This window comes from Budorcas taxicolor, chromosome 5, assembly GCF_023091745.1.
Source record: "Budorcas taxicolor isolate Tak-1 chromosome 5, Takin1.1, whole genome shotgun sequence".
NCBI lineage: Eukaryota > Metazoa > Chordata > Mammalia > Artiodactyla > Bovidae > Budorcas > Budorcas taxicolor.
The window spans coordinates 137,049,023-137,121,111 of NC_068914.1; the positions used below are offsets into that span (position 1 = coordinate 137,049,023).

General features: G+C 39.9%; 1 protein-coding gene across 1 annotated transcript; it reads right to left on the minus strand.

Moving 5' to 3' along the window:
- Positions 1-17,457: 17,457 nt before the first annotated feature.
- On the minus strand, positions 17,458-39,117 carry MGST1 (microsomal glutathione S-transferase 1). The gene is made up of 4 exons (XM_052640453.1): positions 39,021-39,117; positions 31,315-31,455; positions 28,141-28,235; positions 17,458-18,029 (listed from the first exon to the last, which is right to left on the minus strand). Exons 2-4 carry the CDS (start codon positions 31,438-31,440, stop codon positions 17,783-17,785), a joined length of 468 nt encoding a protein of 155 aa, XP_052496413.1. The 5' UTR covers positions 31,441-31,455; positions 39,021-39,117; the 3' UTR covers positions 17,458-17,782.
- Between the last annotated feature and the right edge of the window lie 32,972 nt (positions 39,118-72,089).

Sequence of the window (72,089 nt, forward strand, 5' to 3'; positions counted from 1 at the left end):
AAACAAAGAAAGTTAAAAGAATTTAATTAAAAGAATAGTTTCTATCCCTCTCTCTTTCATCTATTCCCTCCTCTTCTATATTTAGCTATTAATATACTTTTTAAACTTTATGGTTTGTCTTTGTCTTTTCATTGGTTTATAATCACACACACTTTCTTATGTCCTGGAGATTATTCCATAGTAACACTGAATTTTTCTCATTCATTTTATGCCTGCATAATAATCCATTGTGTGTGTACATTATAGTTTATTCCACCATTCCTTATTGGTATTTGAATTATTTGCAGTACTTTGCCATTACAAATGGTGCTTCAGTGACTAGGCTTGTTCACAAGCATGCTTTTAAGTATTTTTTTTGTTGTTGAAAAAAATCTTTATTATGCTTTCGTTATTTTGTTTATCTTTAATGGGAATACTAGATCTCTTAAATATTTAAACCTTATATTTTATTTGCAGATGATATTTAATTGATAGTTTTAATATTAGTTACAGTGCTGTGATGTGGGTATATGAAATTAGTTAATACCTCACTTTTTTAGAAATGAAAATATTGATTCTAAACCCAGTCAATTTGAATTATTTGCAGTACTTGGCTATTACAAATGGTACTTCAATGAATAGGCTTGTTCACAAGTACTTTTTAAAATATTTATTTACTGATAGATGACTTTTGGCTGCACTGGGCCTTAGTTTCTGTGCATGGGCTTTCTGTAGTTGTGGGGCTTGGGGTCGACACTCTAGTTGTGGTGAGCGTGTTTCTCATTGTGGGGGCTTCTCTTGCTGCGGAGCACAGGCTCTGGAGCGTACAGGCTTCCACAGTTACGGCTCATGGGCTCAGTAGTTGCGGTGCACAGACTTATTTGTCCCTCGACATGTGGAATCTTCCCAGATCAGGGATTGAACCCATATGCCCTGCACTGACAGGCAGATTCTTAACCCCTGGACCACCAGAGAAGTCCCATAAGTACTTTTATATTTTTGATCCATGTATCTTTGGAATAGATTCCTAAAAATGGAAATCTGTGTAATTTTTCTCACTCATATTTTGAAACATACTCTAAAATGTTAACTCAGAATTTTAAACATAATGGTCATTGGTTTTGATAAAGAGTTTGGGGTAATTTTTTAATTAGAAAATTCCACATTTGTGTGGCAGAGCAGTCATGCTTTTCCTAGAGGAGCAGTATACTATTTCCCCATAAAATAGTGATAAATTTAAATCCATCAAAGAAACTAGGAGCAATTCTAAAAGCAATAACTGTGACTATGTTATATGTATGCAATATAAAATCACTACCATGAGCATAAATGTCCCAGGAAAAAACAAAGATGTTAAATTAGACCTCATCAACTGTTTCTGAGTTTTCCATTCAGCTTCATTTGGCCGTATCTTATTCTGCTCTCTGTTAGTGTAAATTCCTTGGCATTGGGTATGAAATGATGAAACATTAATGATTTTAGCTACCATTTTTGAGAAGTGAGTGATGTAATGGAGTTACATTGGAAGCGTCATAATTTCTATATATCTGTGTACGTTATGCTAAGTCACTTCAGTCGTGTCTGACTCTTCGCAATCCTATAGACTGTAGCCCACCAGGGATTCTCCTCTGTTCACAGGGATTCTCTAGGCGAGAATACTGGAATGGGTTGCCAGGCCCTCCTCTTTTACTTATCTATTCCAAGCAAAAGGAGACTCTTCCAGCCAAAGGGACTTTAAAACTTCAATATCCATCAGAGTAACATCAAGAACACTGATCTCAGAAGACAAATACCATATGATATCACTTACATGCTATCACCATTCCACTTATGTGACATCTAAATTACAACACAAAGGAACGTATCTACTAAACAAAAACAGACTTACACACATAGCAGACAAATTTGTGGTTGCCAAGGGAGGGGGGGAAGGGACGGAAGGACTGAGAGTTTGGGATTAACAGATACAAACAATTATGAATAGGATGGAGAAACAACAAGGTCCTACTGTATAACACAGGGAACTATATTCAATATCTTGTGATAAACCATAATGGAAAAGATTATGAAAAAGAATATATATATATATATATATATATATATATATATATATATAATTGAATGTCAACCCATTCCAGTATGCTTGTCTGGAAAATTCTGTGGACAGAGGATTCTGGCAGGCTATAGTCCATGAGGTTGCAAATATTTGGACAAGACTGAGAGACTGAGCAAGGCATAACTGAGTCACTTTGCTCTTCAGAAGAAATGAAGCACAACCTTGTAAATCAACTATACTTCAATAGAATTTTTAAAGAAGAGCTCTTATCTCAGAAAATTCCACTACCAAGGACAGCACATACAGACTCAAAATATGCTGGTAATAGCTGTTTATGGGTTGTTGTTTTGGTCTTTGTATTTAATTTTTATTTTATATTAGAGAAGTTTATTTACAATATTGTGTTGGTTTCAGGTGTACAGCAAAGTGATTCATTTCTACATATACATATATCCATTCTTTTTCAGATGGAAGAGAATTTATACTTGGACATCACCAGATGGTTGACAGCGAAATAAGACTGATTATATTCTTTGCAGCCAAAGATGGAGAAGATCTATACAGTCAGCAAAAACAAGATCGGGAGCTGATGTGGTTCAGATCATGAAATCCTTATTGCCAAATTCAGACTGAAATTGAAGAAAGTAGGGAAAAATACTAGACCATTCAGTTCAGTTCATTTCAGTTGCTCAGTCGTGTCCGACAGCTTGCAACCCCATGAGTCGCAGCACGCAAGGCCTCCTTGTCCATCACAAACTCCCGGAGTTCACTCAAATTCATGTCCATCGAGTCAGTGATGCCATCCAGCCATCTCATCCTCTGTCATCCCCTTCTTCTCCTGCCCCCAATTCCTCCCAGCATCAGAGTCTTTTCCAATGAGTCAACTCTTCGCATGAGGTGGCCAAAGTACTAGAGTTTCAACTTTAGCATCAGTGCTTCCAAAGAACACCCAGGGCTGATTTCCTTCAGTATGGACTGGTTGGATCTCCTTGCAGTCCAAGGGACTCTCAAGAGTCTTCTCCAACACCACAGTTCAAAAGCATCAATTCCTTGGTGCTCAGCTTTCTTCACAGTCCAACTCTCACATCCATACATGACCACTGGAAAAACCATAGCCTTGACTAACAGACCTTTGTTGTCAAAGTAATGTCTCTGCTTTTGAATATGCTATCTAGGTTGGTCATAACTTTTCTTCCAAGGAGTAAGCATCTTTAAATTTCATAGCTGCAGTCACCATCTACAGTGATTTTGGAGTCAAAAAAAATAAAGTCTGCCACTGTTTCCACTGCTTCCCCATCTATTTCCCATGAAGACATGGAACTGGATGCCATGGTCTTCATTTTCTGAATGTTGAGCTTTAAGCCAACTTTTTCACTCTCCTCTTTCACTTCCATCAAGAGGCTTTTTAGTTCTTCACTTTCTGCCGTAAGGGTGGTGTCATCTGCATATCTGAGGTTATTGATATTTCTCCCAGCAATCTTGATTCCAGCTTGTGCTTCTTCCAGCCCAGTGTTTCTCATGATGTACTCTGCATATAGGTTAAATAATCAGGGTGACAATATACAGCCTTGACGTACTACTTTTCCAATTTGGAACCAGTCTGTTGTTCCATGTCTGGCTCTAACTGTTGCTTCCTCACCTGCATACAGGTTTCCCAAGGGATAGGTCAGGTGGTCTGGTATTCCCATCTCTTTCAGAATTTTCCACAGTTTATTGTGATCCACATAGTCAAAGGCTTTGGCATAGTCAAGAAAGCACAAATAGATGTTTTTCTGGAACTCTCCTGCTTTTTCCATGATCCAGCAGATGTTGGCAATTTGATCTCTGGTTCCTCTGCCTTTTCTAAAACCAGCTTGAACATCTGGAAGTTCATGGTTCACGTATAGCTGAAGCCTGGCTTGGAGAATTTTGAGCATTACTTTACTAGCATATGAGATGAGTGCAATTGTGCAGTAGTTTGAGCATTCTTTGGCATTGCCTTTCTTTGGGATTGGAATGAAAACTGACCTTTTCCAGTCCTGTGGCCACTGCTGAGTTTTCCAAATTTGCTGGCATATTAAGTGCACTACTTACATGGCATCATCTTTCAGAATTTGAAATAGCTCAACTGGAATTCCATCACTTCCACTAGCTTTGTTCATAGTGATGCTTCCCAAGGCCCACTTGATTTCACATTCCAGGATGTCTGGCTCTAGGTGAGTGATCACACGATCATGATTATCTGGGTCATGAAGATCTTTTTTGTACAGTTCTTCTGTGTATTCTTGCCACCTCTTCTTAATATCTTCTGCTTTTGTTAGGTCCATACCATTTCTGCCCTTTATCAAGCCCTTCTTTGCATGACCATTCAGATATGATCTAAATCAAATCCCTTATGACGATACAGTGGAAGTGAGAAATAGATTTAAGGGATTAGATCTGATAGACAGAGTGCCTGATGTGCTATGGACGGAGGTTCATGACATTGTACTGGAGACAGGAATCAAGACCATCCCCAAGAAAAAGAAATGCAAAAAAGCAAAATGGCTGTCTGAGGTGGCCTTACAAATAGCTGTGAAAAGAAGGGAAGCTAAAAGCAAAGGAGAAAAGAAGATATTCCCATCTGAATGCAGAATTCTGAAGAATAGCAAAGAGAGATAAGAAAGCCTTTGTCAGTGATCAATGCAAAAAAAAAAAAAATAGAGGAAAGCAATAAAATGGGAAAGACTAGAGATCTCTTCAGGAAAATTAGAGATATCAAGGGAGAATTTCACAAAAAGATGGGCTCAGTAAAGGACAGAAATGGTAGGGACGTAACAGAAGCAGAAGATATTAAGAAGAGGTGGCAAGAATACACAGAAGAACTATGCAAAAAAGATCTTCACGACTCGGATAATCATGATGGTGTGATCACTCACCTAGAGTCAGACATCCTGGACTGTGAAGTCAAGAGGGCCTTGGGAAGCCTCATTATGAACAAAGCTAATGGAGGTGATGGAATTCCAGTTGAGCTATTTCAAATCCTGAAAGATGATGCTGTGAAAGTGCTGCATTCAATATGCCAGCAAATTTGGAAAACTCAGCAGTGGCCACAGGACTGGAAAAGGTCAGTTTTCATTCCAATCCCAAAGAAAGGCAATGCCAACGAATGCTCAAAGTATTGCACAATTGCACTCATCTCATATGCTAGAAAAGTAATGCTTAAAATTCTCCAAGCGAGACTTCAGTAATACGTGAACCATCAAATTCCAGATGTTCATGCTGGTTTTAGAAAAGGCAGAGGAACCAGAGATCAAATTGCCAACATCTGCTGGATCATGGAAAAAGGAAGAAAGTTCCAGAAAAACATCAATTTCTGCTTTCTTGACTATGCCAAAGCCTTTGACTATGTGGATCACAATAAACTGTGGAAAATTCTGAAAGAGATGGGAAAACCAGACCCCCTGACCTATCCCTTGAGAAACCTGTATGCAGGTGAGGAAGCAACAGTTAGAACTGAACATGGAACAGCAGATTGGTTTCAAATAGGAAAAGGAGTATATCAAGGCTGCATAATGTCACCCTTATTATTTAACTTATATGCAGAGTACATCATGAGAAACACTGGGCTGGAAGAAGCACAAGCTGGAATCAAGATTTCCGGGAGAAGTATCAATAACCTTAGATATGCAGATGACACCACCCTTACGGCAGAAAGTGAAGAACTGAAGAGCCTCTTGATGGAAGTGAAAGAGGAGAGTGAAAAAGTTGGCTTAAAGCTCAACATTCACAAAACTAAGATCATGGCATCTAGTCCCATCACTTCATTGGAAATAGATGGGGAAACAGTGGAAACAGTGTCAGACTTTATTTTTCTGAGCTCCAAAATCACTGCAGATGGTGACTGCAGCCATGAAACTAAAAGACGCTTACTCCTTGGAAGGAAAGTTATGACCCACCTAGATAGCATGTTAAAAAGGAGAAACATTACTTTGCCAACAAAGGTTCGTCTAGTCAAGGCTTTGGTTTTTCCAGTGGTCATGTATGGATGTGAGAGTTGGACTATAAAGAAAGCTGAGTGCCGAAGAATTGATGCTTTTGAACTGTGGTGTTGGAGAAGACTCTTGAGAGTCCCTTGGACTTCAAGGAGATCCAACCGTCCATCCTAAAGGAGATCAGTCCTGGTGTTCACTGGAAGGACTGATGTTGAAGCTGAAATGCGAATACTTTGGCCACCTGATGCGAAGAGCTGACTCATTGGAAAAGACCCTGATGATTGGAAAGATTGAGGGCAGGAGGAGAATGGGACAACAGAGGATGAGATAGTTGAATGGCATCACTGACTCAGTGGACATGGGTTTGGGTGGACTCCGGGAGTTGATGATGGACAGGGAGGCCTGGTGTGCTGCAGTTCATGTGGTCAAAAAGAATTGGACAAGACTAAGAGACTGAACTGAACTGAACTGAATTTATCCTTTCCCCTAACTTTCCCCTTTGGCAACCACAAGGTTGTTTTCAAAGTAGGTGAATCTGTTTCTCTTTTATAAATAAGTTCATTTGTATCATTTTTTTAGATACCACATGCAAGTGATATCATATGATATCTGTTTTTCCTCTGATTTACTTCACTTAGGATGATAATCCCTAGGTCCATCCTTGTTGCTACAAATGGCATTATTTCATTCTTTTTTGTTACTAATATTCCTTTATGTATATGTTTCACATCTTCCTTACTCATCTCTCTTTTGATGGACATTTAGGTTGCTTCTATATCTTGGTTATTGTAAATAGTGCTGCAACGAACACTGGAGTACATGTATCTTTTCAAATTGTGGTTTTCTTCAGATATATGCCCAGGAGTGAGATTGCTGGATCATATATTTTCAATTTTTTAAAGAACTGTTCTCCATAGTGACTGTACCACTTTTCATTTCCACCAATGATGTGGGAGGTTTCTGTTTCCCCATACCTTCTCCAGCATTTATCGTTTGTAGACTTTTTGGTGATGGCCATTCCAACTGGTGTGAAATGATACCTCATTGTAGAGATTTGCATGTCTCTAATAATTAGCAATGTTGTGCATCTTTTCATGTGCTTTTTGGTAATCTATATGTCTTCTTTTCGTACTGTTCATGGGGTTCTCAAGGCAAGAATACAGGAGTGGTTTGCCTTTCCCTATTCACTGGAAGGACTGATGCTGCAGCTGAAGCTCCAATACTTCGGTCACTTGATGCAAAGAGCTGACTCACTGGAAATGACCCTGATGCTGGAAAAGATCAAGGGCTGGAGGAGAAGGGAATGACAGAGGATGAGATGTGTGGATAGCATCACTGATTCAATGGAAATGAGTTTGAACAAACTCCAGGAGATACTGAAGGACAGGGAAGACTGGTGTGCTGTAGTCCATGGGGTTGCAGAGAGTTAGACACAACTTAGCGACTGAACAACAACCACAAATGTCTTCTTTGAAGAAATGTCTATTTAGATCTGCCCATCAGAGAAGGCAACGGCACCCCACTCCAGTACTCTTGCCTGGAGAATCCCAGGGATGGGGGAGCCTGGCTGGCTTCCATCTATGGGATCGCACAGAGTCGGACACAACTGAAGCAACTTAGCAGCAGCATTTTTTGATTGGTTTGATTTTAGTATTGAGCTGTACGAGATGTTTTTATATTTTGGAGATTAATCCCTTGTCAGTCACTTCATTTATACATATTTTCTGCTGTTCTGTGAGTTGTCTTTTTGTTTTTTTGAAAATAGATTAAAGATCTGAATGTAAGACCAGATACTATAAAACTCTTAGAAGGAAACATAGGCAGAACACTCTTTGACATAAATCACAGCAGTATCTTTTTGGATCCACCTCCTAGAGTAATGAAGATTAAAAGAAAAATAAACAAGTGAGACTGAAACTTAAAAGCTTTGGACAGCAAAGGAAACCATACACAAAATGAAAAGCTTTGTTTTCACAGAGGTCAGTTAACAATATCTCAATCCTTTAACAAACGAGAAAACAATTGCTTATAAGATTACCAAATATCCTAGATATACCATACCATATAGGACATAATAATTTAGAACAAAGATAGATAATAATCTAAATATAAAATGATGCTGAAATTAAGTTTTTTAAGTTGTTTTGATTAAATTCAGTTATTTAGTGAAAGAGAACTAGAAAAATTCCTGTATCCATTCATATTCTTTGTATTCAATTGTATAGATCAGACATTGAGAAACTTTTTCTGTAAAAGGCCAGATAGTAAATACTAGACTTTCTGAGCTAAAAGGCAAAATCAATTATGCTATGTAAGAACTTAGGAACTTATATAACAAATAAGAAAATAAATTTCCACCTTTTATTCAAAAAATAAAAATGAAATTAAAAAAATAATGGTAGAGAACAACTTCATTTTTGTAATTCAGATTTACTAGTGAGAAGGAAATTTTATTCAGAGGATAGCATTTTGCCAAAGTGGAATTAAAGGTTAATGTTCCCTATCATCAGATTTATTGCAAATGTTCATTAGAAAAAAAAAAAATTTAGCTTGTAAGCCAAAAAAACAAGTAGAAGACCAGATTGGGCCCACAGGCCCTAGTGGACTACCACTGGCATAGGAAATTCTTATACTAGTATGGGTTCAATCAGTTCAACAAATCCTTTCGCTTGCTTTACAATCCCTAAATTAAAGAATTCCCACTAGAAGGCAAACTGTGTGTCTATTCACTGATGTATAGCAAATGCTTAGAACAGAACCTGGCACATAGGAGGCCCTCAGTATATATTTCTTTCACAAAAAATTGAGTAATATATCTATTTTGCATATAAATATTTGGACTCAGTAGAAAATAACTCTTAGAGTCAAGATTCTGGGAGCCCAGGGTGAAAAAGACCAAGGAACTCTGCTTCACTTTCTTCTTGCATTCTATTTGTTTGTTCCACAGTCACTACCATCGGTGACTGATCTACGTGAGTGGTAGCACGTTCAATGTCTGAAGAAGGTTTAATGAAAGGAAGTCTTAAAGAAAGGATGTGTGTGTGCATTAGTCACTCAGCATGTCCAACTCTTTGCAAGCCCAAAGACTGTAGCACACCAGGCTCCTCTGTCCATGGGATTCTCCAGGCAAAAATACTGGAGTGGGTTGCCATTTCCTTCTCCAGGGGATCTTCCTGACCTAGAGATCAAACCCAGATCTCCCACATTGCAGTCAGATTCTTTACCATCTGAGCCAGCAGGGAAGCCCTGAAGTGGGGGTAACTCAGCGCATTTCTTTATTTCTGAAATTAACACACAACCCTTTGAATTTGGTAGCATCACAATCATGATTCAGAGAAAATTAATTTAAAGATTATTATCCTAAGACGCTAACCACAAAATGCTATTTAACACACAAATCTAGCTTTGACCCCATTAATAGAGGCTACAAACTTCCTACCATAATTATTCCCACAACTTTCTATTCATATTTTATCACTGGAAAAGGAGGAGACCAACACCTGCCTCGAGAACAAACAGAATTTCTAGACTCAGAGACTGTTCTAAATATTTTTTTAACTTAATCCCTTGATTTTAAATGTGATGACATGGAGAGGGAAAGAGTAGGTGATTTGTCCATGTCTTGTGCAAACCAATGGGAAGCTATGATTAGAACCAGTTCTTGGTTCTCAACACTGTATTGTCATGAAAGATGAGTTAGAAAGAAAAAGTAAATTACATTCCTTCAGCTATCAAGTTATAGACATAGTTCAGACAAGGATTTAGTACAGCCTTTATTTTCATGATTAATTCTATCCATAGAAAGATAAAATACAATGATTCCAGCAAATACCAACACAAAAATTCATGCCAGTAGTGTTGCCTGTGCTACACTCAATGCACCAATAATCAGAACTGGATTAATTTTGATGAAACACTTGGTTGGGAGCAGGGTGCAGATGATAATTTCAAGAGAACAGACTGGGCACCGTTTGGGAACCAACTTGATTATAGAGGCGATAAGGCTATCCAAATATTTGTTCCTTGTCCCATCTGTCCCCTCAAGGAGTACATTGCAAATGAGAGCAAGAAGGCCAAGTTCACATACCACATAGTTAGCTATAACTATTCCTATCACACCAAGTATATAATGGGTTATAACCACTAATATGATAAAATCAGGATGCATTAGAACGAATGCTGTTTAATCACATAGTTTTGTAGAGTTAATATGTTTTACATGTGTCTGACTTGAACCTCTCATAATAATATCCTAAAGTGGGCAGGTGTGGTAGATTGGTTGCATAAATAGACTAAATTTCTCATCTCTTCAGGCATCCAGGTCCTTGGGCCACATGATGTTGCTATTCTTCAGTCTGTGTCCTAGCGCTTTAATTTTGCAGTCACACATATGACTTTCTTTGCCGAACTGATATTTGCAGAATCTTGAAAAGGTGTTTACACATTTCCATTTTATTTTTTACTCTTTGCCATGGCCATGATGACACATCGAAGCTAGCCTACAGGAGCAAGAGTCAGCACAATTTTTCTGTAAAAGACCAGACTTTTTGGTTTTGTTGGCCACATGGCCTCTAGTGTGACTATTCAACTACTCAAAGCTGCCATTGTGGCCTGAAAGTGGCCACAAAAGTATGGAAATGAATGGGCACAATTGCATTCCAACGAACACATTTATGGAAATATTTATAATAATGTTTGTTATTTATATAAACAACCCATAGACTGGGTTTGGCCAATGAGCCATAGTTTGCTGACCCCCACACTAGAAGATGAGACACATGGAGTAGAGTTGAGTAACCCTAGTTGAGATCATTTAGAATCAGCCAAGCTCCAGCCATTTGGCAGGTACATGAGAGAGTCAGACACATGGCCAGGAAAACCACTCAGCCAATTTGCAGCTCACAGAAGACACATGAGTAAACGGCCAACGTCAGTTGAACCCTGCAAAATCATTTGCAAAGCCCCTGAGTCATGGATGATTTGTTATGCAGAATTATTATGGCCAAAGATTATAATACCATAGGTAAAGGCTTAATTTTGCCATTTTAGAATTAAAGATGGGATTTAAGAAAGTTAAATACCTTAGTCATTATCTCAGGCAGCCAGAAAGTGTCAGAGTCAAGATTCAAATATCAGTGCTTCCAAATCTAATGTTCTATTCACTATATAAAACTGCTCCAATTCTTTACTTTTCTCTTTATTTTAGATGGTTTTGTTTATATAGCAATGCAGATATAGATGAGCTTCCCTGGTGTCTCAGTGGCAAAGAATCCGCCTGCCAATACAGGAGACATAGGAGACACCGGTTTGATCCCTGGGTTGGGAAGATCCCCTGGAGGAGAAAATGGCAACCCACTCCAGTATTCTTGCCTGGAAAATTCCATGGACAAAGGAGCCTTGCAGGCTACAATCCATGGGGTTGCTAAAGAGTCAGACACAACCGAGTGACTAAACAAAAGCAACAAATAGATATAGATATGTATAGTGAGTGAAAGTCGCTCAGCCATGTCCGACACTTTGCGACCCCATGAACTGCAGCCCGCCAGGCTCCTCTGTCCATGGAATTCTCCAGGCAAGAATACTGGAGTGGGTTGCCATTTCTTTCTCCACAGATATGTATAATTTAGGGTAAAAGATGAAGGATTTTAGACAGCTCTGACTCCACTAACTCCCCTTTTAGCTATAAAAAAATCATGTCACCCAGGCTTAACATTTAGACAATTTTCTTTAAATTGCTAGCGCAGATCTCTTCCTGATGTACCCTAGTCTATATCACCCTGGTTCTTATTTTCCGGAACTCCAGTAAGGAGGAAATAACTTCAATGGCTCCTCTTGCACGCAGCCCCTACCTCTCCATTTTACTGCTTCCGTTTTATGCCGGGCTGTCAGGGCTTTCTGAATTAAATGTGACTTAGGGCCTGCACTTGCTGACTGAGGAGGCTCATAGGTCCTATAGCTCATCCACAATCTTGTACTTGAGCTGTCAAGCGTGAGAGATTGGTGCCAAATTCAAGCCAACATAGCCCCTTCCCAGTAGTCTGCCTTTGACAACCCCTCCTTGTCAAATCCAACAGTTTACATAGGATGTATGGTGAATAAAGTGCTCTGAAAGGTACGAATGTAGAGGTGGTGCTTCCACTGATAGCAGGAACACCTATCAGCTTCCCACAGGGCTGACATTCAGGCTAGCAGGGGGGAGATGATCATAGGATTTTTGTGCTGCTGTTTCTAAATGGATTGTAGAGACTTTCAAGGCAAATTGCCTCGCTTCTCACCACCTGCCTCCACGAAGACTCAGTGTGAAGCAACTTTGCAAAAAAAAATTTGGGGGGGGGGGGGCTAGTTATAAAGGAAAACCCTCAGGTGAATGGTTTCTAGAACTTAGGTTATCCTGAATTCCTTAGGCTTGAGCCTCTCTACATGAAAGTTGAATGCTTTGGGCACCAGAATCGCTATTCCCTTCTTCTCAATGCCTAGAGAAATATCTGGCCTTGGAATCACTGAATGTTACACCGAGCTGTTAGTAGTGCTTAGGTGTTGCTTGCAGGAATGTGCCATCGCTCAGTTGTGTCCAGCTCTTTGTACAGCCCACCAGAATCCTCTGTCCGTGGGACTTCTCAGGCAAGCATACCAGAGTGGACTGCTGTTTCCTACTCCAAGGGATCTTCCCAACCCAGGAACTGAACCCACATTTCCTTCATTGGCAGGCAGATTCTTTGCCATTGAACCACCTATGTGTTTCTTAAAAAGTGAAAGTGAAGTCGCTCAGTCATGTCCGACTCTTTGCGACCCCATGGACTGTAGCCTACCAGGCTCCTCCGTCCGTGGGATTCTCCAGGCAAGAGTACTGGAGTGGGTTGCCATTTCCTTCTCCAGGAGATCTTCCCAACCCAGGGATAGAACCCGGGTCTACTACATTGCAGGCAGACGCTTTACCATCTGAGGTTCCCCTAAAAAATAGGAATCAGAAGTTGTACATTTGACCTTTGATAATTAACCACTTAGGCCAACACAGCATAGATAAGGGCAGTTGCTCACTTTCAGGTCAAGAAGACCCAAGGGGTAGACTCTGACTTTTAGTGTGGTGCAAAGAGAACTATTTCACTCGGAAGAAGGATTAGACAGCCAAGGAAACAGACAAAAAGAAGAATGCAAAGATAAGTGTTGACTGTACGTAAGTGCCCACAATGGTGAGGAATGTATGTCTTTAGACTTAGTCTTTCAATCCCACTCACAAGACTGGTCCAGGTGTGGAGATGAATGTGCGGTACTGTAGCCAACGGACTATGAATATTTTTAGTACCACTCATGACATCATCTTTATGAAATGGATCTATGTATGTGAAGATCCATTTGAAATGGATGTATCAGATTGCCTAATCTTATGTCATTGAATATTTGACTCATCCAACTCTGGTCTAAATCCATGCTCACCAGGCCACACAAACGTTTTTTTTCTTTTTTTTTTTTTGCCACATAAGCCTACATAGAGCACTAGGTCATGGAGTAACTTTGGTACCTCTGGCGATGCTCCCCCAGAGAAACTCAACAGGTTATTTCTGATCATAATTTAATTTCCAAAGCAGCTTAACCACAATGCCAGAATGGACTAATCCCTGGGTTTCAGACCACTTGATCATGAGGAAGTTACAAGAATGAGTTTCTATGAATTCTTTGCTATTATGGCTTACACTCAAGTTTCATTCATGAGCCTACCTCTCAGGGCCTAGTCACGTTGATACCCTGATAAAGTAATGAGTTTTCAAGACAGAGGGACTCACCCACTTGGCATTGATTAGATAAGATTTACTCAGTCTTCTGAAACCAGAGAGCCTTTTAATATATATAAAATTCTGATGTCCCACAACCAGCTTTCAATATGTCCAAGCCAAAGAAGTACATCATAGAGGTAGATGTCCCCACCTGCTAAGAAGATTCTACTCTATATAATACTACATGAAATAACCATAGGGAATATGTCCTAAATAACATAGATTTTATATATATATATATATATCTTGTGTGTGTAGATGCTAGCTGTAAAGATTCTGATAAAACCTGCCTTATCCTCCAGCCCCATTTGAGAGTCACTCACCCTCTCCCTTGGAGAAGGCAATGGCACCCCACTCCAGTACTCTTGGCTGGAAAATCTCATGGACGGAGGAGCTTGGAAGGCTGCAGTCCATGAGGTCGCTGAGGGTCAGACACGAGTGAGTGACTTCACTTTCACTTTTCACTTTCATGCATTGGAGAAGGAAATGGCAACCCACTCCAGTTCTTGCCTGGAGAATTCCAGGGATGGGGGAGCCCAGTAGGCTGCCGTCTATGGGGTCTCACAGAGTCGGACACGACTGAAGTGACTTAGCAGCAGCAGCAGCAGCAGCAGCAGCAGCACCCTCTCCCTTAAAACTCCCATCACTATAAGAATTACAGATAAATACCTTCTGATTTCTGCAGAAAGATCTTGACTTACTTATTGCAGTTTGTTTAGGGTCTGTAATAAGACACCAAGGTGTGATTGAAGGGATTGGTGAAATTTGAAAAAGTAACTTGTTACCTAATTAGTAAGTATATCCATAATGGTTAATTTAATACTGGTTAATTTAATTTGATGGTGGTGGTATAATATTAACTGTGTGTGTGTGTGTCTGTGTGGAGTCCGAGAATGGGGTATGTGAATACAGATGTGTATGTCCATGTACATGAATCAAAATATATATACAAAGATAAAGAAACACAATCGTTGCTTTCAAAGAATTCTAATTAAGTGGTAGAAATGTGAGCATGTTCATCGCATCCCTCACAGGTTAACAGTGTTAATACAAGTTGTGCTATCTCTTCTCCACCGCTGTCCCATCACAAGGCAAAGCCATTTATGGCACAGACTCCCCCCCAGAGCCCAGTGCATCGTGTCATCAGGGGGGGATTCTTTGGTGCAGGGGACACTGAACCAGTAAATATTCTTACCCTTCATCCACTCTCTCCCATTAAAAGCTTCACTAATAAATTCTCCAACACCTACAGCTTCTCTTCTGAGTGAATATACAGTTAGAAACCACTTTAAATTATCTTTAAAACTATTATTCACACTTGGAAATGGAAGTTAGTAATGTCTAGATGTTTTCATTTCTTCTTAGGCATGTTCTGGACATATACATAGTTCTTATACCTCTCCAAATACGTAACTTAAATGTCCTTTCTTTTTCCTGATAGTCATTAAGTAATGGCTATCAAATGTTAGCAGCTGAGTGCATACCTATTATAATAACTGCAGTGCATTCTGATGCTACTCTGAGAAGCAATACCAGGGAATTAGAAAATTTATTAAAACAATTATAGAGGTAATGATGGTTAAACAAGTATCTCATATAGAACTCAGCTAACTAAATCTTTGTGCTTGATAGATTACACAAGTAATTTACATATGGAGGACACTATGTTTCATGTACATAGATCATTTGATCTTAAAAATTCTCAAAAGTACAAGGGAACTACATATTGGACAGGGTAATAGGTTACCCAAATCCAGAGGGTTGGGTGTGTGCATGTGTGTTTGTTTATGCAGGTAGAGGTAGTCTTTAAATTTTGATCTTTTCACTTCTGAATTCATGGTCTTTCCCATTATTTACAGCACAAAGCTTTCCTGATAAGCAAAGCTGCTTTTAACATTAGGAAAAGAAGCAAAATGAAACTTGGACCTAACTCTCATGGTCAACTGTCCAAAACATTTTATGAACTTAAGAGCTGCTCAAATTATGAAACTTATAATACAACTCAGTAACTTTTCTTTTGTGTGGTAAACTTATATGAACAATTATGAGAGCCACTAAAAGCACTATTTAAGAAATGTGTATTTAGAATTAAGATCAATCAAGAGATAGAAAAACTAATAATATAAATGTCAAGTATAAAAAATATTATTTTAAATTCCCATCATTTATTAAAAAGGTTTAAGTACACATAATTCCATTTAAGACCAAAAAATCTAAATGTGTAGAGATATACAGTGTTTTATAGGCTTGCAAACATTTATGTTTTATGATTATATATTTTTATATGGAAACAAAACTGAGCATTTTTGATGCTAAATCCATTGGGTAAAAGTTTATAGGAAGACAGGATTTGCACAGTCTCAATTTATCACCCAAATACAATTATAAAGTTAAAAAGATAGCTTTACAATGAATAAATCTGGTCAATACTACCTTACTAAATTGATCACCACTAATGGCACAAACTGACATATGTATATTAATGTACTGTAATCTGAAGAACACAACATCACCAAAAATGTTTAATCTGAATCCAAGAATTAGAAAATAATAGACAAAATCAAATCAGATTAAGGATCACTCTGTAAAACCAGCCTCAAACTTATCAAAAAATGCTAGTCATAAAAGACAAAAAAAAAAAAAAAGAACTCATCCATTTTATTGAACAGTAAATAGAAATGATAACAAAAAGCAGTGTGAGGTCCTTGTCTGATTCCTAGATCAAAAATAAAGTAGTTATAAAGGACATGATTGGGAAAATTAGGGAAACTTTAAATATGAACTATGTATGTTAAATATATATGTTAAAATGGGCTTCCCTGGTGGCTTAGCTGATAAAGAATCTGCCTGCAATGCAGGAGACCTGGGTTTGATCCCTGGGTTGGGAAGATCCCCTAGAGAAGGGAACGGCTACCCACTCTAGTATTCTCACCTAGAAAATTTCATGGACTGTATAGTCCATGGGGTCGCAGAGTTGGACACGACTGAGCAACTTTCACTACTCACCATATATGTTAAATAATGGTATTGTATTAGAGTTATATTTCTTTTTTAAATTGGAGTATAATTGCTTTAAAGTGTCTCATTAGTTTCTGCTGTTCAAAGAAGTGAATCAGCAATATGTATACATAAATACCCCCTCCCTCTTGGACCTCCCTCCCATCCATATCCCATCCATCTGGGTCATCACAGAGCACCAAGCGAGATCTCTATTTCTTCCCTGCAAATAGGTTCATCTATACCATCTTAGTTAAATTTCTTTGGTGTGATAATGATATGGTTATTTGGAGACTGTTTGGTACATAGGAGATATATGTTGAAGTATTCAGAGTGAAGTGTCTTACGAGTAGCTCACTTTCAAAATGGTTGGATGGCATCACTGCCTCGATGGACAGGAGTTTGAGCAAACTCCGAGAGACAGTGAAGGACAGGAAAGCCTGGTGTGCTACAGCCCATGAGACCAAAAAGATTCAGACATGACTTAGCAATTGAACAACTTTCAAACTGTTCAGAAAAAACATTGAGTGATGGAGCTAAAGCAAATATGGGGAAAAGTTAACAAGTGGTAAATCTAGGTGAAACATATAAAAGTTCATGGTACTACTTTTCTGTAGCTTGAAACTTTTGAAAATATTTTGAGAAAGATAAAACCAAATGAAATTATCCTTTGAATTCTTTATTTCATATGCCCATCTCATCAATATTGAAATACAGGTTTAACATACACATACTTACTCTTTAAAGATTCAAAATATGAAATGTTGAACAAATGTTACAAATTATAATCAAAATTTACAACAAAGTACTATATGAATAAGACAAAGGAATTAAAAATTATGTTAAATGTCCTGTATAAATACAAAACAAGAATAAAGGCAATTGGTGGCATTAATATGCAGACTGGGTTTTCTCTATCTTAATTTCTCTGCTCCCCTCCTGCTTAAAATCATGAAAGGATTCATTACAAATTGGAAGTACAGAATTTTTAGAAAATCATTGGATGATGAGTTGTATGATTCTCTTTACAGGTACAGCTTACTCTTCAGCAATCTGTAAGCCATTGAAAGTGTAACTCCATAGCCAATGAAAAAAGCCAAAGCGCGATTTGGCTGGGGAAGGGGTGTCAAATACGCAATCGTGTGGTAGATTCGTGCTCCGACAAAGAGTCTGAAGTGCAGGATGGCTGTAGAGAGGTCTGGACCACTCAAGGAATACAGCAGGCCAATACCAAGAAATGGCACGATGTTTTCAAGGTCATTCAAGTGGGCTCTGTGGGAAAAAAGATGACTTGTAAAACCCTAATTTCAAAATCAGCAGAAATACATCCACTTTTCCCTCTCTTCTGAAACTAAATAGAAGTGTTAATGGATCTTAAACATGCAGAGTAAGATTCATTTTATTTCTCTCAAATTCCCTGCTTCCCTATCCACTTCGCTGTTATTTAGAATGGCTCATTATTTTGTTTCTTTTATTTTCAGTGTATCTCAATATATAAGAAAGAAGACTTTTTGTACTTCCAAGAATATCAAAAGTGCATCTACATAATAAAACTCCCATCATTTTTATACATATAAAATATTTTTTCTTCTGAGGTCTGTACAATAGCAATTCAAGATTCCTCTTATAAAAATTCTTCTTCCCAAAAGCAGAAAATCCTTTGGGTTAGTATCTTTCTTAAGACTCCCCTCCTCACTTGTGCTACGATGCAAAATGGTCACTGATACCACCCTTGCCCATTCACTCAAGCCACTAGGTTACCAGAAATCAATTTACCAATCTTAATATCAAGAATTTCATTTTCTCCACATACTGATTACAGAATATATAACTAGCCTTTCAAACATGGGAAGAATATCAGCCAACCTATCCTAAAATTACAAAAGGAATTAGTAGTGATGGGGCAAAATATACACAAACATGATAGACAATAATAAAGGGGAAGTCATGCATTTAGATCTGAATTTCATACCACAGCTAGAAGAAAACAGAAAGCATGGCTTAGACAACTTTTTCTCCAATTCATGGCACCTCTGGCTAGGATTGTGAACACAAGACACGTCAATTACTGACAAGATTTTTTTTTTATAATATAAAGTGTGTATTTATAAAAAATTATATTTTTATAAATATATTTATAAAGTGCTTAATTCTCAAATCTGGTAACCCTGTTATAGTTTCCACAGTTAAAAACTGCTTAAGAAAAAAAAAAAAACTGCTTAAGAAAAACTGCTAGACTATAAATTGAGATTTTGATAGAACTTGTAAGCTATTGATACATGTTTCAAAATGAAAGATAGAGACCTGGGTTCAATCCCTGGGTTGGGAAGATCCCCTGGAGAAGGGAAAGGCTACCAACTCCAGCATTCTGGCCTGGAGAATTCCATAGATTATGCAGTCCGTGGGGTCACAAAGAGTCAAGCTGACCGAGCGAATTTCACTTTCACTTTTTTCTTTTAGTCAAAAAAAAGTGTAATTACTAAATAATCTTTGCTCAAAGATCACCATTATCACCTCCTTTCCTTTCTCCTGTTTTCTGTAGATTATCTCTAAATTCTCCTGACAAACAGAATAACAACATAGAGGCATGCAGAAGGTAACAGTAACTTAGATACGTAACAATTTTGAAAGATTTAAATAAACAACCACATGTTCCTAAATAAAGCCAAGAAAGGGTATGAGTGTTCTTATTCCCTCTGTTTCATGGAACAACCCAAAGGTTACTGAAAGTGAGGTGGGCAAAAAAGGGCAGAAACACTATTTTCTACTAAAGATGAGCTCACATCACCAGTTACATCAAGGGTATTTGTTTGGATCCTTTGAATTTTCCTGCTGGACCACAAATATTTCTTCACCTCCCATCTAGGCCATGTTACTTTTCTCCTTTACCACATTCTAAGAGGACAGACATTTTTAAAGTTGAGAAAGAGCCTATAATGATGAAACCATGTAGAAATATGTTTGCACTCAGTTGCTCAGTTGTGTCCAACTCTTTGTGATCCCATGGACTGCAGCCTGTCCATAGATCTTCTGTCCATGGGATTCTCCAGCCAAGAATACTGGAGTGGGTTGCCATTTCCTCCTCCAAGGGATCTTCCTGACCCAGGGATTGAACCTGTGTCGCTTATGTCTCCTGCACTGGCAGGCAGATTCTTTACCACTGCACTACCTGGGAAGCCCCAAGTCTATATTAAGCAATTGACAAATAGAATACAGTGTGAAAACAGAGAAGAAAGTCAAGGAAAATTAGGGGTAAAGAGCTCCAGTGGTGGGGGTTTGGGGGAAGAAATTCAAGGGCAGGGGGTCCTTGGAACTTACTGGCCTCTCCATTTTTTCTGGCCTCCCTCTATTTCTTTCATTCAGTGCTTCTTCCTTGTCCTCAACCCTCAAAATGGTCTCACAGAATTCCCCACTGTTCTAGTAAGGCCAGTTTTCAACGGAGCCTCACACTGTTAATTTATGCCATCTTATATGCTCTTCTTTTTTTACTTTTATTTTTTAACTTTTTATTTTATATCTGAGTATAGCCAATTTACAATGTTGTGATAGTTTCAGGTGGACAGCAAAGGGACTCAGCCATACATACACGTGTATTCATTCTCCCCCAAACTCCCCTCCCATCCAGGCTGCCACATAATATTGAGCAGAGTTCCCTGTGCTCTACAGCAGGTCCTTGCTGGTTATCCTTTCTAAATATAACAGTGTGTACCTGTCGGTCACTCTTCCTTTTAGACCCCACTGCAGACACACCCTCTCCCAGTGAGCATCTGCTGTAGTTCAGCCTCACCTTCCCATTGTAACCCTTTCTCTACTCAAACAACAGAAAACATCCTAAAGGGGAAGTTACCTTCATTTGTGTCATTCCTAGATGGCTACCAAAATCTAGTAGCAGATGGACATCCATCTTTAAGAGCACTTTCTGGTGCTGCTGCTGCTAAGTCGCTTCAGTCTTGTCCGACTCTGTGCGACCCCATAGATGGCAGCCCACCAGGCTCCCCCATCTCTGGGATTCTCCAGGCAAGAACACTGGAGTGGGTTGCCATTTCCTTCTCCAATGCATGAAAGGGAAAAATGAAAGTGAAAGTGAATTCGTGTCCAACTCTTAGTGACCCCATGGACTGCAGCCTACCAGGCTCCTCTGTCCATGGGATTTTCCAGGCAAGAGTACTGGAGTAGGGCACTTTCTACCAGGGTCTATTATTACTTCCTCTCCATCATCCCATGTCCTTTCCCTTTTGGGCAGATGCCCCTTGGTGCAAGCTTGTTCTGGACTGACCTTAACTCCAGCCCTGCTCTGTGCTCAAGATGCTTCAATCAGATCAGAACCACTCGGATCTCAGCATCGCCCTGACCTAAACCAGAGTTGCTATATATCACTGAGAACTGTCAGGGGGTGGCCAACCACAAAAGGAGCTTCACACCAGACCAGCTGACTCCTTTCTCTTACCCAAAGCTCGTTATGCTCAGCATGTAGCAGTGTGTTCAAGTTCCTGCAAAGAATTTTTCCAAATTGCCATGTTCTCTCTTCTCCTTTTTTCCTTCCAAATCCTAACATTCTTCAACTTCTTCCTTTATGAAATATTCCCAAAACCCTAGGAAGCTATACTTATATCTTACTACTTAACATCTAGTGAGAGACAGCTTTATATCATTCTTTAAGTACTACATGCACGCTAGTCTGCTTTTCAGTGGGAAAGTTATACACCCCTCAAGGGCAGGAAGTCAGTCTTCAAGCCATTTTACAGCATTCCAATAAAAGGAGTGACAGTGAGACACACAGTAATCTCTCAATAAATGCTTCATTCATGCATTGCGGCCAGAAAGGAATCATCTAGCTTTAAGTTTAATCCCATCCTCCACTTCCTTGAAGAAGTCCCAGTGAGTGTCAACTGGACCCCACTGAAGAGTCTCAATAAAGAGGTATTTTCTATTGAGAGACAGAAGTAGGGGCTGAGAAGGGAGAGTGGAAGGCATCTAAAATCCCCACATAAAATTTTGTTGAAGGTAGCTTATTCTAAACATCTCTTTCTAAGTACTAAAACCTTTTTTTTTCCCCTCTTTTAAATGTTTCACCTTATTTCTTCAGCTGTCCTGGTTACCTTACAACTTTATCTTGTTGTAAGGAATGTACATGGGACTTCCCCAGTAGCTCAGTGGTAAAGAATTCGCCTGTCAATGCAGGAGACGCAAAAGACGTGGGTTTGATCCCTGGGTCAGGAAGATCCCCAGGAGCAGAAAATGGCAACCCACTCCAGTATCCTTGCCTGGAAAAACCCATGGACAGAGGACCCTGATAGGCTGCAGCCCATGGGGTTGCAAAGAGTTGGACATGACTGAGCAACTAAGTGTGTGCATGCATGTGCACGCACACACACACACACACACAGGGAATGTATATAGTCTTGAATTCTTTCTAGAACAATATGGGATAGGATTAAATAAATGCATAATGTAAAAGGCTTTCTAATCATCATTGATTTCCATATGCCCAGAATATAAATAACTTACTTTAGGCTACTTATCTCGACATTTCAACACATATTACTTTATATTTTTAATTAAAGTTTCTATATGTGTAGTGTATATTTTCTCAATATTGTATGCCTAAAAGTGTAACTTTCACATCCTTTGTAGCCAAATTCAGTCCCTGTCACCAAAATATGCTCATAGAAACAACTTGACAATTACAAGTAGAAATAATGAAAAAGAAAAATTCTAGGTTAAAAATGGAGAGGGGAGATTGTGGGACTTTTATTCTGAAAAGTATCTCCAAAAGTGATTTAGTAAATCACTTTATTAACAGAACTGATCTGATCTCAAAAAATACACCTGGAACCTAGAAGCTTCTCTTTCCTGGAGATTCTTTTTTGCCACATTGAAAAGCCAGTGTCTGATCACCAGGGGGCGCTCTACACACAGTCCCTGCACCTCCTCAAGGACACACTCCTTTCACAACTAAAGGCAATTGTTCTCACTAAATTTTATTTGTTGTTCACAATCTGATGAGAAGATCAGCTTAGATAATGGCTTTCTCCTTTAGAAATACCATCCCATGGGTAAGGAGAGACAGAAGTAGGGGCTGAGAAGGGAGAGTGGAAGGCATCTAAAATCCCCAAATAAAATCTCTTTAGCTAAGCTTTCATGGGCATACTGTGGTCCATGGAGCCACAAAGTCAGACACAACTCAGCCGCTGTACAACCTGAACAACAACAACATGAGCATAAAGAGAGAAGTTCAGGAGTCCCCTACGTCACCATCTTGACTGACCTCCCCACTGAAAATTTTTTTCTATTGAGATTCTATTGCCAATCCACTTTTCTAACATGTGAAACACTGAAGTTATGTACCATCTTCATTTAGTATTTTCTAATGCATATCTACACTGTGGTATAATTCTAGATACATTTCACAGGATAAGCAAAATTATATAAAATTAAAGAAGCAGTAAGGAGTTTTCACAGTCATACTTAAACATTTAGATATTTAGTTTTCTGATGAATAGTTAAGATAGGAAACACCATGAATATATTTGACTACACTTCTAAAATTTGGTGAGTGTAAATAGATAATGAAATGGAGACTGAAAAAAAAATTTACTTCTCTAATTCAGGTATCAGCTGCAGCATCTAATCCCTTTAGAATCAAGATCATATTTGCCTTATTACTTTTGATTTTCTGGAAAGTCTGAAGCCCCTCCAAAGATTTCTACAGATTCTCTTATGGTATACAGTCTCAAGATTAACTTAGTCTTTAATCCTGCATTTGTGCACATCTTCATATTCTTCGTTTTGATATAAACTTGGCTCTTTCTTCAACTTACTCAATAAATCAGTTAGAAAATGTGGATTAAGATTTGTTGTTGTTGTTGTTTAGTCATTAAGTCATTTGCATGCATTAAAAGCTAAGCTGTTATCAACTTAAAATAGACTATTATTAATATAAAACAAGATGTTTTACATAAGACTCAGGGTAACCACCAAGTAAAAACTCACAGTAAATATACAAAAGATAAAAGGAAAGCAATCAAAGCTTACCCTTAGAGAAAAGTCACCAAATCACAATGAAAGAGAAAGGAACAAAGGAATTCCAAAACAACTAAGAAAAAAATTAACAAAATGGCAATAAGTACAAGAAGTGAAGTGAAAGTGTTAGTCACTCAGTCACGTCTGACTCTTTGTGACCCCACGGACTGTAGCCCGCCAGGCCCCTCTGTCCATGGAATTCTGCAGGCAAGAACACTGGAGTGGGTAGCCATTCTCTTCTCCAGGGGATCTTCCCAACTTAGGGATTAAACTCAGGACCCCTGCACTGTATGCAGATTCTTTACCGTCTGGGCCACCAGGGAAGCATCAGAAATTACTTTAAATCAAAATGGGCTAACTTCTCCAATCAAACAAGAATGAGTGAACAGATAAAAATAAGACCTAACAACATGCTGCCTATGAAGACTTAAGGTCATACATAGACACAAGGTGAAGGTGTAGAAAAAGATATCCCATGCAAATGGAAGCCAAAAGAAAGCTGAAAAAGCTATACTTATATCAAAACAAACTGTAACAAGGGACAAAAAAGTTCATTATATAATGATAAAGGGGATCAAGGCATTAAGAGGATGTAACATTGGTAAATATATATGCACCCAACATAGGAAACTTTAATATATAAAGCAAACAGTAACAGATCTGAAGGAGAAATAACGATACCATAATTATAGAGGACTTCAAGATCTCATTTTCAACAATGGATAAAGCATCTAGAAAGACCACTTAGCTCAGATGGACCTAAAAGACATTTACACAACTTTACATCCAACAGCAACAGAATATACATTCTTCCCAGGCACAAATGGAACATTCTCCAAGACAGATCATATCTTAAGCCAAAAAGCAAGTCTTAATAAATTTAAGAAGTGCAAAATGAAGCATTTATTCCAACCACAACAATATGAAACTAGAAATCAATTATGAAAAGAAAATTGGAAAATTCACAAACAGGTCAAAGAAAAAACTCAAGAGAAATCAATAATATCTTGAGACAGATAAAGATAGAAACAGAACATACCAAACTCATGGGGACTCAGCAAAAGCAATCTAAGAAGGAAATTTATAGTGATAAACGCCCACATTTAAGAAAAAAATCTCAAATGAACAACCTAACCTGACGTATCAAGAAAGTAAAAAAAGAGAAGCAAACCAAGCCCAATATTAGTAAAGGAAAGAAATAACAAAGATCAGAATAGACATAAATGAAATAGAAACTAAAAATACAATAGAAAAAAATCAATGAAACTAAGAGCTGATTTTTTGGAAGGATAAAACAGACTAACTTTACTGCTGTTGCTGTTTAGTCACTGAGTTATACCTGACTCTTTGAGTCCCCATGGACTGTAGCCCACCAGGCTCCTCTGTCCATGGGATCTCCAAAGGAAGAATACTGGAGTGGATTGCCATTTCCTTCTCCAGGGTATCTTCTTCCTGACCCAGGGACTGAATGCGTCTCCTGCTTGGCAAATGGATTCTTTTCCACTGAGTCACCTGGGGAAGACGAACTTTAAAATAGCATCAAAAAGAATAAAATGCTTAGGAATAAACTTAACCAAAGAGAGGAAAGATTTATATACTAAAAACCATAAGATACTGACGAAAGAAATGAAGAAATATAAATAGATGGAAAGATATTCTCTCCTCATGGACTGGAAAAATTAATGTTAACACTGTTAAAATGTCCACACAACCCAGAGTAATGTACTCCCTCTCAAAATCCCAATGGCATTTTTTGAGAAATTTTTTTTTTAAAGTCCCCAAATTTGTGTGAAACCACAAATGACCCTGAATATCCAAGCAATCTTGAGCAATAAAAACAAAGCTGGAGACTTCATACTTCCTGATTTCAAACTACATTACAAAGCTATAGAAATCAAGTCAGTATTTTTTTGGCATAAAAGCAGACTCACAGATCAATGGAACAGAATAGAGAACCCAGAAATAAACTCATGCATGTATACTCAATTTTTTACACAGAAGCCAAGAATACACAGTAGGAAAGGGCAGCCTCTGCAGTAAATTGTGTCAGGAAAACTAGATTTCCACATGCAAAAGAAACTGAACCCTATCTTACACCGTACACAAAAATCAACTCAAAATGAATTAAAGACTTGAATTTAAGACCTGAAACCATAAAATTTCTAGAGGGAATATAAAGGTTGTAAGCTCTTTGACACTAGTCTTGGCAATGATATCTTTGGATTTGACACCAAAAGAAAAAAAAAAAAAAAAAGCAAAAATAAACAAGTGGGACTACATCAAATCAAAAAGCTCCTGCTCAGCAAAAGAAGCCATCAACAAAATTGAAAGGCAAGTTATGGAATGGGAAAAAATTTTGCAAACCCCATATCTGATAAGCAGTTAATATTAAAAATATATAAGGATCTCACAATTTCATAGCCCCAAATTAATAGATAAACAAATAAAATAATCCAATTTAAAAAGGGAGACCCAAATAGCCATTTTTCTAAAGAAGACATCTAAATGGACAAGAGGTAATGAAAAGGTACTCACCATCACCAATCAGCTGGGTAAATGCAAATCAAAACTAAAATGAGTTATTACATTACACCTATTAGGATGGCTACTGTGGAAAAGACAAGAGGTAGCAAATACTTGCCAGAACATGGAGAAAAGAGAACTCTTTACATTGCTGCCAGGAATATAAACCGGTACAGCCACTATGGAGAACAGTTTGGAAGGTCCTCCATGGTGGTTCAGATGTTAGAAGAATCTGCCTGCAATGTGGGAGCCTTGCGTTCCACCCCTGGGTTGGGAAGATACCTGGAGGAGAGCATGGCAGCCCACTCCAGCATTCTTGACTAGAGAATCCCCATGGACAGAGGTGCCTCATGGGCTACAGTCCATGGGGTCACAACGAGTTGGACACAACTGAGCAACTAAGCACAAGCAGAGCAGAGCACAGAACTTACCTACCGTTATTCCAAAAAGATTAGACTATTATTCAGTCTTTAAAATAAAAAAAGGAAGTCTGGTCATTTGAATGAACCTGGAGGACATTATGGTGAATGAAATAACTAAGACAGAGAAAGACAAACATTGTAAGGTATCATTTATAAATGGAATCTACCAAAAGGAAAAAAGGCTGAACTCATAAGAACAGAAAGTAGTCGTTGCCAGGGGATAGGGGTTGGGGGAAATCTGAAGAGGTTGATAAAATAGTACTAACTGTCAGTTATAAGATGAACAAGGTCTGAGGATCTAAAGGATAACACACTGACTACAGCAGATAACACTGTATTGTGTAACCGTGTAACTGAAAGCTGGGGCTTCCCGGGCGGCACTGTGGTAAAGAAACGGCCTGCCAATGCAGGAGCTGCGAGCGATGGGAGTGTAATACCTGGGTCGGGAAGATCCCATGCAGTAGGAAATGGCAACCCACTCCAGTATTCTTGACTGGAAAATTCCATGGACAGAGGAGGCTGGCGGGTTAAGAGTCCAGGGGCCACAAAAGAGTCAGATATTACTGAGCGACTGAACACACAGCACATATAACTGAAAGTCGCTATGAGAGTAGAATTTAAATGTTCCCAGCAAAGAAGAGGGGAGGAGAGATGAAATCTGAGAAGTGATGGATGTGTTCATTAATGAAATTCATTAATTAATGTCAACTAATTCAATGGAAGGACTCCTTAGAAACATATATGTGTATTAAATGACATTGTATGCTGCAAATTGAACACTTACAATTTTGTCAATTAAGCTTCAGTAAAGATGAAAGAAAAAGTTTGTAATTTACACCACTTTATGACAAGGATTAAGAAATATACCTTCAGAATTAGAATTGAATGTGCTTTTAAAATAAGTTTATTAATGGTATCATTAGGAAGCTGGGTAGACGGTATCTTGGCCTATTGCTTTTCATTGTTTACTGAATTCTCTGTACATTAAATATAATATCTACAAAGGAGGGAGAGAGAGAGAAGATAGGTAGAGATTTCTCAAGTTCATACTTCCCATTTTATGCAAAAATACCTAGTTCTTCAACCTTTTACCCAAGCTGACAGTCTCACCTCTGGAGAAAGAAGACAAAAACTGCATCCTACCATCCTCATTTCACCTCCTACCTGTCATTACTTTTGATCAATCCCTACACAGAACAAAGTCATTAACCCTAACAAAGTGCACAGAAAAGCTAACTTGGAAATACATGCAATCACAGTAATAGTTGGAGACTTCTAGATGGCTAATTTTCTATAATTACACAGAGTAGGTAGAATGATTGACTTTTCTTTTTCTTCAGACCCCAACATCCTCACTCGACTCTGAGACCAACATCCTGTGATCAAATGAGTCATTTCAGGAGACACTGGTTTACCTTCGAACACGTTCCACCCTGTCATCTGTCCGAAGATACTTCTTGGCGTTTTCTCCTTTGCCAAAGCCTGCGCAGTCTTCTGGATTAGCAAAAACCTATTCCAAATACCGAGGAAAAAATAAAATTTCAAATACCAAATAACATGGGGAGTACTCTACCTGATATTCATATTTTATCAGAAGAAATACAGACATCCAAGTTGGTCATTTGGTCATCATGAAAAAAAAATTTGGGAGCTATAGATCAAACCTAGGGGTAGGAGAAAGAATGTGGATTCTCAGGTATCTTAGTGATAAAGAATCTGCCTGCCAACATAAGAGAAACAGAAAATGCAGGTTTGATCCCTGGGTCCAGAAGATCCCCTGGAGTAGGAAATGGCAACCCACTCCAGAATTCTTGCCTGGGAAATCCCATGGACAGAGAAGCCTGGTGGGCTACAGCCCATAAGGCAGCAAAGAGTTGGACACAACTGAGCACATACACACAGGAGAAAGCATCTCTTCTTAAAACCTGAATTTTTAATAACAGTGTAAAAAGATTTTTAAAGAGAAGCATAAATAAGAACTTTAAAAACCAATATATAAAAACAGTGAAAAGGCAGCAAAATCAGAAAAAAGCATAATTCTGAGTCCTCATTAAAATAATAAAAAGTTATTATTATGGTGAACTGGCATTTTTTAATAGTAATGTTGATGCACTTCTCCTGAAGAACATTATTTCCAACTGATTGGCTCATATGAAAGTCATAAGTTTATTTGCCAAAGATACCAGAGGAACAGGCATGCAGCATGAAAGAGTGGGGGCAGGAAAAGTGCTTTGTACTTTGTTAGGATATGTGTGCCTCTTTTTCCTCTGAATTAACTAAAACTTTAGGTTGAACAATCCAGTGAAATATAAGAAGTTGAACTGTATTCCTATAAACACTAAGCACATGTTCCAGGGCATATTTCCACATAGTCCTTCCTGTCATTATTATGCTCTTTGAAATGATTTCCCCATTCCCTGAAACTTGAAACATGTATTTAAAAATACTTATGTTCCACTATTTAATGACTTATAATAAAGAAAAACATGAACTATAAAATTAGCCTTAATTTAAGTGGAGAAACTTCATAAATATGATAGTATTTTTCTTAATATGACATGAGCATTTATTTCAGATAAAGATGTTGAGGAGAACTGATCAGCTCCTGCGGGCAGATCTGTCTGTCTGGTTCTGAAATAAATGTATGGCACATACTGGATGTTCAATAAAGAGATTTTGAGTAAGCAAATAATGTATTACAACACAAAGTGCTTGAAATAGGAGTTTAAGCCAACCTGAATTTGAATCTCAGCCTCAGCCTTGGTTGGTGTGTAATCTTGGGAAAGCTACTGAACCGCTCTGATTTTGATTTCCTCATCCATAAAATGGGAAGAGTAATGCTCATCTCACAGGATAATGCTGACAATTATGTAAAATGCTTCCATTACCTGACACACAAACAGAGTGTCACGGTGCCTAGCATAGATCACTGGCACTTCACAAATTTGAATTCCCTTCCCCTTTTCTTCTAAGCCGCTTGGGCTTCCCTGGTGGTTTCGACGGTAAAGTGTCTGCCTGAAATGCGGGAGACCTGGGTTCGATCCCAGAGTTGGAAAGATCCCCTGGAGAAGGAAATGGCAACCCACTCCAGTACTCTTGCCTGGAAAATCCCATGGATGAAGGAGCCTGGTAGGCTACAGTCCATGGGGTCGCAGGGAGTCGGACACGACTGCGCAACTTCACTTTCACTTTCTTCTAAGACAAGCAACATTTCTGCTATCCTTGATGCCACAGTATTTCTAGAGGATAGTGAGGATCTGGTGGTTACTTGTTTAGTCTCTCAGCTGTGTCTGACTCTTTTGTAACCTCATGTACCATAGTCCACCAGGCTCCTCTGTCCATGGGATTTCCCAGGCAAGAATACTGGAGTGGGTGGTCATTTCCTGCTCCACAGGATCTTCCTGACTGAGGGATCAAATCCCTCATTTCTTGTGTCTCCTGCACTGGCAGGTGGATTCTTTACCACTGAGTTAAGACCTGGTAGTAGCAGCCACTTTATAGCCAAAGGCTCAAACACCTTGCCCTGTTAGAGGTTTACCCGTGTGGATATGTGCCCCATTAAAATGCAAACATCATTGGGAAGGAATGATACCTCAAGATAGTAATAAGAAAATACCTTAGGGAGGCCTATGACTTCTAAATAAAAGTAAGGCTCTGGAGGACAGAAACTCGGGACTGGGACCAAGAGAGAGAAATGTTTACAGAAAGAAGCTGGTGAACAGGCCCAGGAGTCACACCAGTAAAAATCATCTAACTGTGTAGTTTTGCTTTTCCCTTGTCACTGTTGTCACAAAACCAACTTGCTTACAGGTTGCCTGCTCAGTCACTCAGTCGTGTCCGACTTTTTTGCGATCCCATGGACTGGAGCCTGCCAGGTTCTTCTGTCCATGGGATTCTGTAGGCTAGACTACTGGAGTGGGTTGCTATTTTCTCCTCCAGTGATCTTCCCAGACCAGGGACTGAATCCATGTCTCTTGCATCTCCTGCACTGCAGGCGGATTCTTTTCTACTGAGCCATCAGGAAGCCCTTCCTCTGTATATGGGTTATGTGTTTCAAAACTTTCTACCAGCTTCCCCAAGCCTCCATTTGAAAAAAAAAAAAAAATTGTTATAATGCTGGGTAGAAATACTATTCACTTAAGAAATCATAACCACACAAAATTCAAATGCCTTGCCCCAATAATAGAGACTCTATTGATAACAATAAGAACTTAATTCTGTGCCCTAAGGTATATCTCTGATCTGTAATAGAGCTGAAAACATCAATTCACTGTCTAGAAAGTGACTATTTTCTAAGCTCTGGTTAGCAAAATCAACTTCAAAATCACAAAGTTTCCTTGAAAAATCTGATACTTCAGAAATCTCATATGCTAACTGAACAATAAAAATAAACAAACAAACAACCATTTACTGATTTCTGGGAGAAACTACCTATTCTGTAAATATATCAGAACCGCCTGAACTAAATGACTGCATATTCATTTACAGTATAAAACAATATGCCATTGGGTTTCACACACACAAAAAAAAAAATTAGAAAATTGCTTTCCAGAATCCCAACCGTTAAAATACTGCCTCCCATGTCTTACCTTTCTTGTCAGTCTATAGAAGGCAGTTGCAATGCTCATAAACATCATTTTTGAAAGCACAATCGTCGTGTAAGAGGCAAAGGCCATGAATACTTCATTCTCCATTAGCTGCGAAAGGTTGACCATTTTTTTGATTTTGGTCTGGAATGTTAAAAAAGATTTTAGATAAAATAGGAAAAAACAGACATAAATACCCCCCAATAACTTGACGGTCACTTGGTGTCCTTATTCTATAGTATGAACCATATTGTTCTTGAAGATATTTTGGGTTATTTGAAGAAGAAATAATCATTTAGATTTTTTTAATGACTAGTATCATGTTTTTTTCTCGTTCTTTTTTCTATTTTAATCATTTATTTAAGTTACTCTTTTTATGTAAGTCAAGAAATACATGTAATAGTCTTTGCTCTTATCCATGGTTTTCTTTTTTTTAAATTTGTTAATGCTTTACAACATTGTATTAATTTCTGCTGCTGCTGCTGCTGCTGCTAAGGCGCTTCAGTCGTGTCCGACTCTCTGCAACCCCATAGACAGCAGCCCACCAGGCTCCCCTGTCCCTGGGATTCTCCAGGCAAGAACACTGGAGCGGGTTGCCATTGCCTTCTCTGGTATTAATTTCTAGTGTACAGCAAAGTGAATCAGCTATACCTATTCATATAGCCACTCTTTTTTGGATTTCCTTCCCACTTAGGTCACAACTAAGCACTAAATAGAGTTCCCTGTGCTATAGAGTAGGCTCTCATTCATTAGTTATCTATTTCATACATAGTATCAATAGTGTATATATGTCAATCCTAATCTCCCAATTCATCTCACCCCCATCCCTGGTTTTTTCTGGTTCTATATCATTAAGCTTGAACATATCAAACAAGCACTGTGTGAAAATGAAATATAGAGGTTATCATAAGCAAATATACATAGGTAAACATCGCTAAAGCTAGAATAAAACCATATTTTGCATCAACATGAGCCACAAATTGGACACAAACCAGAATCCATGAATCTCTTTCAAAACATCAAACTATGTACATAGTAGTACCGTTAATGTTTGAGTAGAAATGCCTAAGTTCTAATACACGCCCTTCTTTATAAATCCAGTTCACAACCTTTTGTCATTTCAGTGGTAATCAAGATCTCAGACTCCAGGATTTGAATTCCAGTCGCATCATTTGGTTATTGTCTTTGATTGAGAGATTTAGCCTCTGTGAAACTGGATTTCTTCGTTGGTAAGATAGGAATAGTTGTTGTTCAGTTACTAAGTCGTGTCCAATTTTGCAACCCCATGGACTACAGCATGCCAGGCTTCCCAGTCCTTCACCATCTCCAGGAGTTCGCTCAAACTCAGGTATATTGCATCGGTGATGCTATCCAACCATTTCATCCTCTGTCAGCCCCATTTTCCTCCTGCCCTCAGTCTTTCTCAGCATCAGGGTCTTTTCCAATGAGTCGGCATCTCCCAACTTAGTAGGTTATTGTCAGGATTTAAGTGAGATAACATGACCTAGCACAGTGCCAGGTCCATGAAAACCCTCAATAAAGCTTATTATCTCCTTATCATGATCATCACTATCACCATGACCAGTGTCCTCATTCACACCAACACAAGTGAAGAGGGTGAAACAGGATAATGGAAACACAAAATAAAAGGCTTGCAAACGTGGGGGGAGAAATAGGCATTTATGATACTTTCGTAGAAGGGACGTGGGGAGGAGGATTAGCTTTACAAAACTCTTCAGGTCACTTCACATTCTATATTTACACCCATCGAAAAGCTGTCAAGAGTAAATGGAATGTAACTCCTTGAATCTAGAGTTGGAAGAGTAACTGGAGAAGTGCTGAGGAGGAGGAAGAAGAGGGACACAAATGATACTCAAATCCGAGTGGGTAAGAATTTAGGAAAAAGCTGAAAGTCCGCCCTATCTGACATTCTTTTTAACCTCCTCTGTTCTATCATCAGCCCCACTACCTACACCTTCTCTTTCTTCCACATGAACACACATCTTTTATCATGAGTGTATGTGTGCATGCATGCTAAGTCGCTTCAGTCATGTCCAATTCTCTGCAATCCTATGGACTATAGCCCGCCAGGCTCCACTGTTCATGGGATTCTCCAGGCAAGAATACTGGAGTGGGATGTTGTGCCCTTCTCCAGGGGATCTTCCCGACCCAGGGATCAAACCTGCATCTCTTACGTCTCCTGCGTTGGCAGTTGGGTTCTTTGCTACGAGTGCCACCTAAGAAGCCCATCTTTTCTCATACCCAAGCGTAAACACCACTTTACTGGCTTAGCATGGAGTGTTGTCTCTTGTAGACATATCTGTTCCTGCCTTTAAAACTCAACCCCTGCATGCAACCTATTTAGAGCGATTATTCTAATCATTTTATCCACCTACCAATAATCTATAAACCTATATATCTTTCCAGACTCTGCTACTGGTCATCCAGTTGTCTATATGTTACTGTTGAATGTGACATGCCTATATATCTATAGTACATATATATTTAATTTTATAAGACTTGGTTATATTACACCATGTACTTTATGTGCATTACCTTACATAATTTCTATAAGACTATAATCCTCATGAGTATATCTATTCGACAGATGAAAAAAATGGAAATTAGAGATACTGAGCAGCCACACTGGGAGAGGAACCCAAGTCTCTGATCTCACATCTCATATACCAACCACACCGCACTGTCTCCTTCAAGAGACTGATTCAACGAACACTGGATGAAGCCTACCTTGCACCTAGCCTACACCTGCACCAGTGCCAGCACCCATTCTACCAGTTATCTTCCTTCTTCTTTCAATTATGCTCCAAGGTAAGTATTAGTCCCATTTTGGAAATAGAAATCCAAAGCTTCCTAAGCAATCTCTGTTTTGAAAGGTAGGCTAAAAAAAGCCTCCTTGGGTTCAGGCAAATAGAAATGTACAGTTAACCCTTAAACAACACAGATCTGAACCATGTGAATCTACTTATATTTGGATTTTTTTCGATGCTAAATACCAGAGTGGTACACAATCAGTAGTTGGTTGAATCTGGAGATGCAGAGCCACGGACATAAAGGAACTGTGTATAAGGAGGAGGCGACTATAAGTTACATGTGGATTCTCACCTACCCAGAGGATAGGTCCCCAACCCCCATGATAGTCAAGGATCAGCTGCATTTAGCGTAAACACTCTCACACACACATAGTAGCAAATTAATCCACCTCCACAGGTCAGTAGTCTTAAAAGCAAGTATGATAGATTCTGCCAGCTAAAGACTGTCACTTGCCATCTGATTCTATGAGAATCTTTATCATGCCCTGAAAGGAGTTCAGAGTTTATCAGAAAGAAGGCACCCTGTGTTCTAGGAAAACTGGCAAAACTGGCTTTCAGATAGTTAGACATTTTCCGGGAGAAACTTTTATGAGCCAGATTTCTTGCATCTTCTTATACCTAGAAAAGCACTAAAATCATTAATGGAGATACCTATTCCTCATAACCAGCAGCAACCTTCTACCAAGATCTGGGTTTGACTGCACATATCCCCTTTACCAAAATCATTTCTATACTGACTTCCCCATCTACCTCTTTAGAGAAGTTCCTCAGCTTCAGAGAAGCTAGCTGAGGGGCTGTCTCCTGGGCTACAGTCCTCAGTAAGCCTCAACAAAAACTGAACTCATAGCTCTCACATTATGTTTTTTTCAGTCCACATTTCTCAGTGCAAGATAATATTATACTTCTGGTAACATTTTTAAAGACTTTTTTTTTTTTTTTTGATGTGGATTTCCCCCCCAACTGTTGCTGGGCAAAGAACCAGGTGTTAAAACACTGGTTCTGTTTTATGGAGCCTTTTTTTTGGCCACCAAAGCATATGAGATCTTAGTGCCGCACCCCCAACAGGGATCAAACCCACACCTGCCTACATGTGAAAGTCTCAACTTCTAGACTGCCAGGAAGCCTCCACCCCTTGCTTTTTGCAACATTTAATGTATCTAGTATTGTTCTAGGATGGGGGTGGGGAGAAGTCAGCAATAAACTGCATTCTTCTTCACAGTGCTGCTACTGCTAAATCACTTCAGTCGTGTCCGACCCTGTGCGACCCCATAGACGGCAGCCCACCAGGCTCCCCCGTCCCTGGGATTCTCCAGGCAAGAACACTGGAGTGGGTTGCCATTTGCTTCTCCAATGCATGAAAGTGAAAAGTGAAAGTGAAGTCACTTAGTCATGTCCAACCCTCAGCGACCCCATGGACTGCAGCCTTCCAGGCTCCTCTGTCCATGGGATTTTCCAGGTAAGAGTACTGGAGTGGGGTGCCATTGCCCTCTCCGACTTCACAGTGCACTTGGAGTAATGAGCTTAATAAGGAATCCCTAAATTCTATGCCTCTGGACAGACACAGCAAGGAGCTTAATTTAAAAAAAAAAAAAAAAAAACAAGAAAAGTTTATCAAGTAGGAGGTGCTATATCCAACCCTAGTTTTAAAAGTCAACAGGTTTCTGTAGGTCTTCACCAATGTTCTCAGAATGAAATGCATTTAGCAATGAAAGCAAAGTTGAGAAGATGGTTTTCTCTCAGTAAACATGGGTATTGAAAGAGTAGAGAAAAGATGGAAGGCTTTCAGACTGTTGCTGGGGAAAGAACACAAAATCTTGAGCAGTTGAGGACAAAGGTCAATGGCAGGATTTTTTTTTTTTTCTCTAAATGTGAACAATGCACAAAGTGTACTTCACGGAGAGAATTTCTCAATCACCAAGAATGTGGCTTAGCTCCTCCAGTCTGTGGTTTTGGGAGATGGCCAACACTGAGCTCCTGACACCGCACTCTGTGGGCCCACAGATCGCCTCTCAGTGTGGACGTGGTCCACTCCCAGCACATCTGAGGGTGGGGTAAGCAGAGCTAAAGGCAAGACATTAAGAAACAGGAGTCGTTTATAGCATGAAATTAGGTGGTGCTCATCTGGACTTTTTTTTTTCAAGATTTATTTGTTGATAAACTGCCTTGAACTTGCATCATGCCATTGCACTGCACTCCAAAAAGAAGTTACTAGAAGCTTTGTTCATGAAAGGCCATCAAGAGAGAGGATAGCGGTAGAGCAGTAATAATAATTAAGAGGTTAAAGTGCTCAGCGATTTGAGTAGCCAAGGAATGCAGTAGAAATTATCTAAGAAAAGTAAGCAGAGCAAAACATGAACCTTGGTAATGAGTTATAGAAATTATTCCAGTGATGAATTCTATTTGGACAGTGTCTTGTCCCTTTCATTGCCCAACACTGGTTGGCATAACAGAGAATATATCTACCTCTCTCTCCGGAGAGGGGGACTCAGTCACCTAATGTGGAGGGGGTGCCTTTACAAAGGACAAAGACAGACTCCAAAACCAGACGTAGTGGGTCCAATTCTGCCATTAACTAGCTGTGATTAACAAATCTTCCCTGCAACATGAGGCTAATAAAACCTCCTACCTCACAAAACTCTTGGGAGCATTAAGTGAATAAAGCATAAAGTGGGGAGTCTGGGAAAAAGTGGAGGCATGCCTATGAGTGGCTGGGTCCCTTCGCTGTTTGCCTGGAACTGTCACAGCATTGTTAATTGGCTATGCCCCAGTACAAAATAAAAAGTTTGAAATAAAAAAATAAAAAGAAAAAAGAAAGGCAGTGGGATCTGGTAAGTGCTAGGTAAGTATCTGGTGAATAAATAAGCTCTTACCTTGGCACTGTTTTAGGCACTGAGGATATAATTTCAGAGTTTTCGAAGGCCATAGCATTATCTCTCTTGAGAACTTGGAGAAATCCAAGTAGTCAGAGCAAATAATATTTGTCTCTACCTTCAACATATAATGAAACTGAGACCCAGAGAGGTAGAATTAGTAATCTGACCCAAATTCACAGTGGAGGGCCCAAGACTGGAACCCAGTTTTCTCTAATATTGAACCTGTAGGCTATCCCCCATCAAGGAGAATTCTGGACTACCCTGGTCTTCTGGGAAATTCTGTCAAATCCCCTTCCTGTCTTATCTCCCTCACCCTCCCCCCAGAATCCCACCCCCACCCCCTTATTGTCTATCACAGTTTAGTGACAGATACTACTAACTGAGAAATAGTCCTCTTCTCTTTATGGGCTCTTGGCCAAAAAGAGCAAAGTTTTCTTATTTATGGCGGCCTTTCTCCATCAATATTGTGCAACACATAGAAAATGTGAGCACACATTCCCATGGTCATGACTCTGCAATTTCAGACCTTCTTAAAGCAACAGAACGCTGCCTGTGAGATAAAGAGAAAAGACAAGTCAGTGGTCTCCTCGCTGTTTGTGAGTTCTAGAATTTACTGAAAAGACTGACTGCAGACAGGGCCCCCTATGCTTCAGGGCCCAGGTGTTCGGGGTGGGGCAGGGGGAATGCTGCTGGCTTGTACGGGGAGGGGACTGTGCTCAGGAAACTATGCTGACCTCCTTTTCTAGTCTCAGCATTTAAGAAACTCCACTCTCAAACAAACCCTCAGAAAAACCACCCTTGCCACAGAAAGTAATATTCAAATTTGGACCGATTTGCTATTTTTCAAGATGGCCAAAGATGGTCAACACACACAGGCCTCTTACTTTGGAAACCTCAGAAGACAGCAAAACTCAATACCAGCCTAATTCCCAGAGAACATAAAAGGTGTGTCTTCTTTGGTATTCACAGCAGGCTAGGGCTCTCAGAACATTGGGCTGGCCTGGTTTAAAGCCTGTTAGCTGGGGGCCTGGACAAGTTTCCAACGGCTATTCAATAATGTTTGATGACAGCCCACTTGGCATTTTCTTAGACAGTAAACAGCAGAGGGAAAAGGAGAAAATAAAAAGTGGTGTCAGGACTACCCAAAGGGCTTGTGACTATTTCAAAGAACGCTGCAGCAGGGAGACAGAATCTGCAGGCGCCCTGGCCCCCCGCCGCCCAAGTCCGGCAATGGCAGTCACAGGTGAGGCCTTAACTGCCAGAGAAGGGCTCCTCTCTCCTTTACTCCTTCCACACGGCTTCCACCTCCAGACTGGGCTCCCCCCACCCATGCCACAGTCAAGAACCTTCCCAAGGGGTTTGATCCTTAGCTTTCCAATCAACTGACTCCGCTGCTGCTGCTGCTGCTAAGTTGCTTCAGTCGTGTCCGATTCTGTGGTATCTAATTCATCAAATAGGATCTGATTCAGGTCATGCTGCACTTTGTTCATTATTACTATTATTTCTATTTCTACCTTGCTGATGTTTCTCTGGCCTGTCATAGAGAACCAAGAAAAGCAAATTCTATCTTTCAGGCGACACAAAGGCCAGTTTGTCCTGGATCTCAGAAGTTCTGCAAGATTTTACCCCCTTAGGATGAACAGAAGTTTCTTAAACTGAAGCCATTCCTCGATTACTGTTACATGAGCTCACGTTTTACTCCCCCAAAGCTCAACGGGCGCCCTTTCCAAGTGGATGCTCCCTTGGCTTGAGAATTTTAAGTGGGTAAATCATCACTTAAACACAAAAAGAATTATTCTCTCAAGTTTTATTCCTGGAGTTTGACAGTTTATCTACGGGGTTGGGTGGGAGGGTAAAGGAAGGAAACTCCCTTTTAAAAGTAATGGATTGAAAAGCAAACTTTTTGCAGTTACTCTGTGCAAACAAGTTTCAGGTCGGCAGAGGTACCCCAACCCTGCACCTGCCACCCCGGCCCCCTTCCCGCCGCCACCCTCTCTCTTCTTACCGTCTGCTTACACACTACTCGCGAGCAGGTGGTGTGAATCCGAGCAGGAGAAAGATCACGAGCCGGTCCCAGAAGCGGGTCGCGCGGGAGCTGTGGGACTTTCAATGCGCGGGGCTGGCAGGACACAGAGGCCACGCCCCCTCTGGTTAATTTCCTCCGCTTTTGGCTCCGGGTCGCTGAAAGCACACGGGTCGACCTCGCCAAACCCCTCCCCTAACTCGCCTGATTTTTCTCTCCCGGAATAACCTCCGCCCACCAGTTGCGCTTTCTGAACTCTTTCTTTTCCGCGCGGGCTGAAGCTCTCAACCCCAAAGGCCACTTGCCCGCTGCAGCGGCTGGGGACCTTTCAAGTTTATGTAGTTGCAAACAATTTTTAAAGGTCTCAGTGTTGAAACCACTGAACGCTTTAGAGAAGGTTTAAATCTAGGGGGCGGGGCAAGGAAGGGACCTGATTAGAAGTCGCTGATACTTCTGTCGAACTTTGCTTTCCCAGGTTCGAAAGGCTGGCACTGACAACAATGTAACCTTTGGCGTAGATTACCTAAAAGTCTTCCAAATCAGTGATCCTGGACAATTTGCTTCCCCACTCTGAACAGAAAGGGTTGAGACGAAGAAATTAAAATGGGTCAATTCTTACACAATCAGCTTAGTATAGCTTTTGTAAGGACTTAAGGGGAGTGTTTAAGAAAGGTGTAGTTTCAATACTAGTATCTAGGCTGCACGGAGATCAAATCAGTCAATCCTAAAGCAGATCACAGTCCTGAATATTCATTGGAAGGACTGATGCTAAAGCTGAAGCTGTAATACTTTGGCCACCTGATGTGAAGAGCCCACTCATTGGAAAAGACCCTGATGCTGGGAAAGATTGAGGGCAAGGGTAGAAGGGGACAACATACGGTGAGATGGCTGGATGTCATCACCGACTCAAAGGACATGAGTTTGAGCTAACTCCAGGAAAGAGTGGAGGACAGAAGAGCCTGTTGTGCTGCCGTCCATGGGGTTGCAGAGTCTGACACAACTTAGCCAGTGAATGACAACAACATCTCAAGCCTCCTTGTCCCACAACAGTATTTATGGATGTAACTTCAGTCAACTACAAATTGGCACTTGCCATTGGCACTTATCATCTATCTCTATAAGAATTAAATATGTGTTACTGCAGCTGCTGATTTTCAACACCTGCCGAGAAGAATCCAAAGTGGAGCAGAAATGAGGCACTCTGGCTGGATGTGGGGACAGGTCGAGGCAGGGCAGGAAGTACTGGCAGAACAGGTCTTCAGATATGTATTTTCAGGAGGTGATTTTATGAGCCCAATTCTTGTATCTTTTCATATCTAGAAAAACACGAAAATCCTTCATGATGACATCTGCTTCTTATGACTAAGAAAATTTCTGCAAAAAAAAAAAAAATGTGATTGATTGCATGTACTCCCGCTTCACCAAATCACGTGTATATTGACCTTTTCCCCCTCTTCTTTACAACAGTTTCATAGAGCTATCTGAAGTGCTGTTTTCCCAGGCTGCAGTCCTCATTTTTCCCCAGATAAAATATAACTCATAACTCTCACATTCTGCATTTTTTTTAAATTCAACACTTCCATGGCTTTATTGAAACATGTTTAAGGATTTATGTTTTCCATCTATGTTATTTCTCATGTGCTCCTACCTCTTACACATTTACCACCTGCTGTCCCATGGTCGGAGGAGCCTGGTAGGCAGCAGTCCACGGGGTCGAGAAGAGTTGGACACGACTGAGCGACTTCACTTTCACTTTTCACTTTCATGCATTAGAGAAGGAAATGGCAACGCACTCCAGTGTTCTTGCCTGGAGAATCCCAGGGACGGGGGAGCCTGGTGGGCTGCCGTCTATGGGGTCGCACAGAGTCAGACACGACTGAAGCGACTTAGCAGCAGCAGCAGTAGCAGTATATAGCGTACTTCCTTTTTTTGTCCTCATTTTACCTCCTTTTGGCTTTAAAAGGTTCCTCCAGGACTAGCTGTCTAAGATTTGATGGACAAATCCATATTCTATCAAAAAAGGAAGTAAGATTTCCCAGTTTTCTCTAGGAAGCAGAAATTAATCACAGGCCCTGGAACACTTTCTACAGCACTATATCAGTAGAAGAATTAGAAAGTCTAGCATCAGCGGGCATTAGTGCTTCACTTTCATTGTCTGAGTCTTTTGAAAACTACATATATTTATTCCATCACAGTCAAATACACTGGAACTTGGCTGTGCCACTCACTGGAATAAGAATTTGAGATAATTCTGAATTCTTGTCAAGGGATTTTAATACTACAAGTATTTAGAAGACTTCTTTCATTTATTATGAGCTAAAATGGCTTTAATCGTATGGATAACATTACAGAAAAAGGTACAGAGAGCTATTATTTAAATAATTCGATATGCAGAATTCCAGTTGAGTGGTTCTAACAAGTTTTTGAAATGATCACCAGACTCATCTGGTGCTCTAATTATAAAATGAATTCAAACTATTAATCAATCAGTGAATAAGTACTGAGTTCCTGCCATCAATAAACCATGTACAATTATTGCCTATCTATTATATATATGACATTGTCTACAATAATCAGCTATTGACTGTAAAGAATTAATTTAATAGATAGTTATGAAGTGAATACAGGGCACTTGGTTTGATGCTAAGATTTGGAACTAAGATGTTTGTATTAGTTGCTCAGTCATGTCTGACTCTTTGCGAGCCCATGGACCATAGCCTGCCAGATTCCTTTGTCCATGGAATTCTCCAGGCAAGAATACTGGAGTGGGTAGCCATTCTCTTCTCCAGGTCATCTTCCTGACCCAAGCATCAAACATGGGTCTCCTGCATTACAGGAAGATTCTTTACCATCTGAGCTACCAGGGAAGGCCCATGAAACTAAAATAAATGACATCAAACAATTGTGCTCCAGGAGTTTGCAACTGAGTAAAAACATTAGCCAAAAGTAAGAAGCTGCTACTAAACCAAAGGAAGAGGAATTTCAATTTAAAAATGAGAACGATAACTGGGGTATGATCTAGGATGGTAATAGCTTCCCTTGTGGCTCAGCTGATAAAGAATCCGCCTACAATTCAGGAGACCTGGGTTTGATCCCTGGGTTGGGAAGATTCCCTGGAGAAGGAAAAGACTACCCACTCCAGTATTCTGGCCTGGAGAATTCCGTGGACTGTATAGTTCATGGTGTCGCCAAGAGTTGGATGCGGCTGAAAGACTTTCACTCACTTACTCACTAGGGTAGTAATAGGAAAAAGGTTATGAACGAATTTACACTTCTACTCATCTCTGTTGCACGCCCTTAGATGAGTGAGGAAGAGAAAGAGTTATTTTTCAGCTTGTTTTAGTTTAGGTAAAGGGAAGGCTTCAAACTCTGAACCCTTCTGCTCACCACCATTTTAAGCCTATAATGAGATCTTTCAGGGAAACTCAATCCAAGGTTCAGGACAAGTAATTCCACAGTAAATATTAAAACTGTTTAAAAGGTCACTGATATGGGGTGGGGAGAGCGAAAGTCATTCAGCAAAGAGTAGCTGCTACGACAAAGAAAAGGGAGAGCAAATCAGAACGATCTGGAAGAATAAAGCATTAGAAATCTAATAGTTCTTGCCTTAAAAAACAAAAAATAGACAAATGAAAAATGTCAGAAAGTATTGCTATCACCGCTACACTAGGCTTCGCATAAGTGGGAAGGAATCAGGTGCCCATCACTCCTTTTGATTCTCTTGGAACTTTGCTTATTCTCTAATCCATACAGTGCCTGCCTCTGCAAATCTGAAACTAAGGCTATAGACCATTCTTGGATATTTCAGTAAATATATGTGAGAACATGTCTTAAGATGAAGGCAAGCAAAAAGTGAAAGAAAAATAAGCAGCATTCTAATCTTACAAAGATTATTTTAGAATTATAATACACTTTTTAAAGGTATTGTGTTGTTGTTGTTTAATCACTAAGTCATGTCCAACTCTTTTGAGACCCCATGGACTGTAGCCTACCAGACTCCTCTGTCCCTGGCACTTCCCAAGAAGGAATACTGGAGTGAGTTGCCATTTCCTTTTACAGGGGATCTTCCCTACCCAGGGATGGAACCCACATCTCCTGCATTGCCAGGCATGTTCTCTGCCACTGAGCCACCAGGAAAGCCCCTTTTAAAGGTATACTAGATTGTTCATCTCTCCCAGCAACCCTATAAGAGAGTTTTTATTTTTCCTATTTTACAGTCACTGAGGTCCAGAGGACTTTGAAAATTGTGTTAACTTTTAAAATAAAATCTGAACCTAATATCTGCTGGAGTTAAAAGTAGCCACAAAAACAGAACTAAAAAATGATAAAACTCATGAAGGTAATCAAGAGAATATGGTAAAGGTTTAGGATTAACAAGTGGGTCAAAAGAGCAGAAAGAAATCTAGAAATAGAATCACACTTAGCTGGTCAGTTGACTTTCAGGACATTGTGCACTGTGCCAAGTTCTTCAGTTGAGTCTGACTCTTTGTGATCCTATGGACTGTAGCCCACCAGGCTCCTCTGTCCATGGGATTCCCCAGGCAAGAATACTGGAGTGGATTGCCATGTCCTCTTCCAGGGGATCTGCCCAACCCAGGAATGGAACCCACATCTCTTGAGTCTCCTGCATTGGCAGGTGGGTTCTTTACCACTAGCACTAGAATTTCAGCAAAGCAATGAAATAGAGAAAGGAAAGTTTTCAATAAATGGAGCTGGAACAACTGGATAGCCATATGGGAAAAAAGGAACTTCAACCCCCAGCTCACACCATACATATAAAAATAATTCAATATGGATCATAGACTTAAAAGCTAATACTATACTATAAAACTTCTGAAATAAGACATAGGAAAATATCTTCATGACCCAGGAGTTGACAAAGATTTCTTAGGCTAGATACAAAAAGCATTCTTTGTAAGAGAAAAAAAATTGATACACCGGAGTTCATAAAAATTAAGAATTCTGCTCATCAAATGATATCATTAAGGAAATGAATAGGGGACTTCCCTGGCGATCCAGTGGTTAAGACTTCACCTTTCAATGTAGGGGATTTGAATTTGATCCCTGGTCAGGGAGCTAAGATCCCACATGACTTGCAGCCAAAAAAGCAAGACATAAAACAGAAGCAGTATTGTAACAAATTCAATAAAGACTTTAAAAAAAAATGAGTAGGCAAGCCACAGTCTGGGAAAATATAGTCTCAATACATTTATCTAACAAAGAACATGTATGCAAAATATATAAAGACTATCTCTAGCAGTAATTAGGAGATAAAATATATAATTAAAAACAGAGAAATTGCAAAAGTTTTGAACAGACACTTCACAAAAGAAGATATATGAATGGTTAAGAAACATATGCAAAAGTGTCCAATGGCATTAGTCTTAAGACATATGCAGTCAAACCACAGTGAGATATTTCTTCCCTAACATTAAAATGCCAACAGTTAAAAAGACAGGTAAAATACTGATGAGGGTGTGAAGCAACTGGAATTCTCATATGTTGCCTGTGAGTGTAAAAATGGGGTATCCACACTAGGAAAACCATCTTGTAGGTTCCTATAAAAAAAAAAAAAATAGGCCTAGGCTATGGTCCTAATCCAGGTGGGAGACCTGGAATTGATACCTGGGTCAGGAAGATCCCCTGGAGAAGGAAATGGCAGCCCACTCCAGTATTCTTGCCTGGAGAATTCCATGGACAGAGGACCCTGGCAGGCTACAGTCCGTGGGGTCGCAAAGAGTTGGACATTACTGAGCAACTAACATGCACACACATGTATATGATTGAATTTTGTGACTGGAGTTGTTGGAATTCTTTCTCTGGACCCATAGTAGCACCTAACGCACCATTTCCACTCTAAGGCATCCCTCAAGAGAAATGAGGACATTTAGACACAAAAGGAATTGCTTAAAAATGTCTTCACTGCTTTGTTTGTAATTGCCCCAAACTGGAAAAACCTAAATGCCCATCAGAAGAAGAATGGGAAAACAAATTGTGTTATGTGTGGATAAAAAATCTGTGCTAAGTCACTTCAGTCGTGTCAACTCTTTGCGACCCTATGGACTGTAGCCTGCCAGGCTCCTCTGTCTATGGGATTCTCCAGGCAAGAATACTGGAGTGGACTACCATTTCCTTCCCCAGGGGATCTTCCAACCCAGGCCGCCCACATTGCAGGCAGATTCTTAACTGTCTGGGCCACCAGGGCCAACCCAAAATTTGCTAGTTCAACATTCCATATGTGTGTTAGTAATCATATACATAATTAGGTTAATTAAATCAAGCCCTTCAGGGTAGATAATATGTTAGATATAGATATTAAAATAAAACTAAAACCTGAATTCACAGAAGCAAACCTGAAAATAGTCTCAAGTTTAGAGACCAAGCAATGGGCACCACTTGCTATGTCCATAATTGCTTTTATCTCTTTGACATCATAGAAGGTCTGTGATAACAATTACCAGGACACGCTAATAAAAGTTACCATCATTTTCTTATTGTGGAGGCTCTTTTAAAAATATTAGAAGCTTCCATTGTGTTGAGAAAAGGTTGTAGTTTTTTTTTTTTCTGCCAAGCCCATTTAAAATTCTTCTTTTTCTCAGTTTTGATTTAGTAACTTTAGATCTCTGCATTATGTTGTGTTTTGCACAGAGCTATTGACTTCAGCTAAGGAACCGTGAACAATAATTATTTTGCATGAATGAGCGCTGGTACACCATTGTCAGACAGGCACTTTACAGTACCACTGGTTTCAAAATTTAGGACAGAACTGTCAAACAAGCAAATGCCTACACCAAAGACTTCTATTTTCAAGCTACAAGCATGAGTTCTATGATGTGCAATAATAGAGTGAATCTTTGCGTTCTCATGAAAGCTCCTGATTTGACAGTCCTGGAAACGACAGCCTGTTCCTTTCTAGAACAGATATATCAGTGGTAGCAAGAGTACAAATTTTCAAGCAGGGCTGAAGAATGGCATGAGTGCAAGAAAAGGGAGACTTCCGTACTGAGATTACTCAATGTTGTTAAGAAGTATTAGTTTTATGATGAGCAGAGAACAGTTTATCCTGAACTGAGAATATCTGATTTGGTTCGCTTCAGTGGACGTCTTTCTAATCATTCCAGGAAACTTTTATGGACTTATCAATGTAAACCCACTAAAACTTTTTATCCTTGGAAATACTGTGCATAATTCAAATGTTTCTTGACATTTTACATTGTTTTCCCAGGAATGTAGTAAATAATCTGCCTGCAATGCAGGAGACCTGGGTTCAATCCCTGGGTTGAGAAGATCCCCTGGAGAAGGGAATAGCAACCCATTCCAGTATTCTTACTTGGAGAATCCCATGGACAGAGGAGCCTGAGGGCTACAGTCCATAGGGTTGCAAAGAGTCAGACATGACTGACAGACTTGTCACTTTCAAGAATTAAGCTTGTGACAGTAAATATACATAGACAAGGGCATACATTTTATATAAATTAACGTATTTTGAGTTGGGCTATAAAGAAGGCTGAGTGCTGAAGAATTGATGCTTTTGAACTGTGGTATTGGAGAAGACTCTTCAGAGTCTCTTGGACTGCAAGGAGATCAACCCAGTCAATCCTAAAGGAAATCAGTCCAGATTATTCATTGGAAAGACTGATGCTGAGCCTGAAGCTCCAGTACTTTGGCCACCTGATGAAAACAGCTGACTCATTAGAAAAGATCCTGATGCTAGGAAAGATTGAGGGCAGGAGGAGAAGGGGATGACGGAGGGTGAGATGGTTGGACAGCATCACTGACTCAATGGTCTTGAGTTTGAGTAAGCTCCAGGAGATGGTGATGGACAGGGAAGCCTGGCGTGCTGCAGTCTATGGGGTCGCAAAGAGTTGGAAACAACTGAGCAACTAAACAACAACAACCACCCTTTCAGTACAGCCAGGCATGGCTGATAGGAGCATATGGCCAAATAATTTCCTGTCATAAATTTAATTTTAATCACTTTAAATTTTTATAACACCTCATTATTTTCCTAGTGTCTTTTCTTCTACTGATAATTTGATTCTTCTTTTTCCTTTTTTTAATTAAAAAAATTTCAATTGGATTAGTTGCTCCACAATATTGTGTTAGTTTTTGCCATACACCAACATGAATCCACCATAGATATCCATTTGTCCCGTCCCTGTTGAACTTTCCTCCCACCTCCTGCCCCACCCTACCCCTCTGGGCTGTCACAGGTCTCTGGGTTTGAGCTCCCAGCATCATACAGCAAATGCTCACTGGCTATCTATTTTACATATGGTAATGTGGATACCTCCATAACATTTCTGTCCTTTATCGAGCCTGCCTTTGCATGAAATGTTCCCTTGGTATCTCTAATTTTCTTGAAGAGATCTCTAGTCTTTCCCATTCTGTTGTTTTCCTTTATTACTTTGCATTGATCACTGAAGAAGGCTTTCTATTCTCTTCTTGCTATTCTTTGGAACTCTGCATTCAGATGCTTATATCTTTTTTTTTCTCCTTTGCTTTTTGCCTCTCTTCTTTTCACAGCTATTTGTAAGGCCTCCCCAGACAGCCATTTTGCTTTTTTGCATTTCTTTTCCAAGGGGATGGTCTTCATCTCTGTCTCGTGTACAATGTCACAAACCTAACAGAAGCAGAAGATATTAAGAAGAGGTGGCAAGAATACATGGAAGAACTGTACAAAAAAGATCTTCACGACCCAGATAATCATGATGATGTGATCACTAATCTCGAGCCAGGCATCTTGGAACGTGAAGTCAAGTGGGCCTTAGAAAGCATCACTATGAACAAAGCTAGTGGAGGTGATGGAATTCCAGTTGAGCTGTTTCAAATCCTAAAAGAGGATGCTGTGAAAGTGCTGCACTCAATATGCCAGCAAGTTTGGAAAACTCAGCAGTGGCCACAGGACTGGAAAAGGTCAGTTTTCATTCCAATCCCAAAGAAAGTCAATGCCAAAGAATGCTCAAACTACCGCACAATTGCACTCATCTCACATGCTAGTAAAGTAATGCTCAAAATTCTCCAAGCCAGGCTTCAGCAATACATGAACCGTGAACTCCCTGATGTTCAAGCTGGTTTTAGAAAAGGCAGAGGAACCAGAGATCAAATGGCCAACATCCGCTGGATCATGGAAAAAGCAAGAAAGTTCCAGAAAAACATCTATTTCTGCTTTATTAACTATGCCAAAACCTTTGACTGTGTGGATCACAATAAACTGTGGAAAATTCTGAGAGAGATGGAAATACCAGACCACCTAATCTGCCTCTTGAGAAACCCATATGCAGGTCAGGAAGCAACAGTTAGAACTGGACATGGAACAACAGACTGGTTCCAAATAGGAAAAGGAGTGTGTCAAGGCTGTATATTGTCACCCTGCTTATTTAACTTACATGCAGAGTACATCATGAGAAACGCTGGACTGGAAGAAACACAAGCTGGAATCAAGATTGCTGGGAGAAATATCAATCACCTCAGATATGCAGATGACACCACCCTTTTGGCAGAAAGTGAGGAGGAGCTACAAAGCCTCTTGATGAAAATGAAAGAGGAGAGCGAAAAAGTTGGCTTAAAGCTCAACATTCAGAAAACGAAGATCATGGCATCCGGTCCCATCACTTCATGGGAAATAGATGGGGAAACAGTGGAAACAGTGGCAGACTTTATTTTGGGGGGCTCCAAAATCACTGCAGATGGTGACTGCAGCCATGAAATTAAGAGACGCTTACTCCTTGGAAGAAAAGTTATGACCAGCCTAGGTTGCATATTCAAAAGCAGAGACATTACTTTGCCGACTAAGGTCCATCTAGTCAAGGCTATGGTTTTTCCTGTGGTCATGTATGGATGTGAGAGTTGGACTGTGAAGAAGGCTGAGCACCGAAGAATTGATGCTTTTGAATTGTGGTGTTGGAGAAGACTCTTGAGAGTGCCTTGGACTGCAAGGAGATCCAACCAGTCCATTCTGAAGGAGATCAACCCTGGGATTTCTTTGGAATGAATGATGCTGAAGCTGAAACTCCAGTACTTTGGCCACCTCATGGGAAGAGTTGACTCATTGGAAAAGACTCTGATGCTGGGAGGGATTGGGGGCAGGAGGAGAAAGGGACAACCGAGGATGAGATGGCTGGATGGCATCACAGACTCGATGGACGTGAGTCTGAGTGAACTTCAGGAGATGGTGATGAACAGGTAGGCCTGGCGTGCTGCAGTTCACGGGGTCACAAAGATTCGGACACGACTGAACGACTGAACTGAATGTGGATGTCTCAATATCACTCTTTCAATTTGTCCCTCCCTCTCCTTCCCCTACTCTGTCCACAAGTCTGTACTCTATGTCTGTGTCTCCATTGCTGCCCTGCAAACAGGTTCATCAGTACCATCTTTCTTGATTCCATATATATGCATTAATATATGATATTTGTGTTTCTCTTTCTGACTTACTTCCCTCTGTGTAGTAGATTCTAGGTTCATCCTCCTCATTAGAACTGACTCAAATGTGTTCCTTTTTATGGCTGAGTAATATTCCATTGTATGGTAATTTGATTCTTAAAATAACACTTTAGAAAAAGTATTCTCTTCCTTACATATATTAGGAAACTGAAGAACAGATATAAATGACCTTGAAAGCAATACAGCAATTAAAAAGAAGGAAATTTTAAAAAAAAAGAAAAGGGGGAAGAAAAAGGAAGAAAAGAAATTAAAAAGTAAAGGGGAAGGTGGGGACAAAACTGACTAAGATGAGACACGGATTCCTCTGTCTTACTATTTTACATATAAGTATGTAAATTCATATTAAGATATTTGAAATTCCCTTTTATTGGCCCAGATGAGTATTCAGTCTCTCTAAAATGAATTCATACTTGTATATTTAGTATTGCTGATTTATAAAACTAGAATTTTATTAGGTTAAAAAATAGGTTAAAAAGGTTTTCTACTGACCAGATTAGTCAAATCTTCTTTACAAAGAAGTATTCCTTTCCTAGGTGGAAAAGTAAATGGAAAATAATAAATTGTCCAGAACAAAAAGATACCTCACCCAGCCTATAGCAGAACATGGAGAATTATCTTAGGTTCCTTTCAGGGGACACCTTTCCAGTGGCCACAGAAATAACAGAATTTTTAAACTGGATTCTCCAATTTTAGCCTCTTTCCCTAATATGGCCTACCCAGCATTGCTACAGCACCAATTAAGTCACTCTTCTAGAAACTTGCAGTAGAATTTAAGCAACAATGATTTAAACTGATCTGTCTTGCCATTCTCATCAGTGGGATGAATTGGAGGGCAGAAAAGGTAAAGTACTCGGGACATGGGGTGGTCTTATTATCAGGTTCAGTCAACTCCTGGGACATTAAAACCTTGGCACTGATAGTGAGGTCAACTGGACATGTAACCAGTTATAATAGTACCCAAAACAGTGCTTATGTGTAACTCAAATTTCTTTCTGTTGAAAGAGTATGAAAGATTTGTTGAAAATTACTAAACAGACATTCTGAAAATAGACAATACATGTTAGTACACATATAAAATTGTGAAATTCAAAGTAGAGAAAGTTTGCAATTTTACAATTTTCTGGCACCTTCAAAAGAAGTTGGCAAAAAATAAAGCAATATGAAAAATTTTTTTAATATTTTTTTTAAAACTGAGGGAAAAACAGTTGGAAAAAAACAGAGAAGTTTTAAATAGCTCTGTAAAAGATAGAAAAGAGATAAGGAGAGAGGGTTGCTAGAACAAATACCTGACAAACCAAGGCCAGTAGATCAGCAGGAGCAGCTAAGGGAAGTATTGAGAAAGAGATGAAGTGGCTGGTGAAAAAGAGGAACTTCAGAGGGAGGAGAGATATAGCTAAAGAGGATTTTCATGAGGATTTCAAGCATCGTAGGTAATATAACCCTCCTTTTCTTTTCCCATTAGTCTTCAATAAAGAATCCAACTCTCTAAAGACTTAGGGAGTTGGTTTTTCTTTAAGGACTCATGAGAGGTGCTGAGCTGGGCTCTACCAAACAGGTTCAGAATGTAAATCCCCTTGAAGCATAGCCATGTCTTCATCAAACAACTAATACACAAGGAACTCGCAGCAGGCTCTGATCCCAGTGTCAGTTCTTCCTTGGAAAGAACCTGGCAGTCACCAGATTCAGTGGCTCAGTAACCAGCAATAACTTGATTCAGATTGAATTTTCTGCCTACATGTTCTACTCTGTTTTGTCCAGCAAAACCTATGCTTCATCTTGTTTTGGAAACCTTAGGTGACGTATCAGTCTTTACCTGGTTACTTGCTCATAGCACAGCACATATATATATGAAAGTCTGTATGGAAATTGCTGACTGACTACAGACAAAGATGATCTTCATGTTGCCGTCTCTGTAAGATCAATGATGTTCTATTCTGGTACTCACATGGCTTAAGAAAGATAGGGGTGGGGTTTATACCCCCATTATGATAAAAATAGTTGCTTCTTACTTCACACAGTATCTGAAATTAGATTGCTCTACATTGACATTCAGTTCAGTTCTGGTCAGTCACTCAGTCATGTCCCCAGCCCTAAGGACTGCAGCAGGCCAGGCTTCCCTGTCCATCACCAACTCCCAGAGTTTACCCAAACTCATATCCATTGAGTTGGTGATGCTATCCAGCCATCTCATTCTCTGTCATCTCCTTCTCCCACCTTCAATCTTTCCCAGCATCAGGGTCTTTTCAAATGAGTCAGTTCTTCACATCAAGTGGCCAAAGTATTGGAGTTTCAGCTTCAACACCAGTCCTTCCAATGAATATTCAGGACTGATTTCCTTTCAGATGGACTAGTTGAATATCCTTGCAGTCCAAGGGACTCTCAAGAGTCTTCTCCAACACCACAGTTCCAAAGCATCAATTCTTCGGCGCTCAGTGTTCCTTATAGTCCAACTCTCATATCCATACATGACTACTAGAAAAAGCATAGCCTTGACCAGATGGACATTTGTTGACAAAGTAATGTCTTTGCTTTTTAATATGCTATCTAGGTTGGTCATAACCCTCCTTCCAAGGAGTAAGCGTCTTTTAATTTCATGGCTGCAGTTACCCTCTGCAGTGATTTTGGAACCCCCCAAAATAAATTCTGCCCCTGTTTCCATTTTTTCCCCATCTATTTGCCATGAAGTGATGGGACCAGATGCCATGATCTTCGTTTTCTGAATGTTGAGCTTTAAGCCAACTTTTTCACTCTCCTCTTTCACTTTCATCAAGAGGCTTTTTAGTTCTTCATCGTTTTCTGCCATAGGGTGGTGTCATCTGCATATCTGAGGTTATTGATACTTCTCCTGGCAATCTTGATTCCAGCTTGTGCTTCATCCAATCCAGCACTTCTCATGATGTACTCTGCATATAAGTTAAATAATCAGGATGACAATATACAGCCTTGACATACTCCTTTCCCAATTTGGAACCAGTCTGTTGTTCCATGTCCAGTTCTAACTGTTGCTTCTTGACCAGCATACAGATTTCTCAGGAGGCAGGTCAGGTGGTCTGATATTTCTGTCTCTTTCAGAATTTTCTAGTTTATTATGATTCACAATCAAAGGCTTTGGCATAGTCAATAAAGCAGAAATAGATGTTTTTCTGGAACTCTCTTGCTTTTTTGATGATCCAGCGAATGTTAGCAATTTGATCTCTGGTTCCTCTGCCTTTTCTAAATCCAGCTTTAACATCTGGAAGTTCACAGTTCACATATTGTTGAAGCCTGGGCGTGGAGAATTTTGAGCATTACTTTACTAGCGTGTGAGATGAGTGCAATTGTGCAGTGGTTTGAGCATTCTTTGGCATTGCCTTTCTTTTGGGATTGGAATGAAAACTGACTTTTCCAGTCCTGTGGCCACTGACTTCCCTGGTGGCTCAGACAGTAAAGCATCTGCCTACAATGCGGAAAACCTGGGTTCAATCCCTGGGTCGGGAAGATCCTATGGAGAAGGAAATGGCAACCCACTCCAGTACTCTTGCCTGGAAAATCCCGTGGATGGAAGAGCCTAGGAGGCTACAGTCTGTGGGGTCTCAAAGAGTCGGACACAACTGAGCGAATTCACTTTTTCTTTGGGATTGGAATGAAAACTGACTTTTCCAGTCCTGTGGCCACTGCTGAGTTTTCCAAATTTGCTGGCATATTGAGTGCAGCACTTCACAGCATCATCTTTCAGGATTTGAAATAGCTCAACTGGAATTCCATCACCTCCACTAGCTTTGTTCGTAGTGATGCTTTCTAAAGGCCCACTTGACTTCACATTCCAGGATGTCTGGCTCTAGGTGAGTGATCACACCATCGTGATTATCTGGGTCATAAAGATCTTTTTTGTAAAGTTCTGTGTATTCTTGCCACCTCTTCTTAATATCTTCTGCTTCTGTTAGGTCCATATCATTTCTGTCCTTTATTGTGCCCATCTTTTCATCAAATGTTCCTTTGGTATCTCTAATTTTCTTAAAGAGATGTCTAGTCTTTCCCATTGTGTTGTTTTCCTCTATTTCTTTGCACTGATCACTGAGGAAGGCTTTCTTATCTCTTCTTGCTATTCTTTGGAACTCTGCATTCAAATGGGTATATCTTTCCTTTTCTCCTTTTTCTTTTCACCTCTCTTCTTTTCACAGCTATTTGTAAGGCCTCCCCAGACAGCCATTTTGCTTTTTTGCATTTCTTTTTCTTGGGGATGGTCTTGATCCCTGTCTCCTGTACAATGTCACTAACCTCCATCCATAGTTCATCAGGCACTCTGTCAGCTCTAATCCCTTAAATCTATCTCTCACTTCCACTGTATAATCATTAGGGATTTGATTTAAGTCATACCTGAATTATCTAGTGGTTTTCTCTACTTAACTTCAATTTAAGTCTGAATTTGGCAATAAGGGATATATGATCTGAACCACAGTCAGCTCCCAGTCTTGTTTTTGCTGACAGCATAGAGCTTCTCCATCTTTGGCTGCAAAGATATAATCAATCTGATTTTGGTGTTGACCATCTGGTGATGTTCTTGTGTAGAGTCTTCTCTTATGTTGTTGGAAGAGGGTGTTTGCTATGACCAGTGCGTTCTCTTGGCATAACTCTATTAGCCTTTGCCCTGCTTCATTCTGTACTCCAAGGCCAAATTTGCCAGTTACTCCAGGTGTTTCTTGATTTCCCACTTTTGCATTCCAGTCCCCTATAGTGAAAAGGACATCTTTTCTGGGCCTTAGGTCTAGAAGGTCTTATAGGTCTTCATAGAACCGTTCTACCTCGGCTTCTTCAGCATTACTGGTTGGGGCATAGACTTGGATAACCATGATATTGAAGTGGCGCTGAGTGGTGCTGGAGCGTGAGAGGAGATACCCCGTGTCCAAGGTCAGGAGAAGCGACTGCGCTTTGCTAGAGCAGCTGTGAAGATGTACCCTGCGTTGACATTGGCAGGGCTCTTTGTGTCAACTGTGAATCTGCTATTCTATGTCAGCAGTGGCTTAGGAAAGCCAAAATATGCTAATAGTTATGGGACCAGTATACAAATTATTTCTCATTGAGATATAGTTGATGTGCAATATTATATGTTTCAGGTGTGCAACATAATGATTCACAATTTTAAAGGTTATATTGCATTTATAGTTATTATAAAATATTAACTATATTCCTTGTGTTGTCTGTATATCCTTATAGATTATTTATTTTATACATAGTAGTTTCTAGTTCTTAATGCCCTACCCCTATTATGCCCCTCCCCTCTTCCCACTCACCACTGGTAACCACTAGTTAGTTCTCTGAGTCTGTTTCTTTCTTGTTATATTCACTAGTTTGTCTTGTTTGTTCAGTTCCACATATCATATGGTATTTGTCTTTGTCTGATGTATTTCACTTAGCATAATACCCTCTGAGTCCATCCATGTAGTTGCAAATGGAAAAATTTCATTATTTTTTATGGCTGAGTGATATTCCATTGTGTATATTGTATGCATATATTGTATATATACAGTACATAAATTGTATATATATTGTACATTGTTATCCATTCATCTGTTGATGGACATCTAGGTTGCTTCCATATGTTGGCAATTATAAATAATGCTGCTATTTTAGCTATAGAGATACAGTTTGGAGATATTGAAGGTTCAGTTCCAGACTTCCACTATAAACTGAATATCACAGTAAAGCAAGTCACAGGAATATTTTGGTTTCTCAGTGCATATAAAAGTTATATTTGGATTATATGTAGTCTCTTCAATGTGCAATAGCATTATGTCTAAAAAAAATAATATACACACCTCAAGTAAAAAGCACTTGATTGCTAAAAATTCTAACCATCATATGAGCCTTCAATGAACTATAATCTTTTTGCTGGTGGAGGCTTTAAAATATTGTGAGAATTATCAAATTGTGACACAAAGACATGAAATTAGTAAATGCTGATGGAAAATTGAACTGACAGACTTGCTCAGTGCAGGGTTGCCACAAACCTTTAATCTGTAAAAAGTGCAGCATCTGTGAAGCACAATAAGACAAGGCCTGCCTGTGTGTGAAATGCCAAGCCACGAACAGAAAGCAGAGACTAGGGAGATAGCCTAGATGGATTTCTCACTCCGGAATTGATCAATCAACACATGTTCCCCTCATTTCCATTTCGATAACCTCTCCTCTTATCTGATAATATCTTCTCTCTCATATCAGTCTATCTAAAACCCACTGGGCTTCTTTTCCCTTAAATCTGAAACTTCTACCCAGTTAAACGTGATCTCAGGGACTTCCCTGGTGGTCCCGTAGGGAAGACTCCACGCTTCCAATGCAGGGGCATGGGTTCAACTCCTGGATAAGGAGGAAGTTCTGCATGCCTTATGATGCAGCCAAAAAATAAAATATTGCTTTTCTGTAAAGTGATCTCACTTCTGCTGAACTTTTTTTGTTAAAAAAGGTTTATTTTTATTTTTTGGCTATAGTGGCTCTTCGTTGCTGCACTTGGGCTTTCTCTAGTTGCAGTGAGTGAGGGTTACTGTTCATTGCAGTGTGCAGGCTTCTTATTGCCATGGCTTCTCTCGTTGCAGAGCACAGGCTCTAGGGCACCTGGGTTTCAGTTGTCACTCATGGTCTCAGCAGTTACAGCTTACGGGCTCTAAAATGTGGGTTCAGTAGTTGTGGTGCTTGGGCTTAGTTGCTCCTCCACATGGAGGACCTTTGATCTCTAGTCTTCCCAGACTGGGGATCAAATCTGTGTCCCCTGCATTGCAAGGCAGATTCTTAACCACTGGACTATCAGAGAAGCCTTCTGCTTAACTTTTGTAGCAGCTTATATTTCTCTCTTTTATGGCATGTTTACATGGTCTTGTAATCTGGTTACTTTTGTAATATTTTAACACTCCTACCACACTATTCCTACTCACCTTAAAATGTACAGAATATAAATAAAGGGCCTTAAGTTTGTTGAAAAACATTGTGGTGTGGGCATGCACACATACAGACACAAAAAAGACAGGAAGAAAATAAATGAAATGGTGATGATTATTTTCTCCAGCTTAAAGGCATCCATATAATTTCCATCTTCTTCCTTATATTTCTCTTTACTGTTAAAAAAATGTATTATATGTAATACATCAGAATGTGTCCTGCTTTTTAATGTAAAATACGATTGTAAATATTTTTGATCAGAAATCCAAATATCTGATTTCTTCCTTTGCCAAAGGTACTTTAGGCCCTTTTCTTCATAAGACATTCTCAAATGATATCAATAAAACACAAATCACTTATCATCTAGGGTTATTTGGTGGAAGGATAAATAATTCTAGCTTATAGCATAAAATCAGACTCTAGTAGCATCTGTTCAAGTGGTTTTCAAACTATTTTTTTTTTTCAGTAGAGTTCTATTTTCAAACAAACTCTTGCACAGAACCTTAATATTTAAAATAATTTTCAGCAAGGTGCAGGATTCTTAGATGGTCTAAAATCTTTAGTGGTTGGAGCAAATATGAACCCTGAATCACCCCCTTAGAACCTTGGGTTCCTTTGGCCCAACCCTCTCATTTTACCAGAGAGGAAACTGAGTCACAGAGAGGTTATAATGCCTGTTCAAGATCGCTCAGCTGTAAACTAGATCCTACATTTTCTAAGGCTAAGTTTCCAGCTCTTATGTTGTGCAGTCATGATTCTTGTTTGGGATTATTTTATTTTATTTGGGGGGGGGGGGAAGGATTATTTTAGAGCATTCTATTTCTCTGACCTAACTCCAGATTAAGACCTATATCTAATTTAAATCAGAGAGTCCTTACCCTCTGCTTACGCCCCTAATCTCAATGCCTAAAGTCCTGGTTTCATTTCAGACTCCACGTAAGTCTTCTTTGCCAAAAATTTCTGTCACTCTGGCTATTTCCTGACTTCTGGGCTTGTTCTCAATGCCTGATTTGTTGATTTGTTATCACGTGCTCATCACTACATTGCTCCTCCTTTGAGAGACTGATGATACGTTTGAACCTGAAGGTACTGACATCCTTTTTGTCTAATATGGTCTGATTTTGCAACTGAAAGCATTCCAGTCTCCATGTGCCTAGCTCTAAGTTAAGGTTAAGCAATATATCTAGATCTTTCCCTGTTCTGTTTTCTTTCTTGCCTGACCTATAGGGCAAATCCTTGAGAGCATTCTAATTTGGTCTTCTAAGAATAAATTGGAGTGGTTCATCTCTCTTTTTCTTTCATGGACACGAGTCCACAAGGTAATCATACAAGACATGACTAAGTGCTCAGATGAGTAGAAAAGGCAATACCAACCTTGATGGTTTTAGAAAAAGATCAATCTGAGTGAAAACAAACAGGAAAATGCTCTTGAAGAGGACAGCACTTTTTGGTACCATCAGATAGACAGTTAGCAGGGAGACAATGTGAGCAAAAGAAAAGTCTGAAATACAGTGAGATTGACCAGGATTGAGAAAAAAGGGAAAATGTTTGTAAAAGGGACTTGTGAAAGATTATTTTTGCTGGAGCTTAAGAAGAATTGTTTTCTAGAGTACATTAAAGTAATTTTAGTCACCAAGCCTTCAAAAAATTCTGGTTTTATTTTATTGATGTATGACCACATCCTTCTCTTTATTTGTTGTCATTAAGTGAGTCTTAGGTGAAACCATGAAGCAGGCAATAGTTCATCTGGCAGAAAAGGTCAGCCTGGCTTTTCCTTGAACCTAGAAATACACAAAACTGCCTGCAATGCTTTCTTGGACCTGTCTAATAGTCAGCTGCCACAGTCTTTTTGATGGTGTGTGTGTGTGGAGGAGGGGGTATGTTCAGTCACTCAGTCATGTCCCACACTTTGGGACTCCATGGACTATTGCCCACCAGGCTCCTCTTTCCATGGAATTCTCCAGGCAAGAATATTGGAGTGGAGTGCCGTTTCCTCCTCCAGGGGATCTTCCCAACACAGGGATTGAACTTGCGTCTCTTACATCTCCTAGCAGATTCTTTACCACTACACCATCTGGGAAGCCCAATAAATCATGGTAGCTGCCTATAACCTGAAGTTGATCTCAAAACCTTTGGGATCATTCCCTGCCAAACTTCTCTCTATATATTTGTTAGAACTTTTTATGTTGCAAGTATCAGAATGCTCTACTCAAATTCAATTAGAAAAGATTTATTAAGTCTCATAATTGGATAGTCCACAGGTATATCTAGCTTCTACAATGCTTGGATCAAGTTTCTTAAGATAAAATTGGGATGTCTCTCTGCCACTCTGCTCTGCTTCCTTGGTGTTGGCTGCACTCCAGGCAACCTCTTCCTTCGTATTTGCAAGAGAGTCCTGTCTCTGGAAACACATTAAATCACAGAGATAAGCTTTCTTGGCCTTAATTGGTTTTAATCAGGTCAAGAATCCATCTCAGAAATCAGTTCAGTTCAGTCATTCAGTTGTGTCCGACTCTTTGCGACCCCATGAATAGCAGCACGCCAGGCCTCCCTGCCCATCACCAACTCCCGGAGTTCACTCAGACTCACGTCCATTGTGTCAGTGATGCCATCCAGCCATCTCATCCTCTGTCATCCCCTTCTCTTCCTGCCCCCAATCCCTCCCAGCATCAGTCTTTTCCAATCAGTCAGGTCTTCACATGAGGTGGCCAGAGTACTGGAGTTTCAGCTTTAGCATCATTCCTTCCAAAGAAATCCCAGGGCTGATTTCTTTAGGATGGACTGGTTGGATCTGCTTGCAGTCCAAGGGACTCTCAAGAGTCTTCTCCAACACCACAGTTCAAAAGCATCAATTCTTTGGCACTCAGCTTTCTTCACAGTCCAGCTCTCACATCCATACATGACCACTAGAAAAACCATAGCCTTGACTAGACGGACCTTTGTTGGCAAAGTAACATCTCTGCTTTTCAATATGCTATCTAGGTTAGTCATAACTTTTCCTCCAAGGAGTAAGCGTCTTCTAATTTCATGGCTGCAGTCACCATCTGCAGTGATTTTGGAGCCCAAAAAAATAAAGTCGGACACTATTTCCACTGTTTCCCCATCTATTTCCCACGAAGTGATGGGAACAGATGCCCTGATCTTCATTTTCTGAATGTTGAGCTTTAAGCCAACTTTTTCACTCTCCTCTTTCACATTCATCAAGAGGCTTTTTACTTCCTCTTCACTTTCTGCATAAGGATGGTATCATCTGCATATCTGAGGTTATTACTATTTCTCCCGGCAATCTTGATTCCAGCTTGTGCTTCTTCCAGCCCAGCGTTTCTCATGATGTACTTTACATGTAAGTTAAATAAGCAGGATGACAATATACAGCCTTGAGGTACTCCTTTTCCTATTTGAAACCAGTCTGTTGTTCCATGTCCAGTTCTAACTGTTGCTTCCTGACCTCCATACAGGTTTCTCAAGAGGTAGGTCAAGTGGTCTGGTATTGCCATCTCTTTCAGAATTTTCCACAGTTTATTGTGATCCACACAGTCAAAGGCTTTGGCATAGTCAATAAAGCAGAAATAGATGTTTTTCTGGAACTCTCTTGATTTTTCCATGATCCAGCAGATGTTGGCAATTTGATCTCTGGTTCCTCTGCCTTTCCTAAAACCAGCTTGAACATCAGGAAGTTCACGGTTCATGTATTGCTGAAGCCTGGCTTGGAGAATTTTGAGCATTACTTTACTAGCATGTGAGATGAGTGCAATTGTGTGGTAGTTTGAGCATTCTTTGGCCTTGGCTTTCTTTGGGATTGGAATGAAAACTGACCTTTTCCAGTCCTGTGGCCACTGCTGAGTTTTCCAAAGTTGCTGGCATATTGAGTGCAGCACTTTCACCGCATCATCTTTCAGGATTTGAAATACCTCCACTGGAATTCCATCACCTCCACTAGATTTGTTCGTAGTGATGCTTTCTAAGGCCCACTTGACTTCACATTCCAGGATGTCTGACTCTAGGTGAGTGATCACAACATCTTGATCATCATGGTTGTGAAGATCTTTTTTGTACAGTTCTTCTGTGTATTCTTGCCACCTCTTCTTAATATCTTCTGCTTCTGTTAGGTCCCTACCATTTCTGTCCTTTTTCAAGCCCATTTTTGTATGAAATGTTCCCTTGGTGTCTCTAATTTTCTTGAAGAGATCGCTAGTCTTTCCCATTCTGTTGTTTTCCTCTATTTCTTTGCATTGATCGCTGAAAAAAGCTTTCTTATCTCTCCTTGCTATTCTTTGGAACTCTGCATTCAGATGCTTATATCTTTCCTTTTCTCTTTTGCTTTTTGTTTCTCTTCTTTTCACAGCTATTTGTAAGGCCTACCCAGACAGCCATTTTGCTTTTTTGCATTTCTTTTCCATGGAGATGGTCTTGATCCCTGTCTCCTGTACAATGTCATGAACCTCATTCCATAGTGCATCAGGCACTCTATCTATCAGATCTAGTCCCTTAAATCTATTTCTCACTTCCACTGTATAAACATAAGGGATTTGATTTAAGTCATATCTGAATGGTCTAGTGGTTTTCCCTACTTTCTTCAATTGGAGTCTGAATTTGGCAATAAGGAGTTCATGATCTGAGCCACAGTCAGCTCCTGGTCTTGTTTTTGTTGACTGTATAGAGTTTCTCCATCTTTGGCTGCAAAGAATATAATCAGTCTGATTTCGGTGTGGACCATCTGGTGATGTCCATGTGTAGAGTCTTCTCTTGTGTTGTTGGAAGAGGGTATTTGCTATGACCAGTGCATTTTCTTGGCAAAACTCTAATTAGTCTTTGCCCTGCTTCATTCCGCATTCCAAGGCCAAATTTGCCTGTTACTCCAGGTGTTTCTTGACTTCCTACTTTTGCATTCCAGTCCCCTATAATGAAAAGGACATCTTTTTTGGGAGTTAGTTCTAAAAGGTCCTGTAGGTCTTCATAGAACCGTTCAACTTCAGCTTCTTCAGCGTTGCTGGTTGGGGTATAGACTTGATTAAAACGAACAAAGATCAATCTGTCGTTTTTGAGACTACATCCAAGTACTTCATTTTGGACTCTTGTGTTGCCCATGATGGCTATTCCATTTCTTCTAAGGGATTCCTGTCTGCAGTAGTAGATATAATGGTCATCTAAGTTAAATTCACCCATTCCAGTCGATTTTAGTTTGCTGATTCCTAGAATGTCGAGGCTCTTCCCATCTCCTGTTTGACCACTTCCTATTTACCTTGATTCATGGACCTGACATTCCAGGTTCCTATGCAATATTGCTCTTTACAGCATCGGACCGTGCTTCTATCACCAGTCACATCCACAACTGGGTATTGCTTTTGCTTTTGCTCCATCCCTTCATTCCTTCTGGAGTTATTTCTCCACTGATCTCCAGTAGCATAATGGGCACCTACTGACCTGGGGAGTTCCTCTTTCAGTATCCTATCATTTTGCCTTTTCATACTGTTCATGGGGTTCTCAAGGCAAGAATACTGAAGTGGTTTGCCATTCCCTTCTCCAGTGGACCACATTGTGTCAGACCTCTCCACCATGCCCTCCCATCTTGGGTGGCCCCATAGGGCATGGCTTAGTTTCATTGAGTTAGACAAGGCTGTGGTCCTAGTGTGATTAGATTAACTAGTTTTCTGTGATTATGGTTTCAGTGTGTCTGCCCTCTTGCAACACCTACCATCTTACTTGGGTTTCTCCTACCTTGGGCATGGGGTATCTCTTCACGGCTGCTCCAGCAAAGCACAGCCACTGCTCCTTACCTTGTAATCTCAGAAATAGTGTAGATGAAATACACTGAATGGCTTACACTGATGAGGTGGTAGGGTCAACTTGGGAGATATTTTTGAATGAGATTAATTTTAAAATTGATGAACACTGAATAAGGATATTGTCCTCCATAATATGGGTGGGCTGCATCTAATCAGTTGAAGACCTAAATAGAACAAAATAAGTTGGCCTCCCAGAGCAAGAAGGACTTTTTCAGCCAATTGCTTTTGGTCTTCATCTGCACCATTGGTCTCCCGGGTCTTCAAGCTGCCAGCCCACACTGAAGATTACAGACTTCCCAGCTTCTATCATCACACGAACCAGGTTTTTTAATAATAACTCTATCTATCATCTATCTATCTGCCTACTTATCTACCCTTCTCTCTTAGAGAACTCTGACTAAAACAATCACTGAGTTGCTCATAATAAGGCAATGAAGAAATGTCCACTAATACTTTGCAATTTTCTACATTTGGTCTCATTTCTGAGACTCAGAGACTGCCTTTGAATCTCAGCTCAGCTTTTTATTAGATATACAATCAATGAGGATACCTGACTTCTCTGTTCCTCACTTCCATCTCCTCCATTCCCCATTTAAAGACAATAGCTCCTACCTCGCAGTGTTGTGGTGGTGATTACAAAAATAAAGAAATATTTGTAAAATGACTTAGGGCCAAAACATAGCAAGTATTCTACTGTGTTGTTATTATCATCATCATCTCCTCCCATCTCTTCTTCTTCCTCACCATTTATTGAGTTTCCAGTTTTTCTACATTACATTGCCCAGGGCTTTCAACTGAGCATTCCTGGCCTAGTTTTTTCAGTTGCTTCTGCCTCTTCAATCATAATTTACTCATGCCAAGAAGATTTTCATCAATGTATTCTTTCTATAATTTACAAAGCTGAACGGACGGCCTGGAATCATAGATTTTGAAAGCTGGTGGAGATCATTGAGTCCTGGAGTTTACAAAGTAGGGTGCATATGATCTTGATATCTTGATTCAATCCTGAGGGGAAAATACAAAGATTTATATTTTTAGTGTAAAATCAAGAAAGCCATAAGCTCATTAATTAATGAATGGATTCACACTACTATACGTGTGACTTACTGTAAATACATATTTGTCTATAAATGCTCCAAGATTTTTTTCAATTAATAAGATAGTATAATCAAACAAGTTGAGAGACTGGTGATCTTAGCTATTCCTGTTACTTCACTGAGGAGGCAAGTGACACCAAAGAAAGGAACAACTTTCCCAAGACCTCAACTGTGAGTAGAAAAATCTGGTAATCAGTGGAAGAGTATGAAATGCCCCAAGCTAAATTATTTAACCCCACTGGGTCTCAGTTTCCTCATCTTTAAAGGGGAAATTAAGAACCTTAAAAAGAAAATTGCAATGAGTTTTAAATTAAATGAGAGAATATTTAAAGAGGATAGTACAGTGTTTATTCCAATTTTTGGCCTAAACACCTAAAAACACCTAAACACCTAAGAATGGTGTGGACTGTTTTTAAAGTCTTGTGGAATTTGTTACAATATTGCTTCTGTATTGTTTTTTGGTGTTTTGACCCCAAGATATGTGAGACGTGTTTTTAAAGTCTTGTGGAATTTGTTACGATATTGCTTCTGTATTATGTTTTTTGGTATTTTGACCCCAAGATATGTGAGACCCTAGCTCCCTGACCAGGGGTCAAATCTGTACCCCCTGCTTTGGAAGATGAAGTCCTAGCCACTGGACTGCCAGGGAAGTCCCAGCTTGATCCCATTTAAGGGCTGATTAATGTTCCTTCTCTTCCTTTAGTGTCTGTGTGTGACTGCTAACGTCTCAGTCCTGTCTGACTCTTTGTGACTCCAGGGAATGTAGCCCACCAGGCACCTCTGTCCATGGAATTCTCCAGGCAAGAGCACTGGAGTGCTTGCCTCCAGTGGCTCCCTTATCCAGGGTTTAGTGTCTAAGGAGGTCTTTCTGTTAAACAATAGCCTTTCAAAAAGTGGAATAAATAGCTAATAGCTCTGCATTATTTAGGGCTAAGTAAAAAATGTCACTAAGTAAAATTTTTCCAATTCAAAATATTCTTAGAGGATGGAAAGACTATAATAATAATAAACCCAAATACCACAGTGGACTGGTGGCTCAAGGATGCAGGCAGAAGGGATTCCTTTGCCACCCTCCATATCAACCCTCATGGGTCAACACTGTAGTTGGTACCAGGATTCTCTGTTGAAGTGTTAGGATCAGTACTCTGTTTGGAAACGGAAACCAAGGACTTGTCTTAAAGTTGGTATATATAGAAACACACTGATTACTTAATGAATATTCATTTGGGATCATGTTTTTAGGGGGTTGTTCTATTGCTCACCCCAATCCCCCAGCCATCACTACACTGAGCCCACTTATTGTCACATATGCCTGTATTCTTAGCCTGGCAGTCCTTCCATTCCTTCTCAAAATCCTATGCAAATAAGAGCAAATCTCTTTCATATTCCTATGTGCTCTAAATAGCCACTATACTGTGCGAACTCTCCACTTTCAACTTAATAAGTCTTCCCATCCCTAAATCAAAACTAATTAGCTTTGTTTTTCAAATTGCTGACACTGGGGGTCTTCGCTATAACCAACCTGTGTGTGATTAGTGATATAACGGCTGGTGCTGAGCTTGGGCAAATATTTATAGAGTAATCATATTGGATAGGGTTGAATAACCTCTTGGATTAAGTGTGAGCTTCTGCCAGACGGTGCTGCAAAATTGTGCTAATTTAATGGTACAGTCCATTGTTCTGTCTGCTGATACAACCTCTATGACACTGACACAAATATAATCAGGGATATTAGGGCATAGTATGATTCCTTTATCGGTGCTCTTGGCAATAATGTGCCGGAAGAATCCAAATATCACTTTGCAAATATAAATTATGTGGTCAGTAAGTGGAAGCTCATACAGAGAGACAATTAACTACAGACCTAGCACAGAGATGAGCTTAAGGTAAGTTATCACTGAATAAATACTTGTTATGTTATTAGTATATTAGATACCAGAGGAACAATTTTGCTTTTATTTACTTCCAGGAACAATGAGCAAATTCTAATAAGGCAAGCCGGTTTGAGTGTTAAAGGGGGATTTCTTCTATATCAAGCTGATTGATATGAACTCCAAGTTCTCACAAAGAAGCAGCAAGTGAATCTGAAAATACACAGTCCATTCTTAATATGTAGTCCTTAACCTGCAGTCTGAAAGGAGACTCAGACCTTGTTAAGGAAGCATCAACGGCAGTAGTTTATAAAGGTCATGCAGTTAAGCAGTGACCAAACAGAGACTAGGAATCTCATCTTCACATACCCTGCCCCAGTGCTTTTCCAACCCGGGCACAAGGACCTAGTAAAACAATATACTGTTAATATTGATGTCCAAAAGACTTTAGGAAACTGGGTCATTTTCTTACCTATATTCCTCACTCATATTGTTATATAGTTTTTAGTTTAACAAAAATTATATATTTGCTATACATAGGTAATAAGACATTGAGCTTTTTATTTGTATAGATTAATTGCAATTGTACCATTTTAAAAATACAGCTTAGCTATCCGCCTTAGACACTCCAACTAGTTGGCTATATTTAGATGTGAGGAGGAGGCAGAGTAATTCTTAAAGAGTTCTATGTTTCTTACAACTGACTTGACTGACAGTCCTTAAGTGCTATTTCTTTCAAAGCAGATATGACTCACAGCCCTTAGGTAGAGTGTGCACAGGCTGGAAATATTGATCTGTCCACATCCCAGAAACATTAAGACACAATAAAAAGAATTCTTAACTTAATTCTGAATAATGCAATAGGAAAAACATAGGAAGAGTACACAATCGACAATGGTAATGGATCTGTAATGTTTCATAATGTCAAGGATTTAATTTAAACTCCAGAGAAAGAAACTGTCTTTCCAGCCCAAACTCACCCCCTTCAGCTTAACTGTGACAGTTCTGAGAATAGGAGGTGCCTAAAGAAACTTATTTAAAGATATAAATAAATATGTATTATTTAAGTCCTGAAGGACCAGGTACCCATCTTGGAAATCACTCTAAGTCAACAGTGTCAACATTTAGAAATGAGGGCAACCAAGAAGCAGTTTGGTAACTCTTCCTTTTGGGGTTTGCTAATGTTCCCAATGGCTCCACATCAACATTGGCCAGAGGTAAACGGAGGAAGTGGTGGTTGTGAAAGGCAGCGGGAGAACCAGAAGTCCCACTTGGCAGTGCTCCCTCTCTGGTGCTTCTTGAACTACTCAGAAACCTGTCTTTCTATTTGCCCCCAGCCAGCCTTCTTGCTAAAATCATTTCTGATTCCCACAGAAGGCAGCAGAGAATAATCAATACTGCTGTGGGTTACAAAACATGAAGTTTTCTCAATTTGGGCTTCTCCTAGCCCCACAGAAGTGCCGACAGCTGGGTTCTTCCTTCCAGCAGTGGCTCAATGACAGGATTGCAGGCTGCCCTGCGGTCACTACCTGAAGAGTAGTAGTTTCTTTCCTTTTTTTTTTTTTTTTTTAAGTTAGGCTCTCTACAAATAGCTCTGTTTCCATTTAATAAATGTGTATAATGCTTTCCTAGGGCAATAGAGATTGGCTTCCACAATTACATTATTTGGGGAGCAAATGTCAATGGATGAGAGGAAAACGGTCTAAAGGCAGAGACAGCCGGTGAGTATGGGAGGAAAAAGACTGACAGGTCTCTGAAGAACATCTCCTTGCCTGCTGAGCTCTCCTCTTTTCTCTTTCCCTGCCCCCACCTCTGCAAATCACCGCCATCCTCTCTCACCCACTCCTTTCTCAGTCTCTCGCTGGAATTTGCAACACTGGGCTTCTCCATCATCACATAGATCAGAGTTATTGCTTGGATAATTGTCCACTTAGCCTTCCTCTGTAGGCTACAATTTGACCCATAGGGCAAAATCAGCCCAGTCCTTAGGCAGAGGATGAAGTGTTCCTTTTTAAGAAGCTTTATCACCACATTACATCAATTTCTTTTGCTACTATGACCCTGTGACTTGTGCAGCCAAGTCTCCTCAAGGCTGGATTCTAGTTGCTGCATCACCTTTACCACCTAGTCTTTCACCTAATTTGCACCCCATGCCTGCAGCTAGGCTCTTGGCATCTACTACTGAGTATCTGAATACATGTCTCTTTAGATTCTTGGTAGCTCTCTCTACAGGGTTGGGGTCTCGGTGGACCCTGTAACTATCTGCTCTGTCTCTGCTTAAGGTGACACATGAGGTTCCCTCTAACCCTCATTCATATCTTAGCTGTTTTTCCACACTTGGGATCATTTCCCAATTTCAAGTCCCCTTTCTGTACTCACATCCTTGCCCTCCCAAGGCTAGATCAATAACTTGATTATAATCCTATTCTAGAGATTCTGGGAGTGTCTATGGACTCTTGGACCTGATCTTCTCTGGTCTGGTTCAGTTCCACAATAATATATGTAATAAGTAATTAAAAGCATGAACGCTAATAGTAACTTTTACTTTTTGAATACCTACAGGATTCTAGGCACTGCAATGTTAAGCATTATTTTAATATTCCCAACCATCTGAATTTATTGAGAGCTGCTAGCCTGCTGATAGGCATAGACATCACCTTCCCAATTATGGGAATACTATAATATTTTCTCATGGGTTAGTAAATACCCACGGCCTTAGTCTTCCAAGTGCTCCCCACCTGACTCAACTCCCAGGCTCTCTTGCCATTAACTGCTCTCCCCATGAATGAGAACTAAAAAGTTGATGCCTGGGGACTTCTCTGATGGTCCATTGGTTTAGACTACATCTTCCAGTTCAGGGGGTGCAGGTTAGGGAGCTGTGATTCAACATATCTCATGGCCAAAAACCAAAACAGAAAACAGAAACAGTTGTAACAAATTCAGTTCTGTTCAGTTCAGTTGCTCAATCCTGCCTGACTCTTTTCAACCCCATGAATCCTAGCACGCCTAGCCTCCCTGCTCATCACCAACTCCCAGAATTTACTCAAACTCATGTCCATCGAGTCGGTGATGCCATCCAGCCATCTCTTCCTCTGTCATCCCCTTCTCCTGCCCCCAATCCTTCCCAGCATTAGGGTCTTTTCCAATGAGTCAACTCTTCGCTTGAGCTGGCCAAAGTATTGGAGTTTCAGCTTCAACATGAATCCTTCCAATGAACACCCAGGACTGATCTCCTTTAGGATGCACTGGTTGGATCTTCTTTATTGGACCATTGGACTTGCAATAAAGTCCAAGTCTTTATTGAACAAATTCAATAAAGACTTAAAAAAGAAGTCGATACCTGGCACAGAGCTCTGGCTAGTATTGATTCTAATTGGTGGCTGCTATGCCACCAGGCTGTCAAATATTTTTAATATCAGTCTCTATTAGTATTATCCTTAATCTAATGATTAGAAAAATGAGGATCAGAGTTTACTTGCCAGGCCACATAATTAGGAAATGAGAAAGCCGAGACTCAAGTCCACATCTGCCTGTCTTCATAGACCATTTTCTTTCCCCTAGACCAACAGTTCACAGACACACAGCAATGTTTCCCAAAATTGTCTGATAGTAAAAGTAAGCCTTTGTCAAAGTTATAGATTCCTGGGCTCCTCCCTCTGTAGATTCTGATCCAAGTCAATCTAGTTTCTGGCTAGAATTTACATTCTTCAAGAAGGTTAATCTTACAGTTGGAGAAGGCAATGGCACCCCACTCCAGTACTCTTGCCTGGAAAATCCCATGGACGGAGGAGCCTGGTAGGCTGCAGTCTATGCGGTCGCTAAGAGTCGGACACGACTGAGCGGCTTCATTTTCACTTTTCACTTTCATGCATTAGAGAAGGAAATGGCAACCCACTCCAGTGTTCTTGCCTGGAGAATCCCAGGGACGGGGGAGCCTGGTGGGCTGCCATCTATGGGGTCGCACAGAGTCGGACACGACTGAAGAGACTTAGCAGCAGCAGCATCACTCTTAGAGTTATTAGAGCTTCGGTAACAAAGCACTAGAGCATTTTTTCCCAGAAGACAATCTGAAACCAACTAGAATTGTGATGATATCTGAGTGTCTTAAGTGACCAAATAAAAACTTTAACACCACTACTTCCCTGGTGACTCAGTGGCAAAGAATCTGCCTGCAGTGCAGGAGATGTGGGTTACATCCCTGCAGAAGGAAATGGCAACCCACCCTAGTATTCTTGCCTGGGAAATCCCATGAACAGAGGAGCCTGGCAGGCCACAGTCCTTGGGGTCACAAGATTCAGATACAGCTGAGTGACTGAGCCACCAATCCTGAATCACAGAAAATGTTTCTGAACAGAACAGGGTATGTGATTCAGGAAGTAGGCTAGTCGCTGCTTGTTTTAAGTGAGGTGGTACAATCCACTGTATAGCAAGTGGAACTCTGCTCAGTGTTATGTGGCAGCCTGGATGGGAGGTGACTTTGGGAGAGAATAGATACATGTCTATGTATGCCTGAGTCCCTTTGCTGTTTGCCTGAAGCTATCACAACATTGTTAATACTCCAATACAAAGCCAAAAGTTTAAAAACAAAGTAAAAAACTAATTTAAAAGAAATAAAATTTTAAAAACAAAAACTCCCCAAAGTGTCATTGTTTCACATCTCTGGAAATATCATTAGAGATAGTCTATAGTTAGAATGAAGCAAGATTACAGATAGGTTAAGTGAAAAAGACTTCAAAGGAGAGTTAAAACAAAAATGATTCCATGAAACCTGGAAAGGGGACACCAAGTTTACTAAGAAAAGCATCCTGGTTCTAAAAGCTATCAATTTACCCCAATAGCATTCCAGAATCTGCTTTGCAGAAGGTCTACCTGTGAATAAGGAAGTTAGAGGAACTTAAATGCACATGGTTATCTGTGGGTGTCATTGATGTCTCTCCCCTGTGTTTTGTCATTGTTCTGCGGTCATATTTTTTCCAGTAATGCTTGACAATGTGGTTCATTACATAAAGCCTTTCGAGTAGTTTCTCTGTCCTGACATCCTCTATCCCATTTCTGCTGTTAGCAAACGCTCATCATGAAACATAAAATGATGTCCAAAAAAAAAAAAAAAAGACAAGGATCACACATTAATTACATAGGGCAGGTTTAGGATGCAATTTTCTTTGTCAGGAAAAGGCTTAGAAAGAAACAGGAAGAAAAAGAGCAAAATAGACAAGCGATTGTCTCCAGCCTACTCTTATAATGGGAACTGATTCATTAAATATTTCTGAGGATGGCAGAGTCATCTAACTCAATAGAACCTCTTAGAGGCTCTTCCCTGACAAGTAAATCATCGATGAGCGGGAGAAACCTACAGCGGAGCTGAAATTTACTACCACAGGACAGGGCCCAAGCTGGGTTGGTTCTCTTCCAAGTGACAAATCCTGCCAAACGCTTAAACACCTGCCACAGTTATCAGTACACATACTCCCTTAGACAACTGAGAAACAGCTCATCGGATAAACCAATAAGTAAAATAAAGTGCCAAATGCACGCTCAGCAGAGGCTGATAAAATTAAACATTTAAATAAATTTAACTGAATACTTCCAAATGGCACACCTGACAATGAGGAGAACGCACATGGGCGGAAGCCATGGAGAGAGAAACAATATTGCGCCATTTTTCTATAATTCTAAAAAGCCAAACTCGTGTGTAACCGCACCCGCATCATCTACAAATAATGCAACTTTCCACCCTAGAGTGGAGAACAATAAAATAAAATAAAACAATAGCAACAGCGAAGATCATCAAGCTTAGAATTACACGGTACAAGGGACTTGGAGTAAGAAACGCTGTCTTCCCTTATTTATTTGGGTGAAGAATAAAGCTTTTCTTCGTTGACTTGTTAGGGTTTTGTTTTGTGTTTTTTTTTTTTTTTTTCCTCCAGTACTTAACACCTGTATGAAACTCCCTGACTTAAGAGGTCGGTCTTAGCTAATGAGGTGTGTCAACACGATTGGAAGTCCATTTCTAAATGAAAATTGCACTGTGCTGTGAGCACAATCCCTTCAGGTTGAAGAGAGCATTTATAAAGCAGCAGGGGTGGTAGAGGGGGCTTTCTCTGCAAGAAAGGGCTGGTGGAGTTACCGCAGCTGGGGAGAGAGACGCTGAACGACAGCTATGGGCTAACGTGATAATTCTCCTCCAAATTAGTCGTATTTCTCCAGGTTACCTTGGTAGACAGTGAGCAAAGGCAGATATAATCCCTCTCCTAATTGTAAACCAGCACCAGCCTAATTATATTCCCATTTACCCCAGATACTCTAAAATCATAGGCTTTCTGTTTGCTAATTCCTCTTATTCATGGTTTTATGGCTCCAGAGGAGGCTTTGGGGAGAATGAATTGAAAAACAGTGCAGCCAGTTAGTTCCACATAGACATTAACTATGAAAAAGTAATGGAATGAAGGAGAAAAGGGGGGAGGGAAGGAAAAGCCTTACATTTAGTTTAGTTTGATTTCAATTAAGACTGGAGAAAGACTGGAGGCCTTGCCACACAGTCCAGGGTGTCAAGGTCATATTTCCAAGAGTATAAAGTAATGTTACAGCCATCCAGCCTGTATTTCCTATCCACTGAACAGAGCCCTTCTGTGATGAACTGTACTGCCTTTATTTTAGAATGTGTTTTATCTGTATCCCCAGTTTTTATCTAAGATCTATGTAATTATGAGTATTTTTATGTCAACCGATTAATGTTAGCCTTGGGAGGGACCCAGGCAACAAAACTCCTGGGATAATGCTGAAAATCAGACCATGTTGGGTAAACAAATTCATTCAAGTCTTTCAATCAGTGTCACCCCATGCTCCTTTTCCCAGTTCTCACCCCTTATGATGTCTATGGGTATAGTCTGTGTCAGGGGGATGATAATATTAGAATAGTATATAACTGTATGCTGGGAGAAG

Coding starts and splice junctions, on each gene's coding strand:
- MGST1 (XM_052640453.1), bottom strand. CDS start 31,440: ATGGTCAACCTTTCGCAGCTAATGGAGAATGAAGTATTCATGGCCTTT. Junction 28,236..31,314: donor TCTATAGACTGACAAGAAAG/GTAAGACATGGG, acceptor TATTTGGAATAG/GTTTTTGCTAATCCAGAAGA. Junction 18,030..28,140: donor AGGGTGGAACGTGTTCGAAG/GTAAACCAGTGT, acceptor TTTTTCCCACAG/AGCCCACTTGAATGACCTTG.